The sequence below is a fragment of the Myotis daubentonii genome, chromosome 9 (assembly GCF_963259705.1).
Source record: "Myotis daubentonii chromosome 9, mMyoDau2.1, whole genome shotgun sequence".
In the NCBI taxonomy this organism is placed as follows: Eukaryota; Metazoa; Chordata; class Mammalia; order Chiroptera; family Vespertilionidae; genus Myotis; species Myotis daubentonii.
Genome location: NC_081848.1, coordinates 78,960,261 through 79,028,264, shown reverse-complemented (window position 1 = coordinate 79,028,264; position 68,004 = coordinate 78,960,261). Strand labels below are relative to the sequence as shown.

At 60.8% G+C, this 68,004-nt stretch overlaps 1 protein-coding gene across 4 annotated transcripts; it reads left to right on the top strand.

The window, feature by feature from the left end:
• Positions 1–10,194: 10,194 nt before the first annotated feature.
• Positions 10,195–35,817, top strand: TPCN2 (two pore segment channel 2). 4 transcript variants are annotated; one of them, XM_059709816.1, is made up of 25 exons: positions 10,196–10,376; positions 13,189–13,253; positions 13,953–14,029; positions 14,388–14,565; positions 16,459–16,575; positions 19,854–19,915; positions 20,242–20,314; positions 21,306–21,408; positions 22,329–22,394; positions 23,066–23,130; positions 23,513–23,610; positions 24,115–24,196; positions 24,406–24,492; positions 26,298–26,417; positions 26,559–26,618; positions 26,959–27,087; positions 27,843–27,892; positions 29,439–29,538; positions 31,237–31,308; positions 32,892–32,968; positions 33,482–33,560; positions 33,638–33,720; positions 34,178–34,259; positions 34,527–34,609; positions 35,195–35,817. In XM_059709816.1, exons 1-25 carry the CDS (start codon positions 10,283–10,285, stop codon positions 35,271–35,273), a joined length of 2,181 nt encoding a protein of 726 aa, XP_059565799.1. In that variant the 5' UTR covers positions 10,196–10,282; the 3' UTR covers positions 35,274–35,817. The 4 variants fall into 4 exon arrangements, 3 of the variants coding, with proteins under 3 accessions (XP_059565799.1, XP_059565798.1, XP_059565797.1); XM_059709815.1 differs by having other exon boundaries at positions 19,809–19,915; positions 21,309–21,408; XM_059709814.1 differs by having other exon boundaries at positions 10,197–10,376; positions 19,809–19,915.
• Positions 35,818–68,004: the final 32,187 nt, after the last annotated feature.

The window sequence follows — 68,004 nt, the reverse complement described above, 5'->3', positions numbered from 1 at the left end:
GAGGGTGTGCCATAGGCTGAATGATCTTAAAGATGTTGGTGTCTGAGTTCCAAGATCCTGAGAATATGTGACCTTCCGTGGCAAAAGGGACTTTGCAGATTTGATGACGTGAAGGATCTTGAGACGGGGAGATTATGCTGGATAATCCAGGTGGGTCCCCTATAATCACAAGGGTCCTTATCAGAGAGAAGCAAAAGGGTCAGAGTGAGATGTGAGGATGGAGGACAATCAGGGGGTCAGGCAGGAGATGTGATGCCCTAAGGAAGAGGCCAGGGGAGTGTGAGAAAGGGGCCATGAGCCAAGGATGCCAGTGGTCTTAGAGGCTGAAACAGACAAGGAAAAGGGTTCTCCCCTCGGGGCCCCAGGAGGAACCAGCCCTGCAGACACCTTGATTTTAGGCTCCGTTATCTCTAGAACCACAGGAGAATACTTGTGTGTTGTTTTAAGCCGCTAAGTTTGTGCTCATTTGTTACAGCAGCGATTGGAAACTCATACAGAATAGCAGATAGGCCTATTTTTTTTTTAAATATATATTTTATTGATTTTTTTACAGAGAGGAAGGAAGAGGGATAGAGAATTAGAAACATCGATGAGAGAGAAACATCAATCAGCTGCCTCCTGCACACCCCCTATTGGGGATGTGCCCGCAACCAAGGTACATGCCCTTGACCGGAATCGAACCTGGGACCCTTCAGTCTGCAAGCAGATGCTCTATCCACTGAGCCAAACCAGTTAGGGCCAGATAGGCCTATTGATTGAGGGTGGGCTAGAGGCTACTTCTCCTTGAGCTGAGGCCTGAAAGGGGGAAGGAGAAGGAGCCAGGTACTCACTGAGCCCACAGGAAAGCATTCCAGGATAGACAGCAGCAGGTACAAAGGCCCTGAGGTGGGAAAGATCTGTCCATCTCTATTTACTAGAGAGTTGTGTGTGTGTCATTAGGGTCCAGACAAGGTTCATTGCTGGATATGCCTCTTTCCCCTTATTTTAACCTAGGGTTCCCCTGCAGCATCCCTCCCTCCCTGTTTCCTTATTTCCCTTCCCCTTCCCTCCCTCTGCCCCAGTTGGATCAGGAAACAGACACATCACACTCCCAGGGAAATAAGGAGTTTCATAGAGGAGTGTGTGTGGGCTGGGGCAGGGGAGGATAGGAGAGCCGGTCCCTCACCAGCCTGGAGCCAAGAATCAGCACAGGAGCTGCAGAAGCCGGGGAGGCTGCCCCATCTGGCCCGGAGCCCGAAGCGGGAGCTCCTGGAGAGGTCTGCAGAGCCACGGCCTCCACTTTGCTCCACCTCCCAGGCTTCCCAGGAGCCCTCCTCACAGGCAACCTCTAACCCAGTGTCGTTCCGGGAGGGAACTCAGGGAAACCGTTTCCAGCCTTAGGAAGCCGCGATGGGGGGCAGGCAGCCTAGCACAGTCCACCCCTTTGTGGCTGTGCCAGGCACACACCACCATCCCTTCAACCGTACTTAACGCGGTGGGGGCCACATCACTTATTTGGGTGGTGATCCTGGGAAGCACCACGTGGACATGGGGCCGTGAGACAGGGGAGGAAGATGATGGGAATTCCCTCCCGCCTTGCTCTGATGGGCCTCGTCTTCAGCTCACCATCGCCCCAGCCCCCTTCGGTAGGTGTTTGTGACACCTACACAGGTGTCCCTGGTGAGGGGGAAGACACAGGCAGCCAGGGCGGCTGCCAGACCCTCATGGGGACTGGTGCCAACAACTCCTGACTTGGGGGAAATGGGAGGCCCTAAATCCTGAGATCATGTTGTGCAGTTCGGTCCAGGCCGGCCGCTGGCGCTGACGTGCAAATACAATGAAAACCTGCCTCGCCCCCAATCCTCATTAGTTTCAGCTTCCCGTGGGACGCGCGCAGAACGGCAGAGCTGTTCTCGGGTCCCAGGGACCTGGTGTCTCCTGGTGGTGGGAGGCCAGGCTTCCTAAACCTCCTGGCAGAAGCAGCTGTTTTCCAGAGGAAAGTCACGATTGGCAGCTCCTGGTGCCGCAGTCTGACCTGGAGCTTCCCCGAGGTTTTGTTCCATCTGCCAGCGGAACAGATTGTTCTGATGTGTGTGTGTGTGTGTGTGTGTGTGTGTGTGTGTGTGTGTGTGTTTCAAGTCATTAAAAAACCCACCAGGGCCCGGCTGGCGTGGTTCAGTGGGTGAGCGTCAACCTATGAACCAGGAGGTCATGGCTCATTCCTGGTCAGGGCACGTGACCGGGTTGTGGGCTCTGTTCCCCCATGAGGGGCGTACAGCAGGCAGCCATCAATGATTCTCTCTTATCATTGATGTTTCCATCTCTCTCTCCCTTCCTCCCTCTGAAATCAATAAAACAAAACAAAAACCCCACCAGGATCTGTAAAAATATTATGGTAAAATCCACCGAAGGTTGCCCTGATCAGTTTGGCTCAGTGGATAGAGCATTGGCCTGGGGATTGAAGGGCCCCGGGTTCGATTCCAGTCAAGGGCATGTACCTTGGTTGCGGGCACATCTCCAGTGGGGGCTGTGTGGGAGGCAGCTGATCGATGTTTCTCTCTCATCGATGTTTCTAACTCTCTATCCCTCTCCCTTCCTCTCTGTAAAAAAACCAAAAAAAAATAAAATAAAAATAAAATCCACTGAAGGTAAACTTTGCCATTTTAACCATTTCGAAGTGCCCAGCGCAGGGGTATCAGGCACACCCACAGTGTTGTGCAGCCACCTTCACCATCGTCTCCAGAACTCATTATTTTGCATAACGAAACTCTGTCTTCATTAAACATGAACTCCCCATGGTCCCCTGCCTGGCCCGTGCCCACCCAACATGACGACCTGGCACACAGGACACACTTGATATGGCGCCAGCGTCCCAGGGGGGCACGCTCAGCCTGCTCTGAGGGGAGCCGAAGGTCCCTGGGCCTCATTCTCTGAAAGGGTTGCCTGGTTTCAGCTGCTGGGGCGTTGCTGGCTCTGAGGGGCTCACACCATCCATCTGCCGCCCGAACCAGGTGGGGACTTCTCCTCCGTCTTGCAGAACAGACCTTGACCCTGAGCTACCAGGTCCCCTCGCCTGGCTTACCCCTGCAGGCCGGGCACCAGCTCTCCCCAGCCTGGATGACTCCAGTCCCCCTTCAGCCTAGGATCCAGGGGCCTCCCTTCCAGGCTCCTGGGTCCTGGTCGTCTCTGCCCTTGGACCTGTGCCCTGCCGAAGAGCTCTGGGCAGCTGGCCTGGCAGCAAGCTCAAAGTCTGGGCTGCTTTCCAGGCAGTCACGGGGGCGGCTTCCGGCCCCGTCCTGCTGTCTCTCGCTCATCCCCATCTCCGTGCAGGGAGCTCTGTGCCCTCTGAGTGGTCCCCAGCTGATGGCCAGCGGTGCAGGGGGTGGAGAGAGCACCCAGATTCCGTGCCCCGAGGGCCCCACGGGACTGAGCTGGCTGCTACCAGCGGATAATGCACCTTCCTCAGTTTCTTGCCAGCTCTGACCTACTTTTTGGGACCCACATCCACACTGACTCCTAGGGCCCTGTCTCAGCAGCTGCCGGTTCAGGAGGAGGTCTGCACTGCGGTCTGACCTGGCGTGGCCCCAGACGCCACCCTGGCCGACGGGCCTGTCCTGGGCCCTGACCTAGGCTCCCCGTGGGCCTTCTGCTCTGAGCTGCACCCCAACCCCACAGGCCTCTGGGCTCGGCCTTCAGCCCTCCGCTCTCCCGCCTCCACCCTGCTGACCCTCATCACCCTCCCCTCTCCCCCCACTTAGTTCCCACCACAAGCTCAGTTCCCAACACAGCAATGGTCGGGTCTCCCCAGATTCTTGTTGCTTGTGTCACGTGAGAGAACTGGAAATAGCATGCAGCCCGTGTGGCCTGAGAAGCATACGGTGTTCCACACACTTGTCCCCAGGGCATGGGTTTGCTCGCCAAGGCCCCCGTGCATGGCCTGTGCTCTGAGACATGGTGTCCCTCCAGTACCGGGCCAGGCTGCGTGCCCACTGTGCCCCCCCACTCACGGTGTGACCTGGGACAGAGCACGTGGCCTCTCTGAGTCTCCGTTTTCCCAAGAGCAGCAGCAGGGTAACTGCTGAGCTGCTCTCGGGGCAGCTTCAGGGCTGATGTGTGAGGGATCTGAGAATCCTTTGTGACCCTAAAACACTGGCTCATTCTTCTCCAGAGACGGTGTGGAAGGAAGTGGGTGAGGGGGCAGGGAGGATGAGGCCCTACTGTGTGCCCATCTTGCTGCAAACCCTGCTTCATGGGGGTGGAAACAGAGGCCTGAGGATGGGGCTGGGGCGGGGTGTGAACTCAGATCTGAAGGATTCGGGGCCCATGCTTTCCCCACGTTACTGAGCGGCTGGGCGATTTTTATGTCGTTCCACGTGCTCTTAGAATCCATCTGAGCACTCTCTGTATCAGTTCACAGGGCCTAGCTCAGTTCCTGGCATGCAGTAGGCGCTCAATAGATGCGTGATGCTTGAATAAAAGCCCTGATGCTACCTTTACAAAGACCCACGTGGGCACATGCTCCCTGCTCGTGACGAGGAAACCCAGCCCCGCGTGGCCGGATGCACCAGGAAGGAAATGAACATGACGAGAGTGAGGAGCAGGCCCAGGGTGCCGGACTGGTGATGGCCGGTGCCTCCAGGTGGTGAGGACAGTGGCCCCTCTTGGGATCTCCTCTGCACCCCCACAGCCTCACCAGGAAGTTTCCCCCTAAAAAACAAAGTGGGAACCGAACAGGGAGGTGGTTGGCACTTTGCCCAAAGCGCGGAGCACATGCTTGGGAGCTGAGGGAGCATTGCTGGCATTCCAACCAAGTGTGGTGCAACCTCTGGCTGGGTATCTGGGGAGGAAGGGCTCTGTGCTGAGGGAGCCTCCCCAGCGCCCTGCTGTGACAGGGAGTGGTCCTGAGGCTGAGCCGGACAGTGTCTGTCCCCACCAAGAGGACGCCTTTCTCCACTGCAGGCTCCAAGGGACACCTTGTGAGGGGCGGGGGAGGGGGGGCGCAACGAGGGGAGAGGAGGACCCTGTGCCCTAATGAATCTCAGGCTTGTTTTCTTGCCTGGGGGCAGGGCAGGCACTGGACGTCCTGCCAAGAACCCCCTTTCTCAGCTGCTTTGCAAACCACTGGCTGTGACGTTGCTGGGTCCACCCTCCGGGCTGGCCGCAGCTGCAGGCGGAAGCTGCTGCTCTATGACTGCAGGGCCAGCCCGTGCCAGGACCCAGCTTGGCCCTTCCCCGGCCTGCTGTGCTGCGCGCTGCCCGCTGGGCTTCCTCCTCTCCTGTGCAGGTCCTGTGCTCCTGGCCTCCATTGATGGGGGGCAGGGCTGTTCTTAGACATGGTGCTTCCAGCCCATTGGGTGAGGCAACACGGAGCCCCTCCAGACTCAGTTTCCTCATCTGTCCCGGGGAGAGGGACCTCTGTCTTAGCTCACAGGGCAGATGGGAGACCCGGATGAGAATCGTGGTGTGGCAGGTGCTCTTAAGGGCACAGGCATGAAGACGAAAACAAAGCCTTTCTTGTCACCTACGGTGGTAGGTAGCCTTCTAAGATGACCCCTAAGGGTCCCCACCTCCTGGTGGTCTTGTGGGGTGTGGTTCCCTCTCCTTGAAGGGGGCTGGGCCTGCTAACCCGCCTCACACAAACGGAACATGGCACGAGTGATGGGATGTCTCTTCCGAGGTTAGGTCATGAAGGATGGTGAGTCCCATCGCGTTAGTCCGCTCCCTCTGGCTTTTCTCGCTTGTTCCTTCTGACGGAGCCGGCTGCCGCGTCCTGAGCTGCCGCATGGAGCGGCCCCTGCGGCTGGGAACTGAGGGCGGCCTCTCAGGGGAGCACGCCTGGACCCATGGAGCCTGGGAATGGCTGCAGCCCAGGCCCACACCGTGATCGGGCCTGTGAGAGACCCAGCGCCGGGGGGCATCCGGCTGAGCCACACTCGGAGTCCCGTCTCAGCAAAATGGGAGATAACAAGTGCTGTTTAAACCGTGGAGCTTGGGGTTATTTGTCACCGTCACATAGGGGCCAGTTAGACGTCTCTCTGGTTTCACGTCCAGACCAGCATCGATCCCTCGACACTGCCGGCTGTGGCAGGGAGTGATCCTGAGGCTGAGCTGGACAGTGTCCCGTGCCCAGGAGACCCACACAGGGGCCTGCTGTGAGGACCCAGCTGCTCAGAGGGCCCCATGAGCCCTTTCTCTCCTTGCAGGCACCCCTAAGCACTAGGCAGACTGACTGAAAGCTAGTGATAGACACAGCCTAGAGGGCATCTGTCTGCATCCTGGGGACAGTCCGACTGCACCAGGGACAATATGCTGGCCCTCCTCCTATGGGCTAAGCCGGGCCCCTCCCCACTAGTTAATTTCCACCTCCCCTTTGGTGAGAGATCCCGTTAGCCCCCTGTATTTACACCAGCCTCAACACCAACACCATGCAGTCGGGGCAAATGCGTACACTGTGCTGTAGCCCATTCGGCAAACATCGAGGGAATTCTTTAATTGCAGTAAGACAAGTCCTTAGGGGATGGGCCATTGTTGCTAAGAGCTGCATGCATCTATTAATTCCTTTTTCAGAATAAAAATATCTTACTTTTGTCAAGTTTTAAAAATGTTAAAAATAAAATCAAACCATGAACACATCCCGTGGCTAGCCACACCCTGGCCCTCTGAGCCCTCTGAGCATTATCATCTTTCAAACCTTGGCCAATTGATGTGCTTACTGATCTTTATTATTATTATTATTATTATTATTATTATTATTATTATTTTTATTACTAGAGGCCCAGTGCACGAAATTTGTGCACAGGTAGGGTCCCTAGGCCTGGGCAGCGATCAGGGCTGATTGGGGCTTTCTGGCTGCCGGCCGGGACCTGCGGGGAGGGGAGGGCCCTCAGCCCGGCCTGTGCCCTCTTGCAGTCTGGGACACCTCGGGAGATAACGACCTGCTGGCTTAGGTCTGCTCCCGGGTGGCAGAGGGCAGGCCCAATCCCTAGGTGCAGCCCCTGGTGGGGCTCAGAGCAGGGCTGATTGGGGAGTTGGGGCACTGCCCCCTGTCATGCACAGAGCAGGACGGGTCAGGAGGTTGCGATGCCACCCTCAGTCACACTCAGGGTAGGGCCGATTGGGGGGTTGGGGCACCGCCCCCTGTCACACTCAAGGCAGGGTCGATGGGGAGGTTATGGCGCCACCCCCTGTGACCCACAGAGCAGGGCCCATCAGGGGGTTGGGGCGCTGCCCCCTGTCACTCACAGAGTAGGGCCTATCAGAGGGGTTGGGGCTCCGTACCCTGTCACACACAGAGCAGGGTCGATCAGGGGGTTAGGGAGCTCCCCCCTGTCATGCACAGAGCAGGGCCCATCAGGGGGTTGGGGAGCTCCCCCCTGTCATGCACAGAGCAGGGCCGATCAGGGAGTTGGGGCGCCTTCCCCTGTCACGAACAGAACAGGGCGGATAGGGAGGTTGTGGCCCCACCCCCTGTCACACACAGAGCCACAGGGCGATCAGGGGGTTTGGGCGCTGCCCCTTGTCACGCTGATCCCGGTGCCAGGAGGCCTCTCAGCTCCACTGATCCCGGTGCTGGGAGGCATATTACCCTTTTACTATATAGGGTAGAGGCCTGGTGCACGGGTGGGGGCCGGCTGGTTTGCCCTGAAGGGTGTCCTGGATCAGGGTGGGGGTCCTGCTTAGGTGCCTGGCCAGCCTGGGTGAGGGGCTGATGGCTGTTTGCAGCTGGTCACACACCCTTCAGGGTGGGGGTCCCCACTGGGGTGCCTGGCCAGTCTGGGTGAGGGGCTGAGGGCTATTTTCAGGCTGGCGGGTGACTGAAGCTCCCAACCGCTCCTTTTTCTTTCTTTCTTTCTTTCTTTTTTTTTTTTTTTATTCTGGGCCAGCTTTAGCTCTGAGGCCTCGGGCTGCTGAAAGCAGGTATCTGGTTTGTTTGGGTTCTATAATCGAAACACTGTTTCAACTCTAGCCCTGAGATCCCAGCTTGCTGAAAGCAGGTTTCTGGGGTTTTGTTTAGCTTCTATATTTGTAACAATGTTTCAAACTGCAAGCTTAGAGGCCGGCAAGGCAGGCGGGGAACGTTGTTTCCTCCGTCACTGAAGCAAGCAAGCCTCATGTTCGCTTCAAGCTGCCTGGCTGCTGGCCGCCATCTTGGCTGGCAGTTAATTTGCATATCGCCCTGATTAGCCAATGGGAAGGGTAGCGGAGGTACAGCTAATTACCACGTTTCTCTTTTATTAGACAGGATACTAGAGGCCCGGTGCACGAAATTCATGCAGGGAGCAGGGGGTTCCTCAGCTTGGCTGGCACCCTCTCCAATCCAGGACCCTTCAGGGCTGCTGGCTTCTAACTGCTCACCTGCCTGCTGGCCTGATCCCCCTAACTGCTCTCCCCTGCTGGCCTGATCCTCCTAACTGCTCCCCCTGCCTGCCTGATTGCCTCTAACTGACTCTGCCTCAGCCCTGCCACCATGGCTTTGTCCGGAAGGACGTCAGAAGGTCGTCCGGAAGATGTTCAGTCTAATTAGCATATTACCTTTTTATTAGGATAGATAGATTATTTTTAATCCGCACCTGAGGATATTTTTCCATTGATTTTTAGGGAGAGTGGGAGAAGGAAAGACAGAGAAAAATATCAATATGAGAGAAACACATCTATTGGTTGCCTCCTTCACTCTCCCTGAACCAGGGCCCAGGCTAGGGAGGAGGCTGCAACTGTGGTATGTGCCCCGGACTGGAATTGAATCCAGGACCCTTCAGTCTGCAGGCTGATGTTCTAGCCACTGAGCCAAACCTGCTAGGGCTCGTTATTTTAATCAGCATCTCTTCTAACGAGGCAGAGCTTATTTCACGCATTCATTGTTGATATATTTTCTTTTGTGAACTCAAAAAAATTTTTTTTTATTAATTTTTTTTTTTTTTTTTTACTTTTCAATCCTTACCAGAGGACATGTTCAGAAAGTGAGAGAAACATCGGCTGCCTTTTTGTACGGGCATGACAGGGACTGCAACTGCAACCCAGGCATGTGCCCCGACCAGGAGTTGAGCCAGCAACCTGCCGTTGCACAGGATGATGCTCAATCAACCGAGCCACTCTGGTGGGCTTTTGTGAACTTCTGGCTCATGTTCTTTGCTCCGTTCCTATCGATGGAGAATTTAATCTTTTTTTTTTTTTAACTGACTTTTCTGAGCTCGGTGGGAGGCAGAATTTTGGCCCCCATGACCTTCATCCACTGGCTTCAGGCCTGTAGTTATGATAGGTTAGCGGCAAAAGGGATTTTACAGATGTAATTAAAGTCACTAATCAGCTGATCTAGAAGAAGATGATCCCCGGTTATCCGGGCTGCCCAGTGTAATTGCATGAGCCCTTGGAAGCAAAGAGATGTGGCCACAGGCAAAGCCAGAAAGATCTCGGAGGGAATTCTGAAGCCTCGCATTCGGAGCATGAAAAGGATGCAATGCGCTCTTGATGGCTTTGATGATGGAGGGGCCTCGAGTGAAGGGATGTAGTGGCCTCTAGGAGCTGAGAATGTCCCCTGGCCAGCCTTCAGCGGTGGGGACCTCAGCCCTAACCCCAATGGCAGTAAATTCTGCCAGGACCTGCTTGAGCCTGCTCCAGGCGCTGCCACCTGGACTTAGGCCCTGTGCGGCCCTAGGATGAGCACCTGGCGCCGCTGGACCTCTGACCTCCAGGCCGGACAGAGTCTAAAACGGGAGCTGCTTTAAGCCAAGTGTGTGGCAATGGGTCCCAGCAGGCCCAGAAAACACGCTCTTTCTCTATCCGCGCTGCGAACGCTTTCATACATGCTGTAAAGATTTTCTCAAGTGTGTCATTTGTCTTTTAAACTTCACCCTCAAATAAATTCAGTCTTCCCAATGCTATTATCAGAGTTCCGTGCTGGGAGATGTCCTTTGCGGTCACCCCCCCATACCAGCTCACATGCAAAGCCCATCCTAGGCCCTCCCTGCCCCCAGAGTTGCAGATTCAGTCGGTCTGGGAGGGCCCAGGCCTCTGCATTTCGGACGCTCCAGGGCTGGCTGAGGGCTGCGGAGTGGGCGGTACCATTCTGTGATAGAACGCGCTCCGCCAGGGCCTAGGAGGGTCCTCAGGGCCCGCCTCTCCCTGGAAGCCCCGCCTTCACACTCAAGAACTCCGTTCTCATTGGCTGGAAGCGAAGGGCTCCCCGACGTCACAGTGCTGTTCACTTTTCGCGAACTCCAGGGGCGGGGACACTGCGCCTGCGCGGTGGAGCTCGGCGCTCTCCTCCGGAGCGTGTGCGAGGGTCCCGGCGGCGCGCGGAGACCCCATGGCGGAGTCGGAGCCCCTTCTGAGCCGGGCCCGCGGCGGCAATGGGCGCGACTGCCCGGCGGGCTCGCACGCTTGCGTCCAAGTCGGCCCCGGTGAGCGGCGGCGGGGGCGGGGACCGGGTCCCGCGGGGGTGGTGCGTGGGGGTCCCGCGGCCCACGCCGGGCCGCTGCGGTCATTGCGGGCGCGCCCCGCTCGGCCGCCGAGGTCGGATCGGGCCCGGGGCAGCGCGGGGCGCGAGGCCGGCCGCCTTCCGGAAGGCGGGGCGCTGCGCCCTGCGACCCTGGCTCGGGCGCGGAGAGGGGGACGCGGGCGGCGGTCAGGCGCTGCGGGGTCGCGCCTGCCCGGGACCGGCCGGGCGGAGAGCGCCTCGCGCAGCCCCCGTTCAGTCGGCGCGCGGCCGCCAGCCCTCTGCAGCCCTCTCGGGGTGCCGGGGTGGACCCAGACCGCGTCCTTCTCGTGGGTCGCCGTGGTCACTCCTAGGAGGCAGCAGTTCCATTTCCGCCTGATTCTTACGGGGAAACTGAGGCTCAGAGGGGGGGCATCGCCCTACCCAAGGTCACACGGCCAAGAAGTGGCCCAGGTGGGATTCCTCTTGCTCTGCCTTCTCATTCTTGGTCCTAGGAGGCTCCCCAGGGGCTGGTCCCCTTCAGTCTGGGGCTGGGGCAGGCCTCTCCCCACCAGGGCAGCTTCCTCCCCTTGCCCCGGGCTCTCCCTCCTGGCCTTCCTGTTTACCCCGCAGAGAGATTGCTGAATCCCCAGAAGGGAGGAGGGCTGGGAGGGCGGAGTCCGGCTCTCCCTAGGGCTTCAGCCTCCTTTTGGGAGGAGAAAACTGAGGCTCAGAGACGCTCTGGGACCTGTCGAAGGTCACAGCCCTGGGATCTCCTGCTGGCACCGCGGGTGCTCCGTCCTGGGCCACTTCCCCCCTCTCCGTTCACTCTCCTCTGTCTGGGAGGGGTCTGTGTGTGCACCCACCCAGGGAACAGTGGCTGATCTTGCCAGGAGAGATGAGAAAAATAGAGGCCCAGGTGGCCGCCTGCTGCCCATCTCGGAGACTGTCCCCGGAAAGCTCTCCATCCAGCCCGTGCCAGGCCTAGGAGGGCTGTGGACAGGGACGCATGGTGGCATTCAGGGGCACGGACTTTGTGTCTGGAGGTCTGGGGAGACCCGCGGAATGCCCACAGCACAGGGCCAGGGCAGCCTGGGAGCTGGTGCTGATGGCCCTTCTAAAGGGAGGAGTACCATGACAGTGCAGGTCCCGGATGACATTGGGGGTGTGTAAGGGGGGGGAATGCTCTTTGTCCAGACGCTGTGGCCTCAGCGAGGGCCTCTGAGAATGTGAACAGGATCTTCCTGCCAGGCTACCTGGCTGGCTCTGGAGACCCAGGGACAGTGGGGACTGAGAACAGCTCATTGAGTCTCTGCCCAGCCTCTGCCTGGGGCCTTGTGCTCGGTCGGGGGTGCAGGTCCCCAAGTCGGATTCTCCTACCAGCAGGGGTGGGGCCCTTGGCTGTTGGGTGTCCCACTGACCCCAGTGAACTCCTGCAGTCGGTCCTTCTGACTGAGCCCCACCTAATGGGCCAGGGCCACAGGGTGAGGCTAGTGGCTTTCTCTTCTCCTTGCTCTTTCTGGGCATGAAAAAGTCAGGGGACAAGGACTTGTTATGCTATAAAAGGGGCTTTTTAATAATTAGACTGGCAGCTGTTATGATGTTATTGTGCACAGCACTTGAACTACGTACGGCAACCTGTTCAGTCTGCACGTCAGTCTGTGGCACAGGGTCTTGGAGGAACTGAGGCACAGAGGGGTTAAGGGGCTTGCCCAGGGTCACACAGGGAGCTGGTCAGGTTGTGCAGCGTGGAGCCTGGAGTGAGAGGGGCAGGGAGGCTGGCCCAAATCTGATGGGGGAGGGGGGATGCAGTTTGGGCTCCTGTGTGTCCTCTACGCTCTGTTCCACCCTGACATTCCCACCTGCTGTGGCCAGCAGGGTGCTGGGGTGCTGGGGTTCCGGGTGCTGCCAGGTGATTGCCACCCAGGGTGATGAGTCCCTGGACCACCAAGGTGGAAGACTGTGCTCCCGGTGGGGCTCACAGCCTGTGCGAGGGCCTGGGGGGTTTGGAGGGCTTGGCCTTGGTGGAGCCAAGTTCAGGGTGAGTGTCATGGAGGGCACAGGGTGGAGGAAGCAACAGGAGAGGAGGCCGAAGCGCCAGGCTGGGGCGGAGCCTTTCTCCTGTGGCAGTGGGGACCCACGGGAAGCTGTGGTGTGCTTGTGAGGGTTTGTGACAAGATCCCGCTGGCTGCTACAGGATGGGGAAGGGAGGCCGGTGTTGGGGCCGTGAAGCGGGGTGGGATGGGCCTTCCTGAGGTTTGGTTCCTGGAGGGAGGGCGGAAGGGCAGGTGAGCTGAGGTGGCCACACCCAGAATTTTACACAGCAACGACCGAAGCCAGGCGATCGTGTTGGACGAGTGCCGGACGGTTCCGGGGTGCCCCGTACTCTTGGCCTGTAGTGGCCTGCCCGGGCCTGAGCCCCTTCAGCTGCACCCTGGTCCTGGGCCTGGAGCGAGCCTGGGCCCCGGCTGCTTGTCTCTAATCTCAGAAGCTGTATCCTTCGGTCTCTCCAGGCCCAGATTCCATTTCTTCCCCAGGGATTCGGTCACGGGGCAGGAACCGGAGTACTTGGCACACAGCGAAAAGCCATTGTCCCTGTTCAGGCCCCCCCACACACCGGGCAGGGCGCCGAGTGGGGTCCTCTTCTGGGCGGGTGTGGACACGCAGCAGGTGAAAGGCATCTTGATCCGGAGCCTGGGGAGAGAACGGAGCCAGGTTCCTTCCTCGACGTCCGTCACGCTGCAGCGGTGGGCATCATGTGATCCCCTTTCACCCAGGTGCTCCTTCTCTGCCCCCAGGTGCCGAGGCCAGGCGGGATCTGTGCTTTGAACAGGCTGTGATCTTTATCGAAGACGCGATCCAGGTGGGCAGCGCCCGCTCCCGGTGGCGGGGCCTGGGCTTGTCTGGGGCTGTGGGGCTGTGGGCATTGGGTGATGGATGCCCCGATGGCCCTTTACTCCTCGCTGTCCTGGGGTCAAGGCTGAGGTTGGTAGACTGTGTGGTCCTCGTAACCCTAAAAGTGGGCGCTGGGATTTCTTCTGAGTCCCCAGTCATTCGCTGTATTGATTTGCCACCTACTGCAGACCTGTTGTCTGCCGCCTCCTCCCGTTCCTGTGAAAGATGCCCGAAGATGGCAAGACCATCCCCTGCCTGCAAACGACGCGCAGGGGAACAGGGGAATAGAATATGGAAGCGAGCTGTGCCCAATCGTGGAATTAGGCTGCAGGCTTCCTGGGGGTGACAGCTGAAGTGGGGGCAGGGTGTGGGCCTCGCACAGGGGGGAGAGCCTCCAGGCACATGGGCCCAGCTGTGCATTCAGAAAATGAGTGTCCCTTTGGTGGACCTGCCTGGCCAGGGGTCTGCCCCTTGGGATGCGCTCTGTCCGCTTGGCACAGTGTGGCTTTGCTGGGTCACAGTGGGGCATCTTGCCCGCCTGCTGAGTCGAAGCTCACCCTACAACCTGTCCCCCCACCCTGGGCCCGCGTGCGGCTGGCTGTGTTGTGTGGCACTGAGACCGAGGGGACCCTCACTGACGCTCCTCTCTATGACCGTTCACTTCCAGTATCGCTCCATTAACCACCGCATGGACACCAGGTCGATGTGGCTCTACCGATGGTATTACTCGGACGCCTGCCAGTGGTGAGAATGCACACGTTGGGGTTCGGGGTTCTCAAAGCCTGGCTGGGCGGGGGCGGCTGTCTCAGGTCCAGGCGGGCGGGCCCCTGTCCCCAGGTGGAGAAGATTCTCTGTGCCCTCCTTGCTGGAAAGGAGTGGACGGTGGACAGGAGGGCGAACATTCCGGGCAGCCATGCTAATGGTTTCAACTCCCTTTGAGTTACCTGAGCACACGGGTAGCCACAGGGCAGGAGCTGTGGTTCTGCCTGGGGACCGCGGCGTCCGCCCTGCTGCGCTCTGGGGGTTCTGCCTGCCCATCTGGTTTTTCGCCCAGAGTGTGGCTGGTTCTCACGTTCTAATCTTCTTTTTGTTCCCTTTCCAGGATTTTGGGCTTCATCATTTTCTTGATCCTGTTTTTGGCTTTTATTGAGACCCCGTCCTCGTTCACCAGCACCTCGGACGTCCGCTACCGCTCCAAGCCCTGGAACCCGCCCTGCGGCCTGACGGAGAGCGTCGAGGTCCTCTGCCTGCTGGGCTTCGCGACTGACCTCTCGGTGAAGGTGAGCCGGCGGCGGGTGCGGAGCCCGGGACCCTGCTCCCTCCCGACCTGCCTGCTGCTTTTCTGGTTTATTTATTATTAGTTCTCACCCAGTGATGTTTTTGTTTTTTTAAAGTTGATTTGAGAGAGAGAGAGAGAGAGAGGCATTGATGTGTCCATCCATCGGTTGCCTCCTGTGCCCACCCCCAACCAGGGATCGAACTTGCAGCCATTTGGTGTACAGGACCCCTCAGCCACCGGGCCAGGGCTCTCATTGATTTTTAACGCCCCCAGAGCTGTCCGCCAAATCTGCAGCCTGTGCACTTTGACCCACTGAACAGAGGCCTCAGTTTCTTGGAAAACTCTGGGCCTCGAAGCAGAGGCTGTGTGGCGCTCAGTGTGAAAAGAGTCCAGGTGAAACCATCAAGGGCTGCAGCCTTGCAGGACCCGTGGGCGTGGTCTGGCCCGAGGATAGATCCCAGCCCACCCTCCCTCCAGGGGAGTAGAGAAGCACAGGGGAGGAGGTGGGGGCGGACGGTGGGGGCGGGGGAGGGGGTGGGAGGGGGTGGGAGGGGTAGAAAGGGGTCGGTTATGCAGCACCTGCTGCCTCCTGTCTGACTCTCGATTCTGTCTGTGACCTGAGTCCATACAGAGCTGGGGCTCGCCCTGCCTTGCTCACTTGAGCTGATTGGGTCAGAGCCTTGGAGCCTTAAAGCGAGGATTCCAGCGCTTCCAAGGGTTCCAGCGCTCTGCCTGGCCCACAGCGTGGGCTGCTCCCTTCTGTGGGCTCCGGGTCACACGGTGCCTGGTGCCTTTGGCCTGACGGGCAGTCCTGCTGAGGGCAGGGTGGGTCAGCCTGGGATGCTGACCAAGAGGCGTGGGTGCGTCTGTGACTGAGGGCCTCGGCAGTTTCTTATTTCTTCTTTTTAGCTCATTTTGTGGTTAGGAGGTCTTGGGGGTTTTTAAACTGGAACTGAAACTGGTGAGAAGCACTCATTAGCATTTCTTGAATGGTTTGGATGTTGGGGAAATCTCAAAAGGTGACCGAGTTCACCTGAAGGCCCTAGTGATGGTTGGAAATAGCAGTTAGGTGCTGTTTCCTAGTCTTTCCTACAGTGAGTCCTGTGCCTTTGCATTTTGTCGCACAAACGGAACAAATGGTTGGATGTGACACTGGACGGTATACCAATGGGTCTGGGCTGCCCGCCACTACTCATGCCAATTCAGCAGAGTCAGGGTTGAATCCTATATGAGCGTTTATTCCAGTAATGCCGGCAGCGTGGGAGAGCAGCGGGTCATCCACGAAAATCTGCTCTGCACCCTCCCCCGCTGCTTATATTGGGTAGGATAAGGGTTACATGGGAAGTAGGCAAAGGGGATAAGGATGGGTATGCAAAATGGGTATTACAGGCCTGGGGAAGTAGGCAGAGCAGGCTGGGGTGGGACCCCATTGTTTGGGCATCTGGGTTGTAAGGTTTACTGCCAGGTCCAAGGTTGACCCTTAGGTTCCAGAGGCCGTACAACTCCAAGCCAGGTTAGCATGTCCATTCTTTAATTAGAACAAGACGATCAAGGTTAACAGAGCATGATTTACGTTTCGTATAGCTCTATTCCCATATTCTATTTTAGCCCCTAACAGATGGGCAGAGCTGGCAGGGACCGCATTACCGATGAGGAAATGGGCGCCTGAGCTGTTAGGTGCCAAGCTCAAGGTCCTCAGCTGCCTGAGGTCACTGGGGCCTGGGAGGGAGCTCTGTTTCTTGCTCCCCACGTCATGTAGAGACCTTGCTGCTTGCTGAAGGTGCTCTGCCCTGGCCACCCAGCCTTGCTGTGTGCACCGACAGCCTCAGCTGGCTGCAGGGCCATCTGCATGGATGCCCACCGCCCACCCACTCACCCACTGTCTCTCTTGCAGAGCTACCTGGTTGGGTGGCCCCAGTTCCGGAAGAGCCTGTGGCTGCTGGCCTACCTGGTGGTGCTGGTCTTGTCTTTCGTGGACTGGATGGTGTCGCTGAGTCTCGTCTGCCAGGAGGTAGGTGGTGAGCTGGCTCGGGGTGGAGTGGGGAGCTCTGGGTAGGCTGCACAGTGTAGCCGCTCAGGTGAACAGCTGGCGTCCTGAGATCCTGCAGTCATTCCACCCACCCACCCGGCTCCCAGCTCCCACTCCGCCTGCCCTGCATAGCCCTCCCGCATAGCCGTGTGTCACTCATTGCCCAGGGAGCCCGTTCCCACCTGGTGATGACCTTGAGGCCTGGAGAAGGCGGGAGGACCTGGGAGCATGTTCCAGGGTCCCGATTCCTGCTCCACTCCTTTAAGCTGATTCCTTGACTGGATGGGTCCCGCATTAAGCACCACCCCAGGGCCTCACCCTAGCCACACGCCCAGAGCTCTGTGACCCCGACAGGGGAAATCCCATGGGAGCAGGCGGCCCTGCCCGTCTGACTGCAGCCTCTTCGCTTCCCCTCAGAGCACCCAGGAGCACTGCCCTTTGGTTCAGTGGGACAGAGCTGGGAAGAGTGTTTTGAGGACGTCGTGTCCGTCAGGGCTGGTGAGGGACCCAATGCTGGAGGCCCACCAGGGGTTTTAGTGGAGGGAATTTAACACAGGGACTTAAGCAGGGGTTGAGTAACTGCAAGAGCAAAAAGGGGACCCAGTGGAACTCAGAGAGAACTTCGGGAAGCACCCCCTCCCCCACCCCGGGCTCCCAGAGCTGGGACCTGCCCTCTGACCTCTGGGGAGGGCACCCTCTGGTGTTGCCCAGAGGCTCGATGAGGTTGGTTCTGGCAGGCGCCTCCACTGGCTCCATTTCCGAGTGCCGTCATTGCGTCCGTGTTACCGGCCACTCAAACCTTCTGTCACTTCAGCCTCAATTGTGACCCACACCACCCCCAATCCTTGGATGATGCTGGGAGGAAGATTGGCTAATACACACAGCCGTGTCTGTGTTGCTGCTGGTCCCTGGTCCTAACAGAAATCTGTAACTTCCTCCTGCTCCCACCCACGTGCTCCCAGCTGGTCTGGGTTCGTTATCTGGTGGTGGGGGGGGGGGGCACATTCGTTCCTGAGGGGCCTCAGTGTTCGGTGGTCCTGCCTCTGGTTACTGGACAGTAGCCCCCCAATCTGTCCTTGGAAACGGACCACTCACCCCGCTGGCACCCAGCCCCTTTTCGCCAAGAGTCATGGTGTGTCCTTGCGGGGAGCACCCCCTTTAGAAGCAGGCATTCGCAGCCGGCAGGCCCGGGGCTGGGGGCAGGGAGCGGAGGTGTTGCTGTCCCTTTCGCTCTGTGTTCCTAGGCCTTCCTAGGGCCCTGGGCCTGCCCACAGGCCGCCTGCGTTGGGCGAGGGTCCGCAGCGAGGCCGGTGAGGGCTGTGAGCTCTTCCCTGGTCTGAAGCGGGGTTGGCCCTGAGGCGTGGATGGTCCTGGGAGAGGCCTCAGGCAGGGCAGGCAGAGCCCCAACCTGCACACCTGTCTGCCCAGTGGGCAGAGCAGCGCCCTGCAGGGGGGAGGGCTGGGCAGTCACCACCCACCAGGGGCCACATGGGGGCCGGCCTGGACTCTGCTTCTGGCAGGGTGGGCCCTCGGTAGTGGCCTCTGTCCCTGGAGATCGGAGAGGGGTGTTGAGGGGCTCGGGACATCCACGGACTGTCATCCTGTCCAGAGAGCCTCTCCTGGGGGATGCCCTGGGGTGCGTTCCCTCCTGCCCACACATGTCCTCCACAGACGTCCTCATCCCCAGTTGTCCAGTCTGTTCCCTCCAGGCCCTGACCACCCACCAGGAAGCGTAACCTTTCTCAGTCCAGTGACCTGCCCCCGGCAGAGCTTTTCCTTGGCGCCGTCTTTTAGGGACTGACTTCTGCTTGGGGCTGGCCCAACACCCAGACCTGTCTGCACACCAGGCCCGAGGTTTGTCTCCGTGGCCAGCTCGCTGGTCAGCAGGAACTCCCGCCGGCATCGGGGCCCTTGGGAGGCCTTGGGGCCTCTGACCTGCTTGAGCCCCGTCTCACTTCCATGTTTACCAGATGGCCTGTTCCTCCCCCAACTGGAGGCCGAGTGGGGCGGGTTGCATGTGGGCTGCAGGTCACCGAGGGGCCGTGGTCACGGCTCAGCGTGGCTATTGCTCACGGGAGACTAGCGTTTGTAGAGCAGTTGGTGGCTCCTCCCCAGAGCCTTGGCACCTGGGCTGCAGTGCCGGGTGGCCTTGCCAGGGCTTCCCAGGCGCTGGGCCGGCTCCTCCTGCAGGCGAGCCGCATGGCGGTGCCTCCCACCCCGTGAGCTCTGCGTGTCCCTGCCCTGACGTGGCCTCAGCTTGGGAAGCGCTGGGGACTGGGTTTCTGTGTCTGGATGAAGCCGCACTCTGGTCTGTGTCTGACCTCAGCCAAGGGTCCGAGACCGGGGGTGCCGGCGGCACCTGGAGGGAGGCTCCGGGACTCTGGCTGGGCCTGGGACGGAGCTCCTGTGCAGTGGGCCGTGGGCAGGGTGTGGGTGCCCGTGTGCTGCGGGTTCCTTGGCCTTCGAGGTGCTGTGCGGGGCACAGGGGCCCTTCCATGAGGAGTGCCGTGCAGGGAGGTGCAGGGCATCCTTGCCAGGTGGAGGGCCTACTGTGCGCCAGTGCTGCGGGACCTTGTGCTGCGGCCCTTGTGCTGCGGGGAGAGACTGGCAGTCCCAGGAAACACCGGATATGTCCTGGGATCTCAGTGCCAGGGAAAGGGGCCCAGGGCAGCACTTGAAGAGGTGGCTCTTCCACCGAGACGGGAGGGACGGTGACAGGGACAGCCAGCTGAGCAGAGGGGGGCTGAGTGCCGTGCCACGGGATGGTGAGGGGCGGCCGGGCCGGGCTGGAGGGCCCGGGCAGCCCTGGACGCTGGGGCCGGAAGGTGACATGGCCAGCCTTACGTTTCTAAGACAAGTCATCCGTAGGACGTGATGTGGGTTGAGAGCCTGGATTAGAGGTTGAACTTGGGAGTCCAGAGGAAGATGAGGCTCTCTGTGGGGTGGGACAGCCCACTGCCAGAGCCACGTGCAGGCTGCTCTGTGAGGTGTGGGGCCGCCCCCTCGGGAAGGGCACTGCATGTCTGCAGGGCTGGGCGAGCTGGGACAGCGAGGACGCCTGAGTCTAGGTCAGGGCTGTGGCCAGGAGCCGGGAGGGAAGCAGCTGGGGTGTGTGGCCGGGGGGCCTCTGTGGTTTGCCCACCTCCCATGGCGGGTGTGGGTGTGGGTGGCACGTGAAAGCCCGGCCTGGCGTTCAGTGTCCTGGTCTCTTCCAGCCCCTGCGGCTGCGCCGGCTCCTGCGGCCCTTTTTCCTGCTGCAGAACTCCTCCATGATGAAGAAGATGCTCAAGTGCATCCGGTGGTCGCTGCCGGAAATGGCCAGGTGGGCTGCGCCGGGCGTGCAGGCAGGACGGGCCGTCCTGCTCCCGGCCCTGCGGTCGGTGTCTGGGGCTCCCCTCATGGCTCACCCTCCAGCCCCTGGGGTCCGGGGACTCCTGGGACGTGCCCCTGGGTTGTGGGTTGTCCCTGCCAAAGAAAGAGGCTTGGTTAGGGCAGGACCCCGCCAGGTGCAGGGCAGGCTGTGGGGCAGAGAGGGCACCTGCCCTGAGGCTGGCTGCGGGAGCTCCCCGGGTGGCTGGGTCCCTGGACTCCCATCCCGTTGGGCATGCGGGCACCTGCCCGGTGCTGAGCCCGCGCCCGTCCTTCCAGCGTGGTGCTGCTGCTGGCGCTGCACCTGTGCGTCTTCACCATGCTCGGGATGCTGCTCTTCACCGGCAACAAGGTACCGGCCTCAGCCGCTCTGCTCGGTTTGATGGCGGGGTGGGCCCTCTGTTAGTTCGCCTCGTGGGAACCCCGCTGGGTGGTTCTCGGGCCAGCAGAGAAGAGGACTGCCTGCCCACCTCACGGGCAGGGCAGTGATGCCCACCTGCGGTCCGTTGTCTTGCTTCAGATGACCGCGGTTTAGAGCTGGCCCACTGCTTCCCTGCCCGGGCCTCCTGGGCTCCGGGTCGCTCTGCCTCTGCCTGGCTGCCTCCCCTTCCCTCTCCTCCCCAGGCTCTGGGCTTTCTCTGCACCCTCCTCGACAGGCCCCTCAGATTGGCACTTGGGGCCAGCGGGATGGCCCCTCTCACAGCACCTGTCCGTCTGTCCAGCAGGCACCTCTCACCATGTCCCTCTTCTCACCATGTCCCTCTTCTCCAACCCTGGGCTTTGCCTGGTCCCCTCCGCTCCTGCCCTTGCTGCTTCCGGCCCCCAGCAGCTTGTTGCTGTGTGGCGGTGCCTGCCCCGTCACCCGCTTGCCCCTGCGCCCGCACATCTGTGGTCCCATGTGTTTCCTCACTTCCTGGCCAGGTCACTGTCCTCCTCAGGCCAGAGCTGCCCTGCATTTCTGTCTGGGGAATGTGGCCAGCGCTTGGCCAGGGCTGGTCTTCATTAGCCTGTGGCAGTGTTTGGGGCTTGTTGCCGAGCTGCCCACAAGGGAGACTGAGGACTGTCTCTCCCCCCACCCCGTGTGTGTGTGTCTCGGTGGGACCAGCTGGCAGACTCTCAGGCCCCAGAGGCTGTGCAGTGGCCGCCCTTGCTGCTCCCTGCAGAGCCCGCGGCAGTTGGGCCCAGAGGGTTGCTGATTTCGTGGAGCGGCCTGGGCTGAGGAGAGCGGATGGTTGGCCGTGGGTAGGAGGGTCCCCCTGGCTGGGTCCACAGCCTGGAGCTCTGCTGGCCCACGGCCGGAGCTGGCCCGCGTGGCTCCTGAGGGCTGCCCCCTCTGCTCTCAGCAGGACGATGGGCAGGACAGGGAGAGGCTGATCTACTTCCGCGACCTGGCGGAGTCCCTGACCTCACTGCTGGTGCTGCTGACCACGGCCAACAACCCTGACGGTGCGTGAACAGCGGGCTGGGCGGGAGCGGGCGCGGGCTGGCCAGCGGGCAAGGCGGGGAGGCCTGGTTCCTGCGGAGCCGAGAGCCGGGGTGTCCGAGGCCTCCAGCTCAGTAGGAGGAGGGAAGCAGGGTGACCTGGATCCCCCCCTCCCGCCTTCCTTCCTTTCTTGTTTTCCTTTCCCCCTTTTTTCTTCCCTTTTCATTTTACTTTCTCGTCCCTCCTTTTATAACTGTTCCCTGTCTCCTCTTTCCCCTTCTCTCCTGACTCCTCTGAGAAGCTAAAAGCTGTTCTTTCTGTGGTGAGGAACGGCAGTGTCGGGGGGTCCCCCGCTGGCCTCTGGGGCCCCACCATTTCCCCAGCTGTGAGGTGCGGCTCAGCAGTTGTGTGTGTGAGGCCCCGGGTTGTCCCTGGCCATGGCGTCCCCTTTGGGTTGCTGACGGGGCCTGTGTCTGCTCGGGCCAGGGGTGGCCAGGACGGTGGCTGTCGTCCTCTAAGGCCCGGCTGTGACCGGCCACCTGGGCTGGTCTCTTCGTCTTGGACTCGGATGGTCACCACCACAGAGACCTTCCCAGGAGCGCAGCCCTTGGCTTCCGCCCGCAGAGCAGCCGCGGGACTCGGCCCCGTGCCCACAGGTCCTGAGAGCCCGAGCCCGTTCCCGAGGGAGAGCTGGGCTCTCAGCCTGTGGGTGGTCGCAGGAGGCAGACGTCAGCTCAGCAGAAGGGGTGGGCATCCTGACGGTAGTGAGCTCCCCATGACCAGGGTGTGCGAGCGGAGGCGGGAGGGTCAGAGTTTGGACCAGGAGGCTCCAGCTCTCCCTGAGCAGAGCCCGCTCCAGAGAAAGCCAAGGGCCTGGGCCCGGCAGGAGCGGGACCAGTGCCGAGCTGTGAGCCTGCTTCAGTTTCTCTCATTTCTTCCTCAGTCATGGTTCCTGCGTATTCCAAGAACCGGGCCTTTGCCATCTTCTTCATAGTTTTCACCCTGATCGGTGAGTCTGGGCGGGTCTGAGGGGTCACTGGGGTAAAATTCTGTCCCCTCTGATGCTCAGGGGTAGGTGTGCTGCCCGACCCTGTGACTTCACCTCAGTGTGGCTCCGACCCTGTGACTTCACCTCGGGGGGTCCCCGACCCTGTGACTTCACCTCGGGGGGGTCCCCGACCCTGTGACTTCACCTCAGTGTGGCTCCGACCCTGTGACTTCACCTCAGGGGGGGTCCCCGACCCGGTGACTTCACCTCGGGGGGGGTCCCCGACCCTGTGACTTCACCTCGGGGGGGTCCCCGACCCGGTGACTTCACCTCGGGGGGGTCCCCGACCCGGTGACTTCACCTCGGGGGGGGTCCCCGACCCTGTGACTTCACCTCGGGGGGATCCCCGACCCTGTGACTTCACCTCGGGAGGGGGGGCATGCCCTGTCTGCAGTCTGCGACCACTGAGACGGCTGTCCTCAGTGCCCACGCTGGGCAGGCCGGGTGGCACCCGGACTGTGTAGATGAGGACAGTGAGTGACGTGCCCAGGCCCTTCCTGCTCTGCGATCGTCCGGGCCCTTTTTCTGGCACCCCTGGGGTTGCTGTGCCGTGTGACCCTCTGCACCTCTGGGCACTGCCCCAGGCCCCCTCAGCTGCTGCCCCTCACTGACCGAGGCGTTTCTTCCTGAAGGAAGCTTGTTTTTGATGAACCTGCTGACGGCCATCATCTACAATCAGTTCCGGGGCTACCTGCTGGTGAGCGAGGCTGCCGGCCGAGGCCAAGCAGCCTGTGGGGGCCTGGCCAGGTCCCCGTGGGGGTAGAGTCCACAGTGGTCTCTGCGCTGCCCTCTGGCTCCCTCTGTGGATGAGCTGGAGCTGTGCCGCCTCCTGCTCCTCTGAGGGAGGCGACAAGATTACAGCTGCCAGGGCAATGGACTCTGGACCCTCCTGTGGGAGAGCCAGGACCCCCACTGCACGGGGAGGGAGCACATGCCCTAGGGACTGGCTCAGCTCCTTCCTGCGAAACCGTGACTGTCCTGTGACTGTCCTGACTGGGGCGGGCCCTCAGAGGCTGCGGGCTGAGGGCTGTGCTGTCCTGCTGGGCCGGGCCGGCCACTCAGAGGCACCCTCCTTGCAGAAATCTGTCCAGGCCTCACTGTTCCGGAAGCGGCTGGGGACCCGGGCTGCCTACGAGGTCCTCTCCTGGATGGCGGACAGAGAAGCCCGCCCTCAGGGGTGAGTGCGGGGCTCCCTGGGGAAGCGGGGCTCCCTGGGAGGGCTGTGGTGCGCATTGGGGCTGGAGCTAAGCACCACCCCGCGAGCTCCCTGCGGACTTGACAGCTCCCGTGTCATGCCGCCCACTCGCCTCCTCACCCTGCCCGCCCTGTGCTCCAGGGGGCCCAGCGGCTCTGCCTGCTCACCCACCACACCCTTCCCTCCCCACACACCTGGGCCCCAAGCTGGGTGTTGGAAACAGAGGGATCTGGGCCATGTCCCCACTGCGCCTGGTTGGAGGCTCCCCGTCAGCGCCCTGCCTCTCACCCCCTCGGGGAGGACCTGCCTCTCGCCTCCTCGGGGAGGACCTGACAGTGTCTTGGGATGTTAGAGGATGGCTGGATGCCCGCGGTTGCTCCTGTGGAGGCCTTGCCATCGCCCAGGGCTGCGTGGTTCAGGCCAGAGGTCAGGCGCCTGGGGGACTGAGCTAGTGAGCTCACTGGGTGTGGGTGCTTTTTCCCACAGAGTTGGGGTGAAGGCCCAGGACCTCCTGCAGGTGCTTCAGAAAGTCCAGGTGGATAGCACCCACAAGCAGGCCATCATGGAGGTACCAGCCCCCGCCCTCCCTGGCCTCCCGCCCTCCCCGGCCTCCCCGGCCTCCCTGGCCATGCTCCTCCTGGTGGTCCTGTGAGCCAGCAGCCCCTGATCAGGACGGGTGTCATCTCAGAGCAGGGGGGCCAGACCATCTGGGACGGTGAGGGGCTCACCCTCTTGCTCTGGCCTTGGCCCGCTGACCTGTGCCTCCCTGCTTTGCAGAAGGTGCGCTCCCATGGTGATGGCCTGCTGTCAGCTGACGAGTTTCAGAAGCTGTTCAACGAGCTTGACAAAAGTCTGATGAAGGAGGTAACTGGGCCAGGGCTCCCAGGGTCAGGGGGGAGTTTGCAGAGGCGGAGGGCTAGACTGCCTGGGTAACGTGGTGGCCGGTGCCGGGACTGGCCTGCCCAGGGATTCTGGCCCCTAGGACGGTAAAGGGATGGAGATGGTTGGCTGTTGGAAGCTGGGAGGTGTGGTTGCCTTCATGAAAGCCACCGAGGAACCTTCCAAATGGCTTTCTGTCTCCGTGACAAGCATCCTCTTCCCCATGTCCTTCTGCGGGGGCTCCGAGTTGTAAAGCCGTGGTCTTTGTCCTGACCTCATGGGTGAAACCCCCACATGGGCCGCGGCGTCTGCTCAGCACCATGTTCAGACGCCCCACCTGCGTTTTATGTAGAGGGTTTCCTGGAGATGCTGAGGCTCACAGGCCGTTCAGGGCCGGGGGGCCGGGGGGGTGAGCGGGGGTATTGCTGGTTCAACCACTCGGTCTTTGAGAATGGGGTGTGGGCAGCAGGCAGTGGGGGAGTCTGACGTCGGTTGGCCGGACTCCGCACAGCTCTGTGCCGCTGCTCAGTCAGCTCAGCGGCCATGACAAGTGCCTGGCTGGCGGCTCAACCAGCAGAGTTTACTGTCCCCGTCCTGGAGACTAGAGTCCAAGACCCAGGTGTACAGGGCCGGGGAGGGGTGGCTGGTCCAACCACTTGACCTTCGAGAATGGGGTGTGGGCAGCAGGTAGTGGGGGAGTCCGAGACCCGGGTGTCCAGGGCTGGTTCCTCCCAAGGCCTCCCTCCTGGGTGTGTAGACGGCGTCTTCTCCCTGTGTCCCCACGTGGTCCCTCTGTGTGTGTCTGTGTCCTCACCCCAGTCCTGTGGGATTAGGGCCGCCTACTGACCTCCTATGTTAATACTCTTTAGAGCAGCGGCCGCCCACCTTTCGCACCTCACGGATCACCAGTGGTCCGCGGGCCGCCGGTTGGCGCCCGCTGCTTTGGAGAGCCTTTTCTACGTACGGCACGTTCTGAGTGCTGGGGGTCAGGACTCCCACGTGGGCACTTCGGTGGGACACAGTTCAGTCTGGGAAAGTTGTCAGCTTTGCAGCATGCGTGGTCTCCCTCCGGCTCCTGTCAGGGCGGGTTCCTTACGGACGAGTTTCCTAAAGTCTTTCTAGGTCATTGCTGGCTGCCTCCTGTATGTCCCTCATGGGGGAACAGAGCCCACAACCCGGGCCTGTGCCCCGACTGGAAATGGACCGTGACCTCCTGGTCCATCGGTTGACGCTCAACCACTGAGCCACACCACCAGGCTGTATTTTATTTGATTGCCCGTGAACTCAGTAGCCCCGTGCAGTCAGTGGCCGCTGTGGGCCGGGGCGGGTGCGGGCATTCTCGCGCTCCTCACCTCTGCGTCCCCGTCCACTCAGAGGCACATTGGGGTGGTCCTGTCACGCCTGGTGCTACATGAGGGACCCACACCTCTTCCCAGTGTTTCATGTCCGTGTTTACTGCCAAATTGCCCTCCATCACTTCCCACCCCTGTCTCTTGCTCTGCGCCATGTTTTTGTATTTCTCAGCATAGAGTTTATCTGTGTTTTTCACATAACGCTTTTCACATCGTGGCAAACACGTAAGGTGGCTGCGTGCTGTTTTGTTGTGCTTCCTGACGGTGCCAGGCACGCTCAGGGCACCGCTGCCTCTGTTGTTACAAAGACTGTGATGGCGTCTCCGTGGGAGGGACCGCGCCGGGGTTTGTGATGATTCCCGTGGGCTGGTGATGGGCAGGGACGTCGGGTCCCAGGATGAGGGGCACGGCCCTGATTCTGAGCATGTGTCCCCCCAGCACCCGCCACGGCCCGAGTACCAGTCCCCGTTCCTGCGGGTCGCGCAGTTCCTGTTCGGCCACCGCTACTTTGACTACCTGGGGAACGTCATCGTCCTTGCGAACCTCGTGTCCATTTGTGTGAGCACAGGCGTGCCCTCGAGTCGCCCCGGGAGGTGTCTCATTCCTGGGTTCCTGGCCCTGGCCCCCGACGGCCGACCGTGGCCTTGCAGTCGGCCCAGCGCTGGGCCGGGCTGTGAGCCTCTCCCTCCGGCTCTGCAGGTGTTCCTGGTGCATGACGCAGGTGTCCAGCCCCAAGACCGTGACGACTTCATGCTGGGGGTGAGCTCTGAGGCCGCTCGGCTGTCCGGCCTCGGCTGGGGCTCCGGGTCTGCTGGAGGAGGGCCATTCTAGTTCCGAGGGACTGGTGTCATGGGCCCCCCGAGTTGGGGGTGGCAGGCCTTGGGGGGAGGCTGGCCGAGGCCGGTGCAGGCCGGGAGCCAGGTGCAGAGGCCCCGGTGAGTGCAGTGCAGTCAGCCTAGCGGGGCGGACGGCAGAGGGAAGGTCGGGGAGAAAGAGGGACCCGAGGGGGCAGCCGGGGCTTGAGACCGAATGGCCAGGGGGAGCCAGGGGAGGCCAGAGGCACTGGGACTGAACGCGGGCACCTGCGGGCCCCTTTCAGATTCTCAACTGCGTCTTCATCCTGTACTACCTGGCGGAGATGCTGCTCAAGGTGTTCGCGCTGGGGCTGTCCGGGTATCTGTCCTACCCCAGCAACGTGTTCGACGGCCTCCTCACCGCCATCCTGCTGGTGAGTCCGCGGGCCGGTGCCGCCTCCCTGGGCGGGCGGTGGGCGCTCGCACTGGCTCTGCGCTGGGGACCCGAGGGCCACAGTCCTGGGCTCCTGCCTCCAGGGACCAAGGGCCTGGCTTTCCCCAGCGAGCTGCTTGGCGGGTGGGGACAGGGGAGGGTCTGCAGTGTCTGAGCATGGGGCGGGGGGGGGGGGGGGGGGAGGGGATGTGTGTCAGGCTGCCTCTCCTGACCCCTAGGGGAGGCCCAGATGGAATCCACAGACCCCCCTGGTCACCCCTGCCCCAGGCACAGCCTCTAATGCCACTCAGGGCAGATGACGTGGGTGGAGGGGGGAGGTCTGACATGTCCCATCGCTTTTCCCCAGAGCAGCAGGGGGTGGGGTCGCCCCGTGGGTCACAGCGAAGTTAGTGCGACACGTGCTCCTGTGTGACTGCTGAGAGCCGTGGGCCCCTCGGGACAGTGGGGCTCATTTGAGAAAGGCCTCCAGCCGTCTTTGACCAAGTGGCTCCCCCCCACCCCCGTCCAGCCTTTCCCCTGTCCCCCCTCACGAGTGTGGCCCCGATCCTGAGACCACAGTGCCTTTCTCAGCCTCGGGAAGTCCCAGCGGGTGGAACCCACCCGTGGGGACAGGACCGAGCTCCGACGCTCCCCGAGGCCCCCTGTGGGACGCCTTGCTCGGCTGTTTTAGGTCTTCCCAGAGCCGCCCGGGTGAGCGTTGCTGTAGCGATGCCTTCTTTTCTTTTGTAATTAAAGGTTTTGGAGATCTCAACTCTGGCTGTGTACCGATTCCCACACCCAGGCTGGTATGTGACTGGAGACCCGAGGGCGGCTACAGCAACCCGCCCGGCTAGCACCGGGAAGGGTGGCCCACCGTCCCGCTGGGACTCGCGGGCGAAACACCCGGTTGTTAGGAAAGGGGGCTCACGGCCCCGCCCCCTGAGGGCCTCTCTCACGTTTCTTGACTCACCGTCAGGACGTAGTGCGCAGAGCGCTGGCAGGAGGCTGTCGGTGCCCCTCTGAGGCAGTGGGCCCAGCCCTGGCATGGGCGGACGTGTGGCCCAGGGGTGCCGGGCCGGAGCAGGGAGGCCCCAGCTCAGGGCTGGGTGACGTGGGCACTGGCATTGGGCGCAGCCCTCCTCTGGCTTGGAGGGCCTGTGGCTTCGGGCTGGGCAAAGTCTACCTCTCCATACGGCGACGGGCGGGGCCTGGGGCTCGCCGATCGCTGCTGTTGGAGCCCCAGGGCCCCTGGTTCTGGCCGCACAGAGGGATGAGGGGGCAGGGTCCCAAGGTATCTTGCCATGTAGCTGTGGCAGCCTCGGGTCGTGCTGCCCAGAACACAGCCGCCCGGCAGGCACACGTGCTGGCCTCGGGCCCTGGCCGGCTCTGGCCTCTGGGTCCCTCTTCGGGCTGAGCAGCTGGGAATTGCTCTCGGTGGAGAGCGGGCCTGAAGGGCTTGCTGTTTGGGGTCAGCTCTGCGGGAGCCACTGGGAGGGTTGATTCGGGAAGTCGCTGGGCTGGCGCTGTCCTTGGAGCCTGAGGGGCTGGGCCCGGGGTGACAGGTGCTTCATGGGGGCCAGCTCTCTGGTGTCTAACGTGTCCTTTTGTCTGAGAATTCCAGGGCTGACATCCGGGTGAGCGTGGGTTTAAATGTAAATAGAAAGGAGGGCATGGTGAGGCCATGAGGGACACGAAGGGCCGGGAGATGGGGTTGGAGGAAGGGGTCAGGGTGGGGCATGTGGTTAAGGCTCGGGGGACAAGGAGCTGGTGGGCAAGGGAGAGGGTCAGGAGACGGACAGGGTGGAGTCAGGAGATGGGGGTGGAGGGAGGGGTCGGGATAGGACGTGGTTAGGGGTTAGGGTAGAGTCAGGACAGGGTCAGGTGATAGGACAAGGTCAGGGGCAGGATATAGGGTCAAAGGAAGGGGTCAGGGAATTGGATACATAGGAGTCAGGGCTGGGGAAGGGGTCGGAGGTAGGGATGTGAATGTGGGTTAGGGGGTAAGGGATGGAGCCGGGCCAAGTCGCCCAGTTCTGGGACCTGAGCTGAGTGTCCGCGGTCTGGAACCTCAGAGGTGTCCCATGTAAGACGGAGGGTCAGCTGGTCGGGCGCCGTGCGGGGCGGTGCTGTGGACGGTCCGTGACCACTCTGCCCTCGGTCTTGGTGAGGGTTCTGGCTGGAGTCCGAGATGGGCAAGTTCTTGTTGCCCCACCTCACTCTCTCTCACTCTCCCCCTCACTCTCACTCTCCCCCTCACTCTCTCTGCATCTGCCTTTCTCCGTTTTCAACCATGAGTGTCCAGTTGCTGGCGTCCTGGGCCTCACCCGACCCATCTCCCGTGTGTCTCTCCAGGAAGCCGGAGCTGCGGGGCCTGCTGTCGCTGTGGGACATGGTTCGCCTGGTGAACATGCTCATCGTGTTCCGGTTCCTGCGCATCATCCCCAGCATGAAGGTCCGTGGCACTGCCGACCCCGCCCCTCGCCGCCCCGTCCTGCTCACACTGCTCCTCGTTCCCTGGAGAGGGGCAGCCTGGGCAGGGAGGGACCACACCCTGCGGTGCGCCCCACCCCTCACCTGGCTGGGGGTGAGGCGGAGGCCAGCACGGTGGGACTGTTGCAGGGGAGTGTCCAGCTCGTGGGGCTCTGGCAGGTGTGAGGGCAGGCGGAGCCCCTGGGACCACATGTTCCCAGGGTCCTGAGGTTTCTGAGCGGCTTCTGGCAAGGGCTCCTTAGTGGCTCCTGGGCACGAGAGCAAAGGTAGGCTTGACCGCAGCGCTCACTTCCAGGACCCCAAGTGCAAGGAGGGGGGGCTTGTGAGCATCTCCGAGCCTCGATGTGTCTCAGGGTCCCCACCAGGAGTGACATCAGTCTGGAGGGGCGGGGAAGGAGGTGGGCAGCGGCTCAGGCCCAGCCCAGCCCAGCCCAGAATGGAAGTGGACTTTACTGCTGCCTGTTTTCCCAGGGACGTTTCAGGGGAAGAGACACCGAGGACACCAGCCCCTTTCTGTGTGTCCGGGGCCTCCCCTGCACCGGGGCTTCCACCTGAGGGCAGCTCAGGATCCTGGGCGCAGGTGGGGCTGCCGCCCCGAAGTCTCTGTGCATGCCACACAGGCACATGTGATCACATGTTTGTGTGAACACACAAATACCCACATAAGTCATATGACCACACACATGACTACAGCCCACACATTTACACATGCAACTACACACATGCAATTAGTCACACAAGGTAACCACACATAAACACATAATAACGTGATTATACACATGTCATCACAGACAATTGTATACACATACGTACCCAGAAATGCCTGTGCATGTAACTAACACAATCACACGCAACACACATGCAATCACACACTCGTACACTATACACAAATACAACTGTGCACAGATACACAAATTGCATACATACAAGCCCCACACATGCACACACATGTGTACACATATACACACATAGTCATGCACATGTGCACATGCACACTGGCTTCCCCTGCCAGCATCCAGCTATGATATTCTAATGTATCAGCTGGGAAATGGGGCTCAAGTTCGTGTGGGTGGGGAGCAGCCATGTAGCCGGGGTTCCTGGCTGCGTCTCTGAGGCCCTTTCCCAGACTTGGTCCCTAGGGGCTGACCGGGGAGCCTCCAGACCAGAGGAGCTGCCTGGCCTCAGCGGCTGGAGGGCAGCATGGCCTTTCCCGCACGCGGCCTCACTGCGGGGACTTGGAGCCCAGACCCAAGGCTGGGCGGGCCAAGTGTCCGGATCTGTGGGGGCGAATGGGTGCCTATGGCTGTCTGGTGTGTACAGCTGTGTGTGTGTACCACTGTACAGGTGATGTGTGTGTGTGTGTGTGTGTGTGTGTGTAGGGGTGGCTGTGGGGTGTGTGCACAGGTGTGTGTGTATGTATGTGTGAGTGTGTAGGGGTAATGAGTGTGCACGGGTGTGTGTGTGTGTGTGTATGTGTATATGTGGGGTATGTGTGCACAGGTGTGTGTGTGTGTGTGTATGTGTATATGTGGGGGTGGGGGTGCACAGGTGTGGGGGGTGGTGCTAATTCACCTGCCCTTGCAGAGGGGGGTGATGGGCAGGGTTGGCGCCCCCTAGTGAGACCAGGAGGAATAGTGGCTTTGCTCTCTCCTGCCCTCAGCTGATGGCCGTGGTGGCCAGCACCATCCTGGGCCTGATCAGAAACATGCGGGCGTTCGGCGGGATCCTGGTGGTGAGCCTGCACCATGGGGCCGGTGCGGTGGGCGCTCAGTGGGAGGTGGGCTGTGGTGGGCGAGCGGGGGGGGGGGGGGGGGGCGGGGGAAGCACCGGGGCAGGAGGCCAGAGCCGCCCCTTCGTGCCAGACAGCTTTTCAGTCACTTTCAAATCCCTCCTGTTCTCTGGGCCATCAGCTCTGCCCTGGCCCAGCCTGGTCAGGGGCCCTGCTGCTGCCCCAGGCACAAGGCCCGTGGCCGGGTACTCGGTGACAGTGACGAGGCGGAGAGCCCTGCTGCGCAGGTGCCGCTGGTGGCCTTTTGTCCTTTATGTTGAACAACAGCCTGGGGGTGGGGAGCCCCTGGGGGGAGCCCAGGCCCTCCAGGAGGCTAGAAATAGGATCTTGCATCAGGCCCCGTCCCAGACCCCTATTTGCACATTGGAGGAAACTGAGGCATAGGAGGGGGCTGGGTTAGTCCAGAGTGTGCACTGCTCCCCAGTCTGCCTGGCACCTTCAGGAAGAAGCTGGGTGGTGCTCCTTGGACGCCCCCTGGTGGATGTGGGAAACATGGTGGGACTTCTGCCTGGAGAGGCCTGATCTTCCCCTCCCTTCCCTGGGACCAGCTTCTCCCTAGCCCAGCTTCTCCCTAGCCCAGCATTTCCCTGGCCTAGTTCCTCCTGGGACCAGCTTCTCCCTGGCCCAGCTTCCCCCTGGGACCAGCTTCTGGGCCCAGCTTCTCCCGGAACCAGCTTTTTCCGGGGCCAACTTCTCCCTGGCCCAGCTTCTTCTGGGCCCAGCTCCTCCCAGGCCCAGCTCCTCCCAGGCCCAGCTCCTCCCTGGCCCAGCTCCTCCCTGGCCCAGCTCCTCCCGGGCCCAGCTCCTCCCGGGCCCAGCTCCTCCCGGGCCCAGTTTCCTCCGGGACCAGCTCCTCCCAGGCCCAGCTCCTCCCTGGCCCAGCTCCTCCCAGGCCCAGCTCCTCCCGGGCCCAGCTCCTCCCTGGCCCAGCTCCTCCCGGGCCCAGCTCCTCCCTGGCCCAGCTCCTCCCGGGCCCAGCTCCTCCCTGGCCCAGCTCCTCCCGGGCCCAGCTTCTCCCGGGCCCAGCTCCTCCCGGGCCCAGTTTCCTCCGGGACCAGCTCCTCCCGGGACCAGCTTCTCCCGGGACCAGCTTCTCCCGGGCCCAGCTTCTCCCGGGCCCAGTTTCCTCCGGGACCAGCTTCTCCCGGGACCAGCTTCTCCCGGGACCAGCTTCTCCTGGGCCCAGCTTCTTGCCCTGTTGTGGAGTTCTCCTCGTCACTCTCCCTGCCACACTGGTCCTGACGGGGCAGGCAGCCTTTGCTTCCTTGGCCTCCCCCTGGGCCCCAGTGTATCTGTGGGGCTCCCCGGTGGTGACTCCTCCCTTCTCCCTTCAGCCACTGTCCTGTGCCTCTGGGGCAGGTGGATGGCCAGGAGGGGGTGGGTGTCTGGAAGTAGAGCCAAGTGTTGTGGGGGGTAGCAGCGCCCATCGTTGGGGGCTGTGGCCTGGCTGGGAACCCTCACAGGCCAGCCGGCTCTGTCCTCCTTTGGGCGGGGCTGCCCCCGCTGACCGAGCCCTGCCTCCGCAGGTGGTGTACTACGTCTTTGCCATCGTTGGCATCAACCTGTTCCGGGGTGCCATTGTGCCTCCTCCTGGAAACATCAGGTGAGGTGGGGCCTAAGGTGCCGAAGGAGCACGGGGGGGGGGGGGGGGGGCGGGGCGGGTGTAAGGACAGGTGTGAGGCCTCGGCAGCGTGTGGGTCAGCTCTCCAAGAGGAGTCTCCTGCTCTTTCTCTTTCTTCCCTGTCCCCTGCCCTCCCCTCCCCCCGAACCCCTGGCCTAGAGTCTGTGCTGACTGTTCCGATATCTGCTCAGAGCAGCCCTCCCAACCCCTGTTGGACCTTGAGCTCCTCCACTCAGCTCCCCCTAGGCTCCCCCCAGAGACTCCCCGCCGAGGCCCCCCACCGGGCCGGTGCTGGCAGGGCTGTGAGTGTAGAGCTGACCGCTGGCCACAGCTCTTGCCTCCCAGCTGCCCTCACAAACCCTCCGGAGGTCAGGGGCATTTCTTCTGCCTGTTTCTGGGGGCCCAGAGAGGATGCCACGCTGTGCGGGGGCTGAGGTGGTGTAGGGCACGCCTGGTGTGCATGTCCTACACCCCACCTGACCGCCTGTGTCCCAGCCTGGCCCCTAACGGCTCGGCGCCCTGCGGCAGCTACGAGCAGCTGGAGTACTGGGCCAACAACTTCGACGACTTTGCGGTGAGTCGCTCCCCCTTGCTTCCCGGCCCCGGCCCCCGGCCTCCCGCACCCTCTTTGACTGTGCCCGTTGCCCACAGGCTGCCCTGGTCACACTGTGGAACGTGATGGTCGTGAACAACTGGCAGGTGTTCCTGGACGCCTATCAGCGCTACTCGGGCCCGTGAGTGACCCGCCCGGCTGCTGCCCGTCCTCCCGCACCCTCTCCCGGGACTCTGGGCGGCACCTGGCGTCGCTGGGGATGTGTGGGAGCCGCACAGGCCCTGGAAACACCTGGGGGGTTCCTTGGGTGCCTGGGGGTGCTGGTGGGCATCTGGGAGGGGAGCCTGGAGGGAGCTGGGTGGAGGAGGGGAAGTCTGGGGGGAGCAGGGAGGAGGAGCTCAGCCTGGAGCGCAGCCCAGCCCCACTCCACCTCCTGCTGGCCCTGCCGCCTTGGGCAGCTCATTGTCTTGGCTTCTGGGCATCTCTAAAGTGGGAGGACGTCATGGGGTTACCGGGCAGGACCCAGTGAGAGCTGCCGCAGACTCGCGGGTCCCAGACTCGTGGCGGGGTCTGCGCTCCTCCAGGGTCTCGCTGTGCTCATGGTGGGCCTGCGTGAGCCGCCTCCTCGTCCTCCGCAGGTGGTCCAAGATCTACTTTGTGTTGTGGTGGCTGGTGTCGTCTGTCATCTGGATCAACCTGTTTCTGGCTCTCATTCTGGAGGTACAGGGGGAGTCCCGGGGGCTTCGGGTGGCCCTGGGCTCAGTGCCGCTCACCTGTTGCTGGGAGGGTCTGGGAACAGCCCTGACATTTGACCTGAGGGTGTCCTCAGGGCCCCGGGGGACGTGGCTCCCAGGAGCTGGTGGCCTTGCTGGCCCTGGACCTGGGCTTCCTGTGCCCCACACCAGGCGGGGGGGGGGTGCGGGGGAGGTGAGGCTGGTTTCACGCAGGGCCGGCACCCACTGGCCCCCTCCACCCTCCGCTCCCCAGAACTTCCTCCACAAGTGGGACCGTCGAGGCGAGCTGCAGTCCCGCTCCGGGGACCAGGTCACCGCGGTGGACCTCTTGTTCAGGTGTGCAGGCGGGAGGGCCTGCCGCTCGGCCCCTGGGCGAGGAGGGGGCAGGGAGGTGCGGGGCAGGCGTCCTCTGTGACAGTGACCCTCCCCACAGCCCAGGCTCCTGGCCTCCCTCTGGCGGAGCTCGAGCTCCCTGAGGTCTGGGGTTGGGGTTGGGGTCTAGGGTCGGGGTCTGTTGCTTCCGCTGCTCCTGCCGCCCGGCCGTGGACTGTCCTGTTCTCCATTGAGCATATTCGTGGAAACATCCTGAGGTGCTGTTAGTCTCCGGGTGATTCTGTGGGTGGACGTGGACAGGTGACCGAGGACACCACCCTTGGTTCCTCTCCGAGTGGAGAAAGGTGACCGCCTCCCTCATGGGCGTTGGCTGCCTCGTCACAGTGGCTCCCTGTCCCGCCCCAGCAGCCACCGGGGCTTTCGGGAGCGCCATGCACACTCCGCAGATGTGCCCGAGTCCCGGGTCCCGCCCTCGCCCGTCCCCTGTGCACGTGTAGGAGGCTGCCCTACGCAGGGAGCGGGCAGGGCTGGCCCAGACTGCACCTCGCTGTCTGGAAGGGCCATGCACACCTTCTCCCGGTCCCGCAGGGAGGTCCTGGAGGAGCCGACGGAGGAGGAGCTGATGGCCAAGCTGCGGCATCACCCCCACCTGCAGCTGTGCAGGTGACGTCCCGTGTGCCTCCCTGGCTGGCGGATGGCGATGTGGCCTGGGGACCAGCGTGGGTCCTGGGAGAGGCAGCTGCGGCCCGAAGGAGAGACAGAGCCACTCCGCCCCCGAGGCTGTGACAGAAGCGACAGAGCCGAGGCCTGTGCGCTGCCGAGCGGAGCAGGCAGCTTCTGTCGGCAGCATCGCGGCACGGTGGGCGCTTCGGCCGCGTCCACGCCGCGCCCTTACGTGAGCTGCTTTTACTTGTCTGAGTGCGGGAAGAGGGTGACTCCACAGGGACCTTTGAGACGGTCTGACAGCAAGAAGCAGGCCTCCTCGTGGCCCTGCGGTTTCCGTGGTGCCTTTGCTGCCGGCGGCCTTCAGGGACCAGAGGCCCCGTGGGGCCCGCACAGGCCGCCGGCAGCTTCCCAGGCCAGTAAGTGTGGATCCTGGTGGCTTCGCACGAAGTGGGCCTTGGCTGTTTTATCACTGTACGAATTGTGTGAATGTGATTGGGTGTTTCCTTACGGGTCAGAATGCCAATATCAATGAGTTTTGCAAAGAATGAGGTTGTTATCTTTCCTGCGACACAGTTGTCCTGCTCCTCCGGTCCTTTCAGCTGTGCACGGCACAGGGGTGCACAGGGGTGCATTGTGGCCGGGGGCTGTCTACCTGAGGCAGGGGCCACCTTTTTCTAATTTGCATAAAGGCGTGTATAAGCCAGGAGTGGTCCTACTGTGTGTCCTCAGGGTGTGGGGGGAGGAGTGAGCAGTGTGTGGAGGCCACGTTGCCATGTGATCCACCACAGATCCAGGATGGCAGGTGGTTCCCTTGTGAACTGCCGGCTCAGTGATTGGCGATCGCTCCTGGAGGCCTCTGTTGAGGACCGGGATCTCCGTGGAAAGCATTGCTGAGATGGATTAGTGATGTCTGCTGAGGGCACTGCACAGCCATGAGGGCACAGGTGCTGGCCACCTGGGAAGGGATGTCTGGTCTCCTGCCTGGACAGTGGGATGAGAGGAAAGTTTAACTGAAAAAGTAGCTTCTGAAATGTCACGAGCCCCAGTGCTCGGGGTTTGTAAACCCTGGGGGTGGTTTTGTAGCCACACACGCTGCACTTTCTGGTCCTGGAGTGGATCTGAAATCCCTCAGGTGTGGGGGACCTGGGGGGCTATGAGGACACTCCCAGCCCGGGCCCCTCTGTGGCTGCCTTTCCAGAAGGCAGGTTTGGGGCAGGAGGACGTCCTTGAGCAGCGGCTAGAAGGCCACAGCCACCTGGCCTCACAGGGCCCTGCTGTCTGGGTCAGGGGTGAGGCCCCCTGCATTGCTGCCCTGCTCACTCCTCCCCTGCCCTGGCCCCCTCCACTGCTGCCCACCTCCCACAGGGTGCCACCCCAGGTCTCAGCGCCATCTAATGGCGGGATCGGGTTCTGTGGGCCTCATTTTTAATGCAAGCTGGACTCTGTGACCCCAGGAGGCTCATTGCTTTCCCCTGGCCGGCTGCAGGCTGCCTGTCTCGGGCTGTGGCCCTGCCTCAGCGTCTGGGCTGCAGGCTGAGCAGGCACCTCTGGGTGGGGTGTCCTGTGCAGGTGCCAGAGCCGCATGTGCGTCCACCCCGCCTGCTTCACCTCTTGTCACAGAGAAGTCTCCCTGGCGTTTACCGTCCGAGCAGATGACTGGACCAGTGGTTCTCAACCTTCCTAATGACGCGACCCGTTAATACAGTTCCTCATGTTGTGGTGACCCCCAATTTCATTGTTATAAATTGAACATAATTAAAGCATAGTGATTCATCACAAAAACAATATGTAATTATATATGTATTTTCCGATGGTCTTAAGTGACCCCTGTGAAGGGTCGTTCGACCCCCAAAGGGGTCGGGACCCACAGGTTGAGAACCGCTGCTCTGGACGATCTGTGCTGGGCCCTGGGGGGCAGGGTTGGTTGGAGAGGTTGGCTCCACCCTTGAGCATGGTCATTCTGGTGCCTTCTGACTGTGCAGGGCTCTTGACACTCTGAGAGGTTCCATCCGCTAGTTTCAAAGGTGCCAGCCTCTGAGCCTTTGTTCCAGTGAGAACTGGCTGGGCTCGGGCGGGGTTGCTGGTGCAGGGCAGGCCTCTGGGTGGCCCTGTCCGCAGTGCTCTGTGTCCCTGTCCTCGCCCAGGCCACCACACTGCACTGGGGGAAGTCTACTGGCGACAAGCGTGTGTTCTCGTCCCAGCCGTGGTTTCCCGTGGCTGCTGTGGCTCTGGCCGGGCATCAGGGACGGGTCGGGAGTCATCCAGCATAGCGGCAAGTCAGGGACCCCTGGGCTGGGGTCACGGCCCCGACGGAGCAGAGGCAGGAGGATCCCCGGGCCTTAGGTGTAAAACGCAGACTTGGAAGCACTTCACAGACTATACGTACAGAAAAGAAAATGTTGATAAACTCAGGACACGTAAGAACTTTTTTTAAAAGGCACCACAGACAGGCAAGCCACCGCCTGGGGAAATGCGTGTAGCAGGTGTAACTGAGTAAGGACCTATGTCTGGGCCACGTGAAAAGCTCCTATAAATTAGCAAGAAGAAGACAAACCGATAGAAAACGGGCTTGAACGGGTTTTTCACAGAGAAGCCAAGTCCCGTAGCGACGTGAAAAGACGTGCAGTCTCACCGTGATCCGAGATGCAAGGCGAGGCCGCCCTGATGTGTTTCACAGCCTCGAGCGGGTCTGGCCCTTGGAGTGGCTGGAGCCCGCAGATGTGCTTGGAGGAAGCCTGATGGACACAGCCTCTTGGGAAGATAGTTTGGCATCCTTTACGGTCGTTGGATATGGCACCTTACTCTGCTAGGGACACACTGAAGAGCGACCCTGCCCACGTGCGCCAGCGGGTAGAACGTTGAGAGAGCAAAAGCTGGGCACAACGCACACGTCCTCGACAGAACGCACACGCCGAGGAGCTCTACTCACACAGCACCGAACCGGCCTCCGGCCTCCAGCCTCGCAGAGCTGCGTGAAGGGATCTTAGAAACACATCGAGTGAACAAAGCAAGTTCCAGGAGACGCCGTACAGAAAAGTATTACTTATGTAAAATTCAAAACCAGAGTTAAGCCCTGACCAAACCGGCTCAGTGGATAGAGCAGGGGTCCTCAAACTACAGCCCGCGGGCCACATGCGGCCCGCCGAAAACATTTATCCGGCCCGCCGGGTGTTTTTGCCGCCGCTGCCTGTCCTGCTTAGCAGCCGACGCGTCCCGGGCCCGCAGTGCGCATGCGTGGAATGTCTGAGGGACAGTGAACTGGCCCCCTGTTTAAAAAGTTTGAGGACCTCTGGGATAGAGCGTCTGCCTGCGGACTGAAGGGCCCCAGGTTCCATTCTGATCAAGGGCATGTACCTTGGTTGCGGGCACATCCCCAGTGGGGGCTGTGCAGGAGGCAGCGGATCGATGTTTCTCTCTCATCGATGTTTCTAACTATCCCTCTCCCTTCCTCTCTGTAAAAAAAAATCAATAAAATATATTTTTAAAAAAACACCACAGTTAATGCGCCTTCAGGGCGTGCATCCATTGGCAGTACAGTCACTTGTCGCTCAAGGGCACGGGAGCCTGCAGTCCCGGGAGGGGCCACCTCTTGGGGAGGCAGGACCGTGGGGAGGACCCGTGGTCATACGTGGCACGTTCTGGACGGTGTTCGCATTCTGGCTGCGTGGGGGGCACGGTCATTGCCTTAAGAACTTAGTGATGTAGGTTTATGTTACACTTTCTTTTGTACTTTCCAAATATGAACATGTAGAAGGAGGGGACGGGGGAGGCATTGGGGACGAGGAGTTTTCCTGCAAAGGGGGCGGTGAAGCGGGTGGCCACGGGCAGGGTTGTGTACGTGGAGGATTGTGGGAACTGCTGGGGAGGGAGGCCCAGGACTCAGGGAGCCCTCCGGTGGGCAGGCCCGAGGAGTCGCTGGAGCCTGGGCTTTAGTGGACGAGGGCCGTGGACGGTGGCAGGAGGCGCAGAGGCAAGGGCTGGGCCAGAGCTGCCGCCGGTCAGGGTCTGCACGAGGGGGCCCAGTGTCCCCGAGGCCCCTCCGGGGCTCCCTCCCACACGCGGCCCAGGCCCTGGCAGCTGGGCGGGGGCCAGGCCGGGGCCCAATCTGTTCCTGGAACCTCAGCGCAGCCCCGACGAGCGGGCTGGTCCTTTCATGTGGTCTCCTCTGCTCAGCACAGCAGGGAGGCATCTTGTCTTTCACCAGAACAGCCCGGGTTTGGTTTCCTGCCTTGGAGATAATTGCTGGTTCATATTAAAAGGTTAGACAATTCCTCGCTTTAAAAAAGAGTGGGCAGCAGGCACACCGCACGGCTCTTGAGCATCGCCGAAGGGGGCGTGGGGCTCGGGCGCCCTCACATCAAAGTGGCCAGCAGGCGCTGCGGGCAGCGCGCCCCCAGCCCTCTGATCACGTTGGGGGCCGAGCTATTCTGGTAACACAATCGGAGCCGCACAGGGTGGTGGGCCCACACCTGCGGGCCTGGGTGCCCCCTGCTGCCTGGGACCCACGTCCGCGGGCTAATCTGCTTCCGGGCCTTGGCAACAGCTGTCGGCAGGTGGGGCGACCTGCCTTGCCTACCTCTCTGGCCTTTAGTTTCCCTCACAGACTTGGGTGGGTAGGAGCCACCGACGCCGGAATCCATAGCCAGGGGACCATGCTCCAGCTCAGCGGTTCTCAACCTGTGGGTCGCGACCCCTTTGGGGGTCAAACGACCCTTTCACAGGGGTCGCCTAAGACCATCGGAAAACACATATAATTACATACTGTTTTTGTGACTAATCACTATGCTTTAATTATGTTCAATTTGTAACAATGACAATACATCCTGCCTATCAGATATTTACATGACGATTCATAACAGCAAAATTACAGTTATGGAGTAGCAACGAAAATAATTTTATGGTTGGGGGCCACCACATAAGGAACTGTATGAAAGGGTCGCGGCTTTAGGAAGGCTGAGAACCACTGCTCGAGCTGCATGCATCAGGCCAGCGGCCCAATTGCATTGTGGGTGGGGGCAGGGACATGAACAAGGGCTCGGCGAGAGCAGAGATGGGCCCGGCCCCGCAGTTGCGTGTTCCCTTTGCTGCTCCCCTCGGCCTGCCCTGCGCAGCAAGGGGTGTTTCTGCTCCCTCTGCCCCAGGGCCTGGGGTGCGTGGTGTGCAGCTGCTGCTCCGCGAGGATCTGAGAGAAAGAATGTGGAACAGGTGCGCGGCTTCAGACTCGAGCACGCGCTCTGCAGCTACGGACGGGCTCCTCTCTGCCGGGCAGGGAGGTGCAGTGGGATGGACAGAAGGGCTGGGCCGGCAGGGGGGCCAGAGGCTGCCCACACGCCCCAGGACCCACTGCTGTCGCGCGTGGCTCCGAGCTTCCCGGCAGCCTTTGGGAAAAGGGTTTCTACCGGAGGAGGCAGCGGGCTGCTTGCTGGTGAGCTGTGTCCCACACCAGGCCCGGGGGGCGGGGGGGGGGGGGGGCCGGCAGGCTTCCTGGTGGAGCCGTCCTGGGCGGGGCTGGGACGCGTCTTCCGGGAAGTGGGGGATCCACCGCAGTCTCCCCAGCCACGGTTTTCTCGTCTGCCTGTTTCGAAGGCTCCTTGTGGGGACCCTACGAAGTGAAGAGGTAAAAGCGGCGTCTGGCCTGCAGAGGAGCGAACGCGGAGGTTGTCGGCATCTTCCCTCCCTCCAGGCTCTCTCGGGAGAGCGGTATCGCAGGGATGATCCGTAATAGTCGCCATGTTTTTGAATGCCTGCTCTCCGCAGGATATTGGCTTGTTTAATCCTACAGGAGCCACTGGCGTGGCAGCACTGAGAGGTGGAGAAACTGAGGCACAGAGAGGCTGAGTAACTTGTTCAAGGCCACACAGCTGCCATGGCATGGCCGCTCCTCCTGGCCCAGCCTTTCCCCTGGTTTCATCTGACCGGACGTCAGCCTAGGCTCCACGTGCCTGAGATAAATATTTGCTGAGCAAACGTGCAGTGTGAACCATCACTCCCAGGACTGCCCTTCCGCACGGGAAGGTCATGGCGGTCCCGGTGGGCTCTGTGGGCCCCCCCAGAAGGTGGTAGGTGACAGGTATGATGAGGTGTGCTTCAGGGGGCAGGCGGGGCTCCTGGTGACTGTCCCCCGTCGTAGCCCAGGGCACCCAGAGTCCTCAGCAGGGTCTGGGCCCCACCTGCCATGACCTTGTTCGGAAAAAGGAGGTGGGTGGGGGGCTGGGAGAATGTCCCCGAGAAAGCCGGGGTGCTGACCGGTGCGTGCTCCCGCTTCAGACTCGGGTTCGATGCTGGCCCGCCTGCTGGCGGGGCCTGCGCTTTGGGAACTGGCCTTCTCTCTGCTGCCCTCAGTTTCCCGGGGAGCGAGAAGGACTGGAAGCGATCCACCTCCTGGGGTTGGGACAGAAAGGGGGTGAGGCAGGTTAAAGTGCTGTGTGCCATGCTGGGCCCTCCCTCCCAAGGCTGCTGTCCCTGAGCCTGGACACGGGCAGAGGGAGGAGTCTGTCCTGGCAAGCTCCCAGGCGACGCTGTGACAGCCCCTGGGTGCTGCTGTCCTCACCTGGCACCTGGCAGGCACTGCCGGGGTGCGGGCCGGCCTCTCCCTACTGGGCACCGCCCTCTCGGGTCTGCACACAGGTGCTGGGCCTTTGTTTCAGGGGTGAGGTGGCACCTTCCGAGCCCCGAGCCCCCACCTTGGAGGTGAGTGCCAGGGACGCAGCACCTGTGCAGAGCCTGCACCTGAGGGCGGGTTTTGACGCCTGCGCTGGCCCCAGCTGGCGAGGTGGTCCTGTGGGCCTGGAGCGGGCACCTTGCCCGTTCACCAGACACCCGCAGAGCCAGCTTAAGTGACAGGAAATGCAGGCTCTTTATGCTGCCCCTGCTGTCAGTGGGATGGGGCCCCCAGAGGTGATTTGCATACAGGTGAGGGCCCTGCAACAGAGGCCCTGAGCGGCCAGAGGCAGGGCCAGGTAGGACACACCTGGAGAGCAGCTGCCTGGCTCACGCGCAGTACCAGGGCCGGCCAGCGGAGGGCAGCAGAGCTCCGCAGCAGGTGTCCCAGGAGGCGCAGCCCTGAGGGCAGGGGCAGCGACCCCAGCCTAGACTTAGGTCCTCATCTCCAAAGGTGTCTCCTCCTCCCGCACCTTCCTTGACCCCAAGGCCAGCTCTGGGAGCTCCCTCTGGTCCTTGCGGCCTTTGCTACCTCCGTTGGTGCTCACGCCTCACTGTTTTGCTGATCTAACGGATGCTGGGGGCCTGTGGTGGCCGTGACCTGCGCTGTGGAACGGAGGATGGTTGGGCCTGTCTGTCGGGGCGTGTGACGGTGCGCAGCTGCCCTCTCCCACAGAGCCAGCGGGCCGCCTGGAGAGCAGGGTGGTGACAGGGCCCCCTCTGGCCCTGGGGACCCCTAAACCCACATCCTTGGCGAAATGGCCAAATAAACCTCTGGGTGCTGGGCCAGCGTCAGAGGGACCTCCGGCGTGTGCTCTCCTGTGTGTCAGTGTGCCACACCCCTGCCTTCTCACTCCTGTCTCCCGAGGAGGGGCTGAGGCTGAAAACATCCTGGAACCCCCTTCCCAGCAGCATTCACCCCCCACCCCCTGTGCAGGCCTGGGCTAGCGGCTTCCAGAAACCAATGGATGGGTCACTACGCTGGACCGAGGGAACTGCCCCCCTGGGGGCTGTCAGGGCTGGGTCACCCCCAGGAGGACAGGGACAGCGTGTCAGCTCAGGACCGGCGGAGGTGTCGCAGGTGGCGTGTGGGTGGGCTGCCGGGAGCGGGCGGGCGGCAGGCAGGGGGAGGCCTGGCCCTGCGGCTCCTGGCGAAACCTCGGGGTCGAGCTTGTGGCAGGTGTCACAGGCCGGCGGACGGCCCTCCCGGGAAACAGGCTCACGCTGATGAGGCCCTTTAGCGTGTTTCTGAGATTCAGAGAAGGTGTTGGGGGTCGTCGGGCGGAGGCCCTGCTCTCCATCGGTGCATAGTTTCGCTGCACAACTTGGAGGCCGTGGCTCTGAGCCGCGGGGCCTCGGAGGTATGCCCGTCGGGATCTCTGCTCTGGCCTGCGGTGTGGACGCGGCTGGGGAGGGGCCGCCTGGGGACCCTTGGGGGGCCCGGGTTGGGGGAGTGAAACTGGCAGTGGGCAGAGGAGGGTTCCTCCTGGCGGGAGGGCTGCATGCGCTGGCTGCCGGCAGGGTGCGCCCCAGAGGGGCCTCCCTCCCGGGCTCTGGTGCCCGTGCTCCTGGGTGAAGAGTTCTGGAATCTCTTTCTCTCTCTCTCTCTTTTTCCCCCCCCAGAACAAAACCCATCTACATCCCAGTTGACAGAACGCGGCAGGAATAGGAAGTTCCTGTGGTAGGGTGGGAGCCGGCCAGCGTGGCTGCTCCCCACAGAACACAGGGTCTGGGGTGTCGTACCAGCTTCCTGGGCGCTCTGACAAAGCACCACAATGGGGCGCTTTAACCAACAGCGTCTCTCTCTCCGTCTGGGGCAGAGTCCGAGACCGGCCCTGGGGGAGCCTCCTCCGCGCCGCCTCCAGCTTCGGGGGCGCCAGGCGTCCTTGCCGGCGGTGTGTCCCTGCAGTCTGTCTGTGTGGTCACATGGCCGCCTCCTCAGGGTATTTTATAAGGAACTTGTCCTGGGACCTAGGGCCCACCCTGACCCAGGGTGGCCTCATCTTGCTTGCATTTGGGGGCCCTGTATCCAGATAAGATCCCCACCCCGAGGTCCTCGTTGGACCCCGATTCACCCCGGAAGAGGTGTCTCTCAGGAGCGTCCGTAAGTGGGCAGCTCACCTTGCTTTATGTGGTGACCGCGGAACCCAGCAGGCTCCCAGCGGCCACATGCTGGACACTGGGGGACAGAAGGACAGAGAGGAGGGGTGGCAGGAATCGGGATGGTGGCAGGAAGGACTCGGGTGCCTGATTTGGGGTCCACTCCTGGCCTTGCCATGGCCTCGCGTGCATGGTTGAACCCACTTGGGCCTCAGTGTCTGCATCTGCAAAGTGGGCTGCTGTTCCCTCCGCTGCCCTGACGTCAGAGGCTGATTCTCTGGAGCAAATGGGGGGGGGGGTGCGGTAGAGAAAGATGGTTAGTGTGAGACCAGGGGCACCGTCCTCGGGCACGGCCGATGGTCCTGGTCCCACGCCCACTGGCTGCACAAACTTGGCTCCTCCGTTGCCTCATCTGCACAATGAGATACCGGAGTCCCCTGACCAGCCTGCCCTGAGGACAGAGGAGACAAGTGCCCGGTGCCTGGCACAGGGCCGGTTCCCTGTGCAGGTCGGCTCGCCGCATGCCCCGCTCTGGTCCTGGCCCCTTGGAGATGGTCAAGGAGAGTCCTGCCAATCGGCCCCTCCCCCAGAGCCCTCGGTCCCAACATAGGTTTCATTGGCATTATTGGCCATCAAGGCAGGCCGGGGTGACCATTTTAGTTACCAGCCACATCTGGAGATGAAATTGGTCCCAGATGGGCCGCCGGGTGAAGTCAGGAGATGCAGGGCTCCGGTAGAAGCGACATCCAGAGTCTCTCTCTCAGGTGCCCGCTCCTCGGACCCGGGCCATGCCGCCTCCATGCCCACGGAGTCTCCACCAGGTTTGTCTGCAGTGAACGGGTGACAGCCGGGTCCCCAGGGCCCGCGCCTCACAGCACAGAGAAGGCGTTCACGTGCACCCAGCGCCCCCATTCCAGGAGGGGAGGCGACTCGTTGCCAGTTTCAGTGGACTCCCTCGTGCCCGCATCGACCGTCGTCCCTTCTCGGTGCCGACGCCGTGTCAGCTGGCGGGCCCCGACCCTCTGTCTAACAGCGAATGACCCGAACAAGCAGAGCCGTGTCCTGGGAGAGCTCCTGTCTGAGGCCCCGCCACGTGCCTTTGTGACGGCTTCAGGGTCGGCGGCACGCCTGTGGTCAGCCCCCACCCGTGTGGTCTGGGTAGAGCAACCCCGCCGGCCCCCAGCCCTTGGTGCCCTCGGCTGGCTCACCTGGCACAGAGGAGCAGGGACGACCGAGGGAGCACTTTTGATCTCCGGGTGGCTGGCACTTGTGCCAAGAGCTCCCCGACGCCCCTGCCTGGCTCTGGCCCAAGCCGGCTTCCCGGGCAGCTCCCTGGAGAAAGCGTGTGGAAGCACCTTTGACAAATGGCTCTATGCAGGGCCTGGGGGGCGGGGGGCCCAGCCCAGGCTTCTCCTTGGCTCCCCGCCTGGGCCCCAGGATGCAGGGCCATCTGGCAGGTTCAGAACCGGAGCCGGGTCCCGGCATTCCTGTGTGCCGGCCCCGGAGGCCCCCGCGGCCCGAGGCCCACAACCCAGCTCTGCCAGCCGCACCCCCCTGAGCTTTCAGGGCGCTGGGGAGAGAGGGGGTGTGGGCGAGTCCCCCCAGCTTAGGGCATGGGTAGATGGTGAACCCACGCCAACCGCCCAACCCCTGCCCCGGCCCCACCCGCTTTGGGGCAGCGCTGCCGCCGGGGCGCCCCTCCGCCCGGAGTCTGGGAAGCGGATGGCCGGTTATTTTTGTCCCGCTCAGCGGCCTGATGATCTTAATAAGGCCATCGTGAGCGCTTCCCCGTAAGCCCGCTTTGAGGAAATGTTTGCACATTGAGCACTTTCCCACAGCCGAGGGACAATGCGCGGTCCCTTGCCAAGGATCCCTTTTGCCACCCTCGTCTTTCCTGTAGCTGGAGGTGGCCTGGAGGCCCGCCAGGCTGCGGGCCAAGTCGCCTCCACTGATCGCTGTCGGGTGCACGTGGTGGATATCTGAGGCAGGGGAGGCCTGGCCGGGTGGTTGGAGCACCCCCTCCCCCGTCTGCCTGCAGGGTCGGGGGCTGGGGGCTGACGGGGCAGGGGCGTGAGTGACCGCTGGGCTCGGCCGTGGCCCTGAGAACTGGCCGCCCCGCTCCCGGCTCTTTGAAGCAGCTCCAGTCGCCGGCCTGGTGTGGTGCCCGGTGTGGACGCCTGCATTTCCAGTCCGTCCGGATCCCGATGGGAAACCACACTGTCCAGTCCCCAGGCCGCGGGCCCTGCCCCGGGGCGGGCTCTGTGGGAAGGTGCCTCTGGGCAGTTCTCTGAGCCCATCAGCTTCCCGGCCCCCTGGGCCTGGCCTCCCTCCCTGTCTCTGCTCGCTCGGGGCCATGCAGAGGCCACAGCGCCTGCCCGCCCGGCCGGCAGTGGTCAGGCTCGGTCTGGCTCCGTGGGGGCCCGGCCACAGGAGGGCGGGCAGGGACAGCGAAGGGCAGCGCTGGGGTTTTCGGGGTCCACAGCCTCCGGGTGGGAGAAAGCATTCTGAGGGAGGATGATTGCAGAGGGTGTGTCCGAGGAGAGGAAGACGGGGGCCTGGGGTGTGTTTGTCCATACGAGTGTGTGAGTGTGAGTGTATGTCTGTGTGTGTGACTGTGTGTATGTGTGTGTGAGTGTGTGTGTGTGTGTATCTGTGTGTGTGACTGTGTATGTGAGTGTATGTGTGTGTGACTGTGACTGTGTGTGTATCTGTGTGTGTGTGTATGTGTGTGTGACTGTATGTGTGTATCTCTGTGTGTGTGAGTGTGGGTGTGTATGTGTGTGTATCTGTGTGTGTGTGTGAGTGTATGTGTGTGTGACTGTGTGTATGTGTGTGTATCTCTGTGTGTGTATGTGTTTGTGTGTGAGTGGGTGTGTGTCTATGTGTGTGTGTATGTCTGTGTGATTGTGTGTCAGTATGTGTGTGTGTATCTGTGAGTGTGTGAGTGTATGTCTGTGTGTGTGACTGTGTGACTGTGTGTATCTCTGTGTGTGTCTATGTGTTTGTGTATGAGTGTGGGTGGGTGTGTCTGTGTGAGTGTGAGTGTGAGTGTATGTGTGTGTGACTGTGTCTGTGTGTGTGTGTGGGTGTGTGTGTCTGTGTGAGTGTATGTGTGTGTGACTATGTGTGTGTATCTGTGTGTGTGTGTGTGTGTGTGTGTGTGAGTGGGTGTGTGTCTCTGTGTGAGTGTGAGTGTGTATGTGTGTGTGATTGTGTCTGTGTGTGTGAGTGTGGGTGTGTGAGTGTGTGTGTGTGTGTGGCTGGGGTGGGGGTAAGGAGGCAGAGGTGGGGCTGCTGCCCAGGGAGCCAATGAGCAGATGGGTAAGGCAGTGAGTGAGTGCGTTTCCATGGGCGAGTCCCTCACGCTCTTGGAACTGGAGACCTTCAGAGCAGGAAGGGCCTGAAGAGACCTGCACGCAGGACCCCTGGGCTGGGGAAGCCGGGACCAGGAGGCAGGGAGAGGCCCCCTTGGCCCCAATCCCAGGGCTCACTTGGGAGGGTCCGAGGCTGGGACGGTCGGGCCCTGTGGTGCAGGCATTTGTGCTGTCGGTGTGCTGGGCACCGGGTGGGCTGTGGAGGCGGCAGGTGCAGATCCTGCTTGAATGCTGCTCCGGACAAGAGCGTCCTCCCCGCGGCTCACACCGTGAGACCGGGACCCGTGCCCCACTCCCCAGCACCATCACCTCCCCAACCAGGGCCTCACCATGGCTTTTGTAGAGGTCCCCAAAGATGTCCACACCCCAACTCCTGAACCTGGGAATGTGACCTTTTTGGAGAAAAGGGTCTTTGCAGATGTGATCCAGTTAAGGGGTTGAATGATGTGATCATCCCAGATGGGAGAAGAGATTAGGGTCCCTGGGCCAGAGGGCTATGAGCTGCGGGTGGGGCTCGGATGTGGGAATGGAGGTGCGGCCATTCCAGCAGGGGGTTATGTGAGTAACACCCAGCCAGGGAGACAGGGGGACAAGGGGGTGGCCTGATGGGAGCTCTGTCTCCAAGGCCAGGAGTGGAAGACATTGCCTATTGGTCAGCTCTAGGAAGGAAACAGCAAGAAATGTTAATCATTCTATCAAGACAACTGTCTTTTTGGGGATGATCCATGTTATCCATCCATCCATTCAAACTCCCATTTCTCCTCTCTCCCTTCCTTCTCTCTCTTTATTCAAGCATCCATCCACCCATCCATCCATCCATCTGTTCATCCCTCCACCCATCCTAATGTCCATCCATCTATCTAAATGTCCATCCATCCATTATCCATCCATCCATCTGTCCATCCACCCATCATCCATCATTCATTCATCCAAATGTCCATCCATCCATCCAAATGTCCATCTACCCACCCACCCATCCATCTATCCATCCACCCATCCACCCATCCATTCATCTATCCATCCCTCCACCCATCCATCCAATGTCCATCCATCCATCCATCCATCCATCCATCCATCCATCCAACTAAATGTCCATCCATCATTATCCACCCATCCACTTATATATCCATCCATCCATCTATCCATCCATCCAAATGTCCATCCATTCATCCATCCATCCATCTACCCATCCAAATGTCCATCCATCCATTATCCATCCATCCATCCATCCACCCATCATCCATCATTCATTCATCCAAATGTCCATCCATCCATCCAAATGTCCATCCATCCACCCACCCATCTATCCATCCATTCATCCATCCATTATCCATCCATCCATCCATCCATCCATCCATCCACCCATCCACCCATCCATTCATCTATCTATCCCTTCACCCATCCATCCACCCATCAAACTAAATGTCCATCCATCCATTATCCACCCATCCACTCATCTATCCATCCATCCATCTATCCATCCATCCAAATGTCCATCCATCCATCCATCCATCCATCCATCCATCCATCCATCCATCCAAATGTCCATCCATCCAAATAACCCTCCTTCCTGCCCTCCCTCCCTGTGTTCTGTGGCAAGCATTCTTCCAGACACTGGTCCTTGCTCCCACTGTTGAATGATAGCCACAGACACTGAAGAAATTGTTATACAAAGTGTGAGGAGCACCAGGAAGGAAGGTGCAGTGCCCACTGGGTATATAGCCGGGCCTTGCCTAGTCTGGGGGTCAGGGTGGACTTCTCTAAGCTGACTCTCGAGAGAGTAGAGAAGGGTGATCTTGATGGGGGAACAGAATGTGCAAAGCCTCAGAAGCAGAAAGGTCTCAGTGAGATAAGAGGAGAAAGAAAGCGTATATGTGTGCGTGTGCATGTGTGCGTGTGTGTGCGTGCGTGCGTGTGTGTGTGTGTCGGGGGTGTGGAGAGTTGTGAGGAGGAGGCTCAGGATCAGGGGATGACGCTGACACACTCGGAGTCAGTCAGTCACTCCGGGGGCTCGGCTCAATGGGGACCCCCCCAGTTCTGTTTTGCAAGCTTTGCTTTCTCAGAAGTTTGCTTGAAAGGGGACCTCAAGGTCAAGATGGGCACTTGGAGGCTTTGGATGCCGAGGCAGTGTTATTTTGGCCAAGTCAGCTGAAGGAGCACGTGGGCCAAAGTTAGGCGCGTGTGTGCGGCAAGCGAGCTCACACGCCCGAGCTCCGCCGCCGGACTCTCCCCTGTCTGTTAATGGTACAATCTGTTCAGACCTTTGGAACATTCCGCAGCTTTATTTGATGTGGGAAGGATCATTTCTGGAATTAGCATATAAATTGGCCAAAGTCAGCAGCTCCTTTGGAAAGCCCGTCCCCAGGTGGCGGCAGGGTGGCCGGAGGCTGATGTAGCCCCTTCGCTTCCCCTCAAGGGGCAACACGCAGGCTCTGTGGAGGGCCCCAGGCTTCCTCCGCCACGATGCCCCCTGGGCAAGAACATGGGTCCCCTCCGCACGGCCTGCAGGGGAGGGTGAGCCGGGGCGTGGGAATCTTTTCCAGATAAGTGGCTTGGGGGGAAATGTTCCCACACACCTGCCTCTAGAACAAGGTTATCGGAAGGGGAACCGAGACACGTTCACTCCCTGGTGTCATGTCTAGCCTGGTCGGAGGGCAGATATTTTACACAGTTTATGGCCTATTAGCCCCGGGTCTGATGGATCGGGTGAGCAGCTGATCATTAACTGTTTGCTACATGTGGCATTCCAAATTCTGGCCCAAATCGCTCAGCCCGGCGTGCTGATTCCACCTGCCCACTGGGCCATGGCAGGGCGGCCTCCCTGCTGTGGGCTTGGTGAATTCCCCCACCCCCACGCCCATGCCGGCGGCCGGCCTGAGGTGGCCCTCAGCGCCCGGGGGCACTGCTACGAGGGCTCTGTGTCCTGTCTGTGGGTTCCACTGCCCAGGAGCCAGCTGCCCAAGGCTGTGGGCATCCACCCCTGAGGAGCCGCGTGCGATGGGAGTCCGGGCAGCCCACACGGACACGTTGCGTCCTGGCCGACCACGGGCCTGGTCTCCTCTCGGTGGCTCAGCCCCGGGCCGCTGTCTTCCTCGTCCGCCGGCGTTTTCCATGCTCTCTTTCTATACCCGATCCTGGCCCAGCGCTGCGTGTGGCTGGGTTGGAAGTCAGCCGGGGTGCGGGGGTGGGGGGGTTGGGGGGGGGGAGGGCACACTCATAATCCGTTGTTCATTTTTTGCATTCTCCGAATTTTCTACCAAACTTCCAGAAACATCCTTTTCTTGCGGAACCCAGAGGCAATTGCAGGGCATTTAAAAAAGTGCCTACTGTGTGCGAGCTCCTGCCCACCCTGCACGTCCTGCCAGCCCTGCCTCCTTAGCACAAGTGCCCGTGGTCCCACGTTCCCGCTCAGTGCCCCATCCTGTCCCCCGTGCGTGGCCTCGCCCCACTCCAGGCCTCTTCTCCTCTGGGCACTGGGCCTCCAGGGGACACTTCCGAATGCAAAGTCCATCCCTCACCTTGAACTTGGAGCTTTCTATGGCTCCTCAGGATACACGTCTAAGAGAAAAGTCCCAACCCCTCGTTTGGTCCTAAAAGGTTCTGGGACCTCGCCCTGCGGCACCTGAGTCCCCACCCCCTGTCCCCTTCCTGAGAGTGGGGCTCCCGGGCGCCCTTTTTCTTCTGTGCATTTCGGGCCAGAGCCACCTCTGAGCTCTGTTGTTGAGGACGAACCGGAGGACACATGCACGGGGTGGGGTGGGGGGTGCAGAGACCTGTCCTCAGGCTCTGGTGCGGGAGGCAGCCCCCTCCCGTGGGACAAAGACTCCAGAGGCAGTGGCTCCGGGAGCCAGGAGTGCGCAGACGGGTGGCTGGGCAGTCGAAAGCAAGGGCAGGGGAGCCGCCAGACCTGGGCTCAGGCCGTGCCCTGGCTGTGTGACCTCAAGCAAGTCACCTAACCTCTCTGTGCCCTGTGTTTCCGTCACTGTGGAAGCAGGAGTGGCAATAGCTCTTCCGGAGGCCTCACCTAGTGGGTGCTCAGTGCCTGGGCTTGAGGGGAGGCCAGGGCCCTGGGGTGGAGAGTGGGGGGCAGAAATCTGGGGTAAAAAGACCAAGCTGGCACCCAGGAGGGGGCTTTATGGGAAGATGCTGTCTTGCTTCTCCTTAGCGCCAGCTTCCCATCCGTCTCTGCAGGATGATGGGAACGGGGGGCCCTGTCCCCACTTTTCACGTGGAGGCTGCCTCTGTGCCACGGGGGTTCCCTAGGAGTTGCCTGAGGCTGGGCAGTCCCCCGGTCACTGCTCTTTTGCCATGTTGTGACCTCAGCACAGCCTGCCCTCCCGCCCCCTCACAGACCCACCCACCGGGGAAGGGCGCCTCTCTCAGGGGGTCACGGTGCCGAGATGAGCCCGGGTCAGCACCCAGCTTTCAGAGGAGAAGCACCAGACACAAAGGCCTGGGTGCCGGGCCCTCACGGGGTCTCCGCGTGAAGGAGGGAGGCTGCCCTTCCGTCGTGGAGCCTGACCGTACGAGGCCGGCCCCACGGCCGCTCGCCTCCAAGTGACCCTGGAGGAGGCTGTGACCGACTGGACTGTGGACCCGCTGGGCACGCAGCCGAGGCTCAGAGAAACAGGCGTGCCCGTCGCTTATCCTAGGAGGGCGGCCAAGTGCGTATCTGACCAGTGTGCGCTCGTGTGCGTTACCGTGTTTGATTAGAGCCCGGCAAACACCCAGAAAGCCGCAGCGTCCCGGTGGGCGCCCCTCCCCTGGTGCCATCGGAACAGCCCCCCGAAAGGTGAACACTCGGGAGTGCCCCGTGTGGACGATGGAGAGCATGCTTTCCCACGTGTGCCCCCCTGTGCCAGGCCCCGTGGCTGTGCCCACTTTGGGGATGAACAGCCCGAGGCTTGGGTGGAGGAACGTCAAGGTCACAGCCGATGTCCAGGACTTACGGTCTCAGAGGTGACTCCCCAGCCTGCCCCGCGACCTTGGGCCCCTCCCCGATCCTTCCCGAGTGAGGGGGTGCCTTGGAGGGCACCTGTGGTTCCAGGGAACAGGAGGACCCACTGCCCCAGGATGCCACCCGGCAGCCAGCCGCGGGGTCCGGGAAGAATTCTGCTGAGAGAGAGCTTTTTCCCCTTGAAGGAATAAAAAGCGCACACGCGCATTCCTGCGGAGCAGAGGTGTGCCAGGGGGAAGGAGGGCAGGGCCGCTTGACCGGCTGGCCGCCAGCAGCCCGGGCACATGACAGCCCCGAAGGCTGCTGGCACCAACTCGGGCTGGGCGTTTGCAGTGGGCAGCGGTGCCAGGGGCGAGAGGGTGGCCTTTCACCAGCTTGGCACCTCGGCCATGTGACGGCCGCTCTTCTGGGGCAGGCAGGTGCAGCCGGAGGGCGCCCGCGTCTGCCCAACCGCCCGGGCCCGGCTCTGGGCCTGGCTCTGTGCCCGGGCACTGCCACTTCTGACCGGGGAGTGGGGCGGGAGCCGGGAGGGTGGCATGAATGAGGGATGCACAAGCTCCATCACACTCGGGAAACGGGAACCCAAAGGCCTTGTTATAACTGCCCCCCGCAAACCGGGAAGGCACTGAGGGTGTCCAGAGCCCGGCCATAGCCAGCCTCGCAGCTGCCCCGCGAGGAGCAGGAGGGGCCCCAGGTTGCAAGGAGTGGCCCGAGGTTTCAGGCTGAGTCGTGGCCCCGACATCACACAGGTGCCTCGCTGCCCCCCCGACCCCCCCAGGGCCTGCTGACCATCTGCCTCTGGGCTTCTTTGCCGTGCGTGTGTGTTGGATTCCTTTAGTATTAAGAGGAGAGAGAAGCCAGCCTATGCACATGTATGTGGGTAGAGTGTGAGTGTCCCGGGGCGGTTGTCACAAAGGACCACACACGGGGCTTAAAACCACAGAAATCAGGGTGTCCCAGGGCCACGCTGTCTCTGAAGGGGGGGGCGGGGGTCCTGCCCGCCTCCTCCAGCGTCGGGGGCTCCTGGTGTCCTGGGCGTGTGGCGCGCTCCAGCCCCTGCTTCTGTCTTCACAGGCCTCCCTTTTCATGTTCCCTGTCTTCCATCTCCTCTAAGCACACTCGTTGTTGGATCTGAAGCCCCCCCCCAGCAATCTCGTCTCAGATTCATAACTAATTACACCGGCCGAGGGTTTTCTCCGGTGAAGGTCGCATGCTCAGGTTCAGGGATTAGAACTTGGTTGTATCTGTTTTTGGGGGCCACCATTCAACCTGCTCCCGGACATTTCACAAATTAGTCTAGATTCCAATTTGTCTTGGGAAAGTCAGAGGACCTGGCCATGCCAGCCGGCGTCCTGTGGCATCCAGAGGGGGAGGACAGAAGTGTGTGCCCTGTGGATGGGGCAGGCACCTTCCCTCCAGCCCTGCCTGGGACCCCGGATCTGGTCTAACCAGTCCATTTCACAGCTGGGCACACCGAGGTGGAGACGGGGGCAGAGGGGCCCCGGCCCGGGACGCCCAGCTCCTGGCCCAGGGTGCAAACTCCTGCAGGTCCCCAGGGTATTCTTGCTCCTCGATCCCAAGGCTCACTCACGGGTGTTAGGCTGCTAACGACTCGGAATGATGACACGTGGCCTGTGTCTTCCGACAAGCAGCGTCTGCACTTATTCTGGGACCCCTGCTTCTCCTCTTCTGTAGGGCCTGCCGGCTCCTGTGCCCTGGACCATCTGCCTCTGGGCTTCCTCGTCAGGACAGAAAGTCACCCGTGGGCATTTCATCCTGATTGGTACCCGTGGCAAAGGCTCCCGTCTCCCAGAACATGAGGATTTGGGGGGAGGGGGGTCCTCAGCACACCTGGGTGATGTGGGATGAGCTTGAAGCCGAGGGAGAGAGGACCCAGTGCCTCCAAGGGCTTCCGGGGGCAGACCCGTGGGTCACTTTTGAGGGTGTCGGCATCCCTGGAAGCCTCGCCCCAGTCCTATGATAGGGACACCATCCCCCACTTTATGGATGAGGGAACTGGGGCTCGGGGAAGTGAAGGGACTTGCCCACTGAGGTCCGGCTGGGATTCGCACCCCGTCTCCACAGTGCCTGCCTCCCGTCGGGCGGTGAGTCCCTGGGTCCACTGTCCTCCACCCCACAGAGCCCTTGGGCGAGACCGGCCTGCAGACTCACCTCCCGTGTCCCCCTCTGGCCCCGAGGGCCTCGCAGGGGGAGGTGGTCAGGTGGGTCCCGTGCCAGACGGGTCCAGCCTGCGGCTCTGGCTGTGTCACTTCCTCAGGACGTGGCGCCAGGCGAGCTGGCATCTCGGCACCAGTTTCCACACCCATAACGTGGATCTCAGGTCCGGTAGCTCATGTGTAGCCCCTACAGCAGGGGTGGGGACCCTTTCCTCTGCCCAGGGCCTCTTGGATATTTATAACATCATTCGAGGGCCATATAAAATCATCAACTTAAAAATGCGCCCGCTCTATTTGGCCAGACATTTAATTAACTCACCCTAATGCCTTGGCAGGGCCAGGCCAAATGATTTCTCGGGCCTTATACGGCCCGCAGGCCCCATGTTCCCCAGCCCTGCCCCACAGGGTGCCAGGCGCATAGTGGGTGCTTTAACTTTTATCTCATTTGATGCGAACGTGCTTGGTCGGGGAGGTAGAATTGTTGTCCCATTTCCCAGATGGGGAAACGGAGGCTCAGATACGTAAGTGGCCGCCGGGTTGAGGCGGAGCCAGGCCATGTCTGGAACCAGGTTCCTCGGACCCTCGGTGTGAAGTGCCTCTCAGACCGTGCAGTTTGCATGTGAGGGTGGCTGTACCTGGGCGCCTGGCTGCCCACAGAGCGCTGTGCTGGGAGCCCGGAGTCCCGGCCTGGAGTCCTCGCTCGACCTTGGGCACGTGCCTTCCCCTCCCGCGTGCTTCCCCAGGCCCTGCTCCCGGCAGGCAGGCTGGTTCCAGGCCGGTTCTCCTTGTTCTGCATGGACGGCTTGCCCTCACGCCCGCTCCCCACCCGCAGCCCCGCGGAGCCTGCCTGCTCTCGGCTTCGGCTGCGGCTGACTCACTGCTCTGCTATGTGTCCTGCTAAGGTCCCGGGGCCTCGCCGGCAGCGGGGCTCTCCCAGGTGACAGGCAGCTCTATGCTGAGCAGGAGGCACGTGGGTCCCCAAGGAGCATCGGTCGCTCTCCCTGCGCCTCTCCGTGGAGACAGCACATCCCGGATCTGTGACCTCTGGGCGGCCCTGGAAGTTGTCCTTGACTCTTGTCCACACCACGGTCCTGCCCCACCTGCTACCGAGGCTCAGTGGCCCGGCGAAGCGAGTCCCTCCCTGCGACAGACCCAGGGTTTACAGAAACGGGGGCCGCAGGGCGCTGCCTGGCGCTGGATTCTAACGTGCAGCCCCATCTAGACAGGCAGAGGGGGGCGGCGGACTCGTCGGGGACGGAGAGCAGAGCTTGGGCCCAGTCAACCCCCCCAAACTCCCCACAATCTTCAAGGACCCTCCCCAAGCCGATCTCCTGCACTCCAACCTAGGGTCAAGGTCGGCCCTGTGGAGCCGGACTGGCCGGCTGTGCTGTGCTGAGGGTCCCTGGGCTGGTCCCAGCCCCTCCTGGAGTCTGTCCAGAGGCCCTCAGTCTCTTCATCTCGTGCACGGACGGTGCTTGCAGACGAGGAGCCGAGTCCTTCCGGGAGACTCGGCAGCACCGACGGTGGCTCGCATACCGACGGGCCAGTCCCTTAACAGTGGGCTCCCGGGGAGCTGCCTGGAGCGGCCTTTTGTTCTCCCTGCCACAGGGTTGACTGGCCTCCCTCAGGGACCCGACCATCCCAGCGTCTGCTTCCCACATGTGACCCTGACCCTGACCCGTCGGAGGGCTGGCTTTTCCGGTCACACAGATCAACCCACTCTGCGGGCGGGAAGACCAAGGCACAGAGAGGTTAAGCTGTGGTGTGTTGAGGGCACAGCCCTGGGCACCTCTAGGAGTTTGCCCGGGGGTCAGAGTTAGCAAGTGGAAGGGCTGGACTTTGACCCCAGCCTGGCTGCCCCCACCCTCCTGGGGACCACTGAGTCGTATCTCTGACAGCCGGAACCCCAGTCTCACCCCCGCCCGGGTGGGTGGCTAACCTCCTCCTAGCTCTCAGAGTCTCTGCATCACGTTTTTCTAAGTGATGTGCTTTGGCGATGGGGCTGAGGGAGGGTGAGGCTGAGTGGGTGGGGAACCACGTCAGCCCAGCCCCCGGGGGCGGAGAGGCCCTGCACAGGCCCCCAGGCCACGCCAGGAAGCTGCCCGGCCTGAGCCCGACGCTGGGAGAAGCCCGCCCTGCATCCTGGCACTCAGGCCTTGCAGCTGCCAGGGGCTGGCCGCGTGCGGTCACCGGGCTGGCACGGGTGGCCGGGTGGATCGGGGAGGGCAGGCAGGGTGGGGGTGTGCCGAGGGGCCCCGCATCCATCACTGCCAGCCGCTCTCACAGGTCCTGCCAAGTGGTGGTGGAACCCGGCCCAGGTGCCAGTGTGCTTGGTAACTCGATTGCTATTTGAAAAATTAAAGGGGTGTCAAGGAAATCTAACCTCCGCATTCATATCAGGAGCCTGGAGCGGGCGGGCGGCGCCTGGGCAGGGCTGTGTGTGAAGGGTGGCCAGTGGGAAGGTGCCCCGGACGGAAGAGATTACGGCGGAGAATACTCCCGCCCAGCGCCGGGGAGGAGGGAGAGGCGAACAGCCAGCCGGGCAGAAAGACGGCCGGGCCTGCCCCTCACAGTGGCCAAGACCTGCCTGCCCGCGCCTAGTGTGCAGCCAGCACCTACTGTGCGCCTGGTGACGCCTGGTGAACGGGCTAGGTCCAGGGCTGGCCAGACATTAGGGTGACGTCTCCAGGCAGCGCAGTGCCTGGGTTTACAAAAAAATGTTTTAAAGTCAGAATACAAATGTAGCCTCTTACATGGAAGAAAATGTCTTAATATTATATGTGGAGAGCTCGGGGTGGAGAGGGCCGTGTCGCTGTGTCCGCTTGGAACCTCAGGGTGTGACCATCTGAAACAGGGTCTTAGCCGATGGAATTAGCCAAGATGAGGTCACAGCGGGGACAGTGGCGTGTAATCCAATGACTGGTGTCCTCCTGAGAAGTCCATGTGAGGACGGAGGCAGAGGTTGGAGGGCTGGGGCGACAAGCCGGGCCGCCTGCAGCCCCGGGAAGCTGGATGGGGCAGGAAGGACCGCCCCCCGCCCCCGCACCCCCAACCCTGAGCCTCAGGAGAGAAGCCCTGAGACACCTGCAGTTTGGACTTCGGGCCTCTAGGAAAGTAGCACGATATATACTATTAATTTGCTTTTGTCCCCATGCAGTTATAAACATAAATTATTTTATTATTATTATTTTATGGAAGAAGGAACCCTTGAAAGTACAAGTCCCTGAGGCTCATGGGAGTCTTAATCCAAGGTGAGAAGACTGGCCCTTCTAGGGGTGCGCGCCCTGGCCTGGGGCGGCGCTGGCGGTGCTGGGGGCTCCCTGAGGGTGTGGGCCCCGACCCGTGCAGCGGGGTGAGGGGACAGAGGGGGCCCTGTAGTGAGGATCTTGGGTTCTGGGTCTGGCTCCACATCTCCTGGCCGTGTGACCTTGAGAAGGAGCGTGACCTTGCTAAGCCTCCGTTGCCTTCTGTTAGCTGCCTGCTTTGGAGGGCGCTGGGAGGAGGAGGCCGTGAGAGAGGTCAGTATTGTGTTCTGGAAGCCGGCTTCAGAGCTCGGGGTGGCGAAGGCCGCGTCGCTGTGTCAGTGCTTGTGGGCGGTGCCCGGGAGGCACCTAAAGGGGGGCATTCCTACCTGGGAATTCCCGAGTTTGAAAGGAGCCGGCCTCCTGCGGGGAGGGTCTGACCGCACGTCCTTCTCGGCCTTCCGTCCAGCTGGCGGTCCCTGTCCCTGGAGGTTCTGGTCCTCGCGGTCAGCTCAGTACCACGCGGGTCCTAAACGGAGGCCCAGGAGGCCGTTGCCCTGCTCTCCCGCTCGGAAGTCCCTTCCCGCTGGCGTGTGTCCAGGCCAGGCACCTGCCCCTGCCAGCGCTGAGGGCCTTGGCCAGCTTCGGGGACAGAGGGCTGTCCAGGCCGCTGGGCCTCCGTGTGAGCTGGATGAAGCCCCAGGGGTGGCCCAGAAAGGTTCCCAGACTGGGATATCTCGGCATCTTGGCACCGACACCCAACCTTCCATGGGAGATGGCCCAGAGGCACCGGGCTGCCAGGCTGTGGGCCCAGGCACAGGGGCACCTACCATGTGCCAGGCCTACACCATCCTACTTTTCAGACCTCCTCGCCATTAAGCAGCTTGGAGAGATGGATACAGACAGGATTTCAACTCTCACCTTTCAGAGGAGGAAACCGAGGCACAGAGTGGCTTTTGGTCTTGCCTGTAAACCACACAGCCAGGCAAGAGGTCACTGTGGGAGCGCAGGCCGCTCGCCCCTGCCGCCCCCCAACCCCAGGGGTTCAGACCTGCCGGGAGAGCAGGGAGCGGGTGGCCCAGGGACTTGGGGCCGTTCCGTCCCCGCCTCTAGGTGGGGCATTCTGCTCGTGCTGGGCCTGAGGCTTTGCACCCTGAGCTGCATACTCAGGCTGAAGGGCTTAGTGCTAGAGTTTCCTGCTTCTAGAACTTTCAGTCAGAACTGGGATGGGGTGCAAGGGTCCCTTAGCGAGCCCCCCACGTTAGCCCCTCTCTGCAGACACTTGGCTGTGCTTCGATTGCAGGGGTGGGTGCCCAGACACTCATCCAGCCCTCGCCAGGGGCTGCTGGACAGGACCTGAGTCCCCTCCCTCCCTTCCCAGCACCCCAGCCCAGGGGGAGGGGCAGCTCTGGCCTCCGTCACCCCTGGGGAACCGTGGGGGTGTGCCTGGGCAGCCACCTGTCCTGGTCTGGGAGGTCACCTGGGGCCAAATGCAGCTGTGAGCGTCCCGAGGGCAGGGTAAGCTGAGGTGTTGCCCCTGGTCTTCATTCCTCCTCACATTTTGGGGTCTTTTCTGTGATCAAGGTGCTTGTAGGAGGTGGGTGCTGACCAATGAGACCTGGTTCCCTCCAGATTCTGATCTTCAAATTGTTCCCTGAGGTCTCGTCCCCCCCCCGCCCCCGGGAAGCTGAGCGGTCCCACGGTCTCCCCCAGGAGCCTCCGTGGTCTGGGCTGTGGGCGCCGGAGTCCCGGCTCCATCGCATCCTTGCTGCCCCCGCCTCGTGACCTCGCTTGTCCGGGTCTCAGTCTACACATCTGTCTGATGGACAGAGCACAGGACTCATGAACGCTGACCACAGGAGACAGCGCCCCTTAGCCGCTGGCACTGTGTCTGCTGCAGAAATGAGCTCATCCCTTCCTCCCACTCTACTGCTTCCAGTGATGAGGACCAGGGCTTTTGCGGGGAGGCGATTGAGCTGTAGTTTCCATGCAGGAAAAGCTGCCTGTTTTACAGTGTAATGCCTTTTGATAAAGGTATACAGTTGTGTGACCACCACCACAATTGGGGTATAGAACTGTCCCACCCCAGCCCCTGGAAACCACGCATCTGTTCTTTGTTCCTATGATTTTGCCTTTTCCAAAACGCCACGGGAGTGAAACCACGCATATGCAGCCCTTTGTGCCTGGCTCCCACCTCCTGGCGTAGTGCATTTGCGATTTATCCACGTCTGTGCGTGTGTCCGTAGTTCTTACTTTCTTATTGCTGAACATGACAGGAATAGGGCATGAATGCTCAACTGTATAACTAGACCACAATTGCTCTCCCATCCACCAGGTAATGGATGTTGGCGTCCTTTTCATTTGTGGCAAATGCGAATAAAGCTGCTGTGAGCACGTGGGTGTAGGTCTTTGTGTGGACAGGTTTAGTGGGTGCACACTAAACGCGGGATTGCTGGATTGCATAAATGCATGTTTAACTTTTATAAGAAACTGCCAAACTGGTTTCCAACATGGCAGCACCATTTTGCTCTCCCACCAGCCATGTATGAGAGTCCTGGCTGCCCCCTGTCTTTGCTGACACTTGGTATCGTCAGTTTAACATTTAGCCATTTTAATGAGCGTCAAGTGCTGTCTAATGGTGCTGAGCATCTTTTCACTTGCTACCCGCTGACTTCACCCCCAGTTTTCTTTTTTGGGGGGGGGGGCGTGAAGAGTGGGTCAGTTATTTTACTGCACCACCAATTTCCCTAAAGTGTAACAGCTTAAACCAATAGTGAACATTTATTATCTCACAGTTTCTGTAGGTCAGGAATTTGGGCGTGGCCTCTGCGGGGGTTCTGGCTCAATCTTTTATAAGATTGCCGTCCAGGCTGAGGCTGTGTCATCTGAAGGCTCGACCGGGGCTGGACTGATCTGCTACCAAGGCAGCTCCTTAGGTGTTTGCCAACTGATGCGGGAGGCCTCAGTTCTCCACTGCATGGACCTCCACAGGGCTGCTTCCCCCACTGCGAGTGATCTCGTGGAAGCCACAGTGTCTTTTGTGATCGACTCAGAAATCACACACATCGTTTCTGCAACATCCTGCCGGTTCACAGGTCACTCGTAAGCAGAGTGGAAGGTGACTACACCGGGAGTGAGTACCAGGAGGTGAGGATCGCTGGGGGTTGTCTTGGAAACTGGCTACAAGGCAGGAGAGGCGTTCCAGGTGGGGAGTGCTTTGGCACAGGGCCTGTGTCTGGGGGGGGAAGGAGAGCAGCTGGTTTATGAGAGTGAAGTTGCATGATGAGGGGTAGAATGGCCAGACGGAGGGAACTCAAAGGCCAGGTGCAGAGGTTTGGGCTTGAGCCTGTGGGCCCGGGGCAGAGAGTGTCTAAGAGCTGTCACAGAGACCTGGGTTCCCTTCCTGGCTTCACTGATCAGGGAAGCGGTATCGCTTAACCTCTGGGGGCGGGGGGGGGGGGAGAGTGGTGGTTTGGGGAGTTATTTAATCTCTCTGAGCCTCAGTTTTCTCACCTGTAAAATGGAGATATGGGTGCCTCATAAGGCTGTTGGGCAGATTGAGTGTGATTATGTGCTTATCAGGGACCTGACAGAATGGGAGGTGCTCAGGGTTATCCCTAAAGGGTTCGGAGATGTGTGTGTGTGTGTGTGTGTGTGTGTGTGAGTGTGTGTGTGTTTCACGTGCACGGTGTTTTGGGACGATCAGCCTGGCAAGGCCGTGCAGAGAGGATTGGAGGGGAAAGACCCACCACCAGGAGCCCGGGTTGCAAGGGTCGCCGGAAGGAAGGAGAATCAGACGTGCTGGGTGATGGTGTGAAAACCAGCTCCCCGCCTGGGTGTGGCTTTAGGGAGGGACGTCTTTCGACAAGCCCCTCAGAAGGACGAGGGACTGCTGTCGAGCCTAAGTCAGTGGCTCTCAGTGGGTCGTGGGAGGCGCCAAGTGGACCGGGTCTCAGTGGGCGGGGAAACGCTCCCACGGGTCCTGCCACCTCTCGGCGGGGACCTGCAGGGCCATGCTGTTGTCCCGTCCAGCACATCCTCAGAAGGGGTGGCTGGCAACCAGGGCCCCTGCTCTGCCCTGCCCTCCCCTGCCTGCTGTCGATGCTCCTGCTCTTCCCGCTGGCTTTGGGGTGCAGTGGCGCCCAGGTCGCCCCCGTGACCTCCTGCCCCCGCCTCAGGGAGGCCGTGAGCTTCTCTGGGCTTGGGGCTGACACACCGTCAGGAAGAGCCACAGGCCATGTGAGAACCCAGGCCTTAGCCCAACAGGAAATGTCCTGGGAGAGGTGGCGGCCCTGGCGAGGGTTATCTTAATCCCCGGTGTCGGTTGCGTTTCCTCCTAGCCCCTCCTGCTCCGGAAACAAATCTCGGTATACGTGTACGTGCAAAAACAGAGAGGTTTTGGGAGCCGAAGCACCCCGGGCCACATAGACTTTCCATCGTGATGGGAGGGGGCTCACTTCCTGATGAGCAGAAAGCCGTCCTTTGGGCCTTGGCCGGGGAGCCCATTGTCCCGCACACGCAGCCACTGACCAGCAAGTCGACAGCGATCGCTCAGAAACATTAGCCACCCAGGAATCCAGGCTTAGCCTGACGAACGTGTGATTTCAGGTTTCCCGGGCGAGAAGGGACGGAAACGCGACGGGGGGCTCGCCGGAGGGAGGCGGGAAAGCTCAGTTCCTCTTGGCAGGCGTCCTCGCCCCGGGGGTGGCCGGATTCCCGGGCGGCAGCTGTGACGGCCGTCGCACGAGGGGTTTGCAGTCTCTGCAGCTTTATACACTCACCCGCATTCCGCCGCGTCACCCCACGGTCACAGGCACCCTCTGGGGCAGAGTGGACGTGTGCCATTGGACGGGCCCTCGAGGTCTGGGGTGCCTCGCTTGCCCACGGGGCCGTGACAGGCTGGGGTCCACGCCCACGGGCCTGATGAGGACCTGGGGCGTTTCTTACAGGGGCAGCGGCTGAGCTCAGGTGAGCAGCTGCTCCCAGGTCGACAGTGCCGAGGAGCGGGGAGGCGGGCCGGGCTCCGTCGAGGTCGGAGAGGAGCAGGATGCGCAAGTTGGATGCGTGATTTAGGAGAAGGGTTAAAAGTTCACATACCCCCGCCCGCTCACCTTTGGAGAAGTTGGCAGAGCAGGAGCCAGTGGTGCCGAGAAAGAGTTTGGAGACTCTGATGTGGGTTCAGGTCCCAGCTCTGCGGGTTTGATTCGAGTCACTTAGCTTCTTGGTGCTGGGGTTTGTTAGAAATAACTGCCTCCTAGGAATACAAGCAAATTCCCTGCAACTTACTCGGCGAGGACCCCTGACTTCCCTGCTGCCGTGGAATCCAGGGCCACGTGACATCGTTCTTGCCTAAGCGGGGATAGACGTGGAAGGTGCTGGATTTCCCCCTGTGAGCGTGTGCTTCCCTGCTGCAGCATTGCCGCCTCCTCTGGGCTATTTTCTTCGTCCTGGAGTTCAGGTTAAGGGCTGGAGATGCAGCAGCCATCCGGGGCCATGAGGCTAAAACGACAAGGTCAAGATGACGGGGTCAGATGCATTTACGCACGGATGGCATGCTGCCCCAACCCTTGTCAGTTAAAGAAAACTAACCCCGGTTAGGCCTCCCTGGAGAGTTTTGGATGCTCCCTAGCTGATGCCTGCAGTGTTTGGCATATAGTGGAAGCTTAATTAAAGTTAAAAACCAGTCGCACTCTTTTCCAGGCTTCTGAGGCCAGGGAGAGGGAGTCACTTGCATTATGCTCAATAAGGGGTGACTGGTTCTCGAACTCCACACACTGGGCGCTCAGGCCAGTACCCTCTCAAAGCTCCCTGGCCTGAAACAGGGGGTGGGATCCTGTGTCCAGGGTCCTGGCACCTTGAGAGTATGAACGAGGGTTCAGGTGCCCTTTAACGCATTCCTTTTGCAAGTGCCCCTGGGTGGTAACCGTTCTCTGCAAACACTGAGCCTCTGCCCCCGGGGGCAATACAGGGCTGGGCTCCTGCGAACCTCAGGCCACATTTCCACCAACTGACTCACCCACAACCCTGTTTAAAGGCACCTGATTTAATATATATTTTGATTCATTACCATTGAACCCACGGCCAACAGCTCTGTAACTCATGCCGGTATGAGTCTCGTCTAACATACGTTTTCTCCGTGAGGCACACCGCAGTGCACCTCGGACCATCTCACACGCCCAAACCGCCAACACAAAGCGCAAAAATGCAAAACGGGCACTAAATAGACTACGAAAAGGACCCTTATTTACGGTGTGGGCCGAAACAGGCGGCATGCAGCCTGGCTCAGCCGCTCCCCGGAACCTGTGTCCAGCGGCTCAAATGCTCCGCACATGTCTGCGAGCGACCATGACCGGGGTGCGAGTTTTTATCTGGGGTTACAAATAACTGTTAGTGAGCAGGCGAATTCGCAGATATGGAATGCACCAGTAATGAGGATGGACGGGTGGTGCTCAGTAAATGGTGCAGAGGAAACAGGCAGCCTGGAGACCGGCCAGCAGGGAGGTCAGCGGAGGCCTCTCTGAGAAGGTGAAATTAAAGACGAAGCCTGAAGGTGGAGGAGGAAGTGGCCCTGAAAGCCTTGTAAGGCTCAGCAGGGTGCCGTCTCAAGGTCAAGTTCAGAGCAGTCACCGGTTCCTTCAGGATAATCTCGGGGCGGTGGGATTTATCTCTGCCCTTTATTTTGAGCTTGCCACATGGTCGATCTTTTCCCATTTTCTTCTCTCCTCTCTGCTATTTGAAACTTATATATTCCATTTCTAGTCTCTCAGTGGCGACTGTGGATAACTTTTAACTGTCTAAGTCTACCGATATTTTATACTCCTTCCAAATGATAGGAGGCCTTAGAACGTATCCCCGCTCTTTGACTTATCGGCGATTGTGTCAGATAGCTTATGTCTAACTTCAGTGTCCCCATGTTAGACCTGATTTTTCCTGTTTTATGCAGTTGGTGGTTTTCTGTAGATTTACCTAGCTATTCCCCATGGCCTCTGTTCATGATTTCTTTCTTGCGTTTTACATCTTCCTTCTGTGATTATTTCTCTTTGGCCCGGAATACATCCTTTGGGATTAGCATTGCTGGTAGTCTCTGAGCGGCAAACATCAATGTCATTTGTCTAAATGTAATGAAATGGATCAATCTTTTCTTGTGCAGTGTGTATTTTCTGTGTGCAGATGCAATTGTTTTTCTGTGTGGTCCTCTAAAAGTTGTATGGTTTTGTCTGTCACCTTTATTGCTAAACCACCTGGAATGGATTTTTGTATAAAAATCTGGGATCTGTGGTGGTCACCAGTGTTCTCCACCGAGTATTGAGGGCTCTCAACCTCTCAGGCACGTGGTGGGGTTCAACCCCCCCCCCCTGAAATCTGCATCAGTCATCTGTGCTTTGTAACAAATGGCCACAAACAGGCTAAAGCAACGCCTGTTTATCAGCCGGCTTCTCTGCTCAGGGCTCACGGGACACCGGAGACGTGGCCTCCACTGGAGGCTCTGGGAGAAACCCGCTTCCAGCTCACGTGGTTGTGGGCAGGATTCAGTCCTCTGCAGTTAGTTTTCTCGCTGGCGGTCAGCTGGGGGCGCCGTCCTCAGGTCCCACTGGGTGGCGGCTCCTCTCACAACCTGGCAGCTCGCTTCCTCAAAGCCAGCAGCAGACCCTCCCTCCTGTGCTACGGCGGCGTCTTGTATGACATAACGTCACGGCAGGGACACCCCCGCATTGCTGTGAGGCGTGAACAGCCCGCCTGCTTCGGCCGTGGGTGTGTGAGCAGCAGTGGGGCAGGCCGCTCCGAGAGGGGCTTGTCACGGGGTCCCCCTCACTCTGTAAGGGGGGAACAATGACCGCACTGTGTCTTCTCCAATCTCCGCCTGTCTCACTTGCTTTTCTTTCTTTTTAAAAATTAATTTTTAAAATATGTTTTTATTGATTTCAGAGAGGAAGGGATAGAAACAGCAATGATGAGAGAGAATCCTTGATCGGCTGCCTCTCCTGCACGCCCCCTACTGGGGATCGAGCCCACAACCTGGGCATGTGCCCTGACCTGGAATCGAATCGTGACCTCGTGGTTCGTAGGTCGATGTTCAACCCCTGAGCCACGCCGGCCGGTCTAACTTATTTTTCTTACCATACCATCCCAGGTAGGGCCTTTCGTACCCGTGATAAATATGCATTACCTTCAGAACGAATGTTCATCAAAAGACAGCATAGAAAGCACGGAAAGACAGACCACAAAGCCGAGAGGAGATACTGAGAACGGACGAAGAATTAGCATGAAGGGAGTGAACGTTCTCATGTGGGTTTTATCATGTAGGTGTGGCAAAGCCAACAGACCAGGAGACGGGTGCCACTGGAAAGATAGCCTGTGACTCACAGGTCCCCGCAGAGGGCACGCCACCCTGGGGGCCGCACCACTCCAGGGTCCGTGAGGAGGCGGAGGGGCGGGGAGAGGTGGGCAGGCGCCTTTCCTGTGGTCTCCGTGGAAGGCGCACACGGGCAGGGCAAGCAGGCGGGGGTCGGCTGGCTCAGGAGTTGCAGGGGTCGCTGGGCACAGGGCTGTCCTGGTGGTCTGGCGCCTCCCAGGATGACCAGGGCAGGGACAGTGGCCCTGAGCGGGAGAGCCACACATGGAAGGTGGTCAGGGTTCACGCCCTGGGTGGCGGGTTTGTATCCGAGAAAAGTGCTGGCGGGTGACTCACCCTCATCTCTAGGAACCAGCCACCTTGTGGCTCAATCCAGCGTCAGGAGCCCACAATGCCACCAAACCCTCGCACCCGCCACCCTCCGGCACAAGGCCCGATCCCAGGGGCCCTCACACTCACCTCAAAAAAGTCGTTCTGCACCTGCCGGCAGGCCTCACAGGTGTCTCCCGTCCCTGTCCCTGGCACTTGCTTCCTATTTTACTCAGAAACCGAGGCCAGGCCATGCGTGGGAAACGACTGAGGCTTTTTCCTCTCCACTCAGCACATTTCTTTTAATTTTTAAAAAAATGTAATGCCGTTAGGTCCTCTCTCTCTCTCTCTTAATTTTCTGGGAAAAATCTTTATTTTGTGTGTTTGTCAGGCATCTTGACATTCCTTCTCAGACTAACCTCACCGCTTCCTCCCAGCTCCTCTCGGTTCCTGCGGCTTTTGTCCTTGCCCCTCTCTGCGGGGCTCTCACGGCTTTCGTCCTTGCCAAGCAGCCCCTTCTCCCCACCCCTCTCTGCGGGGCTCTCACGGAGGTCTTTGGGCAAAGCAGGCACATCCCCCAGGGCCTGCGAGGTGCCTCCTCGGCCACACAAGCCTCCGCCGACTAACTCTCAAAGGGCGTTTGTGGGCTCTGAGCGCCGTCGGGGTTCCTTGATTAGAAAAGGTGTTGTTTTAGGGCCGCTGACTAGATAGATTATTGAGCTGTATCAGAGGACAGTTCGTATTTGCAAAATGCAGCGGTTACCTTTCACCTACTTGTTGCCTAGAAAGATGAGGGTCCGGTAAAGACACCCCCTGCCAGACGCACTTCACTGGAGAGGCCGCGGGCCGGGCTAAGCCAAAAGGTTACCGTTCCTCTCTTCGGCCCCCAAGCCCGTGCCTCTCTGCGTGCCGTGCCGTGCATGGTTTCTGCTGCAACGACCTGGCCTAAAAGCACGGTTTTACAGACGCTCACTCAGGCGGTGAGCGCACACCCTGCCCTCCAGGCTCTGTAGCCCCGGGATCCGAGTGGGGTTTGCTCTGATCCCTCCCGCTGGGGACTCCCAGGCCGAGGTGAGAACCATGGAGCGGGTTATTTTTTTTTTTTTTTTTTCATGGAGCGGGTTATTAAGGATTCTGACAAGGTAGGCTGAATGAATTGCGTTTTCTTTGTGAGCCCTAATCCGGTGTTGTATTGGCTTCTCGGACATGGCTAATTTATTTGGAATTTCATTCTGTTCCTGACAGCGGCCTTGACTAGCTGTTTGATCACTGCGAGCGAAGTTACATACCAGCTTTCAACTGCCGAGGGGCGCAGCGTCGATGTTCTCAAGTGCATTCTCCGTCTGGCTCTATGCTCGGGCCCCAGACTCGGTGGGGGATGTGGCGGGGCAGGGGGCGGGGAGGGAGGGGGCAGCCTGGGAGGAAGGCGAGGGCCGCAGGGCTCGCCTTCCCCGCCTTCCCCGGGGAAGCTCTCCGTGTTGGGACTGGAATCTGCTTTTGTGATGCAGGCAGAAAGTAAATCAGTGTTCGCATTCCAGCAACACACACAAGACCTCAAAG

Bases quoted from the DNA above. Each gene is read 5' to 3' on its own strand.
- TPCN2 (XM_059709814.1), top strand. From the start codon at position 10,283: ATGGCGGAGTCGGAGCCCCTTCTGAGCCGGGCCCGCGGCGGCAATGGG. The intron at 22,395-23,065 runs GTGAGTCTGGGC...TTCTTCCTGAAG, and splicing joins CATAGTTTTCACCCTGATCG to GAAGCTTGTTTTTGATGAAC. The intron at 26,619-26,958 runs GTGAGCTCTGAG...GGCCCCTTTCAG, and splicing joins GTGACGACTTCATGCTGGGG to ATTCTCAACTGCGTCTTCAT.